The 72089-nt window shown below is 40.0% G+C and overlaps 2 protein-coding genes and 1 pseudogene across 6 annotated transcripts; 1 reads left to right on the top strand and 2 right to left on the bottom strand.

Moving 5' to 3' along the window:
• Positions 1-16489: 16489 nt before the first annotated feature.
• samsn1b (SAM domain, SH3 domain and nuclear localisation signals 1b) lies at positions 16490-37669 on the top strand. Its single transcript, XM_088320647.1, has 15 exons — positions 16490-16623; positions 21057-21188; positions 21353-21396; positions 25289-25329; positions 25396-25470; positions 26089-26168; positions 30041-30179; positions 31227-31552; positions 32907-32984; positions 33060-33164; positions 33358-33493; positions 35049-35194; positions 36410-36607; positions 36687-36837; positions 37250-37669. Exons 1-15 carry the CDS (start codon positions 16600-16602, stop codon positions 37441-37443), a joined length of 1869 nt encoding a protein of 622 aa, XP_088176773.1. The 5' UTR covers positions 16490-16599; the 3' UTR covers positions 37444-37669.
• Positions 26941-27030, bottom strand: LOC148349396 (U2 spliceosomal RNA; annotated as a pseudogene).
• A 2311-nt stretch (positions 37670-39980) lies between the features above and the next one.
• Positions 39981-68898, bottom strand: gdpd5a (glycerophosphodiester phosphodiesterase domain containing 5a). Of its 5 annotated transcripts, none has more exons than XM_088320648.1 (17): positions 68671-68898; positions 66995-67169; positions 64262-64365; positions 61111-61204; positions 60166-60225; positions 59994-60092; positions 59522-59615; positions 58170-58315; positions 57963-58045; positions 56514-56664; positions 54297-54527; positions 52231-52376; positions 50869-51016; positions 47207-47289; positions 44058-44072; positions 41969-42081; positions 39981-41699 (listed from the first exon to the last, which is right to left on the bottom strand). In XM_088320648.1, exons 2-17 carry the CDS (start codon positions 67109-67111, stop codon positions 41581-41583), a joined length of 1803 nt encoding a protein of 600 aa, XP_088176774.1. In that variant the 5' UTR covers positions 67112-67169; positions 68671-68898; the 3' UTR covers positions 39981-41580. The 5 variants fall into 5 exon arrangements, with proteins under 5 accessions (XP_088176774.1, XP_088176776.1, XP_088176775.1 ...); XM_088320650.1 differs by having other exon boundaries at positions 54306-54527; XM_088320649.1 differs by having other exon boundaries at positions 54297-54524.
• Between the last annotated feature and the right edge of the window lie 3191 nt (positions 68899-72089).

The raw sequence follows: 72089 nt of genomic DNA, 5'->3' as shown, positions 1-72089 counted from the left end.
GCTATCCGATATCCCTTTCTTGTTTTGGGGATTTTTCAAGTGGCAAAAACACTGCTATGAGATTCTTACACCATAATTAAATGCTCAGCTAGACCGTACATCTCCAACTCTTTCTGATTTAAACAGGTTTGCTTTATATGAGTTATGTTAGGGATCGAAAGAAGAATTTCAGTATTAAAGCTTATACAATTAGATTTTTTTGATACATTTTTTCTCAGTGGTGGACTGTGTAGTTCACACTCAGGCCTTCAGTAGTGCTACGTCTGTATCACTCCAACCCTCAATAAATATTTTACTTCTTGAAAACATTTCCTGCAGCTACAGCTGTGACACATATAAAGAAGCATCAAAAACAAACTCATAACATTCCACTATATAGACACATATAGACATATAGACACATTTTACTCACAAAAAAAAAAACATTTTTATTTGTTACAACATCCATTCTTCTTTCTTTCCTCAAGAAGATTTTAATTTACGCATTCAGAATTCCCGTGCATTTCTGTTTCATCAAGAACCTCTCTTACATCGCCATCAAAGCTAAAGCTAAAAGTTGGGCCTGTCTGGCAAAAATTTGGATTTGCCTTAGGAATTAAAATATCCATGCGACAAAAGCAGAGGTCACGTGGCTCTTTTTCTTCGACTCTTTGTTTTAATACTTCCGTTAGCGCTCCCTGGCCAATCAAGGATGTGAAACCGGGGACATTTCCCTCGGCTCTCTAGAAGGTGCTGACTTAGCAAATCCGTTTGGCTAAATCAACAGCTTTATTGTTATCTTTTTTATGCTGCAGGGCCTGCAGAACTGATTGTGAAGGCCTCTGGGTATACCTGAGTACTGATAGCTAAAAATAAGACAAAGTAGGAAACCACGCATCTCCACTTAAAAGTGTAGTATGACATAATGTTTTCCTGATATCAGTTACAGCTTTATTTCAATTGGCTGGCTGTTCCTACAATTTATACTCTGCTGTGATTAGTTTTCCTGGGACACTGCTCCAGCTCAACAGCAAAGATAAGCAAACCAGAGGATGGATGGATTTTGGATGGTTGGGTTATGTGTTTTTGAGTCTGACTGATGGTGATAACATTTATTCTGCTTGTTTTTGTCTTTAGTATTGGACACCTGTAATGGAGGTTGCATTGAATTTCACGGTGGTTTATTACTTTGACTATTATTGTTCTTTTTTGTACGTTATTTTTACTGTTATGCACTATTTGGATAATTGTAATGATTGGCCGATAGTTTTGCTGTTTTTTACCCCCACACCGTTTAGGGAGGTTCTGCTGTTTGTAACCTAGGAGATATGATAAAAGAAAGGGCATACAGGAACAGATTCCAATTTTTGGAAATCGAGGGTTTTGGTACAGTCCTCTCCTGTTCTTCCGTTCTCCCTACAAGTTAATTGGTGTAATCTTCTTATTATGAGTGTTTATGATAGTATAAATTTGAATCATACAGTATGTCACAAAAGTGAGTACACCCGTCATAATTCTGCAGAGATTGCATAATAATGTTTAATAAAACATCACTGAAAACACATCGCTTTGACACAATGAAAATAAGTCTGTCAACAAACGCCATGGCTTACTGAAAATATTTCTTCTGGTCTGATGAGACAAATATCATTTTTATAAGGCTCAGATGGCGATAAGCATGTGTGGTGGCATCCAGGTGAGGAGTACAAACATGTTTGTGTGGTGCCTAAAGTCAAGCATGGTGTTGGGAATGTCATGGTTTGGGGCTGCATGAATACAACTGGAGTTAGGGAGTTGCATTTAAGAGAACCATAAACTCAATAATCCCCTCTCTCAAGAAACTAGGTCACAAGGCAATGTTCCAGCCTGACAATGACCCTAAATACACTTCTAAGATGACCATGGCTTTTCTAAAGGGGTTAAGGGTAAAGGGGACGGACTGCCCAAGCATGTCACCAGATCTATATGCAAAAGAAAATCTTGGGGGAATCCTCAAGCGGAAGGTGGAGAATCACAGGGTCCTAAAAAAAAACATCTTAGTCATGTTGTTATGGAGGGGTGGAAGACCATTCCAGTGGCAATTTGTTAGGTTCTGGTGAATTTAATGGCCAAGAAGCTTAAAGTGGTTCTGAAAAACCACGGTGGCCACACAAAATATTGAACTTCAGGAACTTTTACTTGAGGGTGTACTCACTTTCGTTACCAGTGCTTTAGAGTTTTTTAGGGGAAAATAAATTTACACTGCTATATAAGCTTTACACAGACTACCTTTCATTGAGTCAAAGCAATGTTTCTTTAGTTTTGTTCAATAAACATTATGAGTAAATCTCAGAAATGGGAGGGGTATACTCACTTTTGTGACATACTGTAGAAAGGATTCTGAATGGTTAGGTTTAATGAAAGGGGGATAGCCTCTTGTGTGGGCCCTTCTCAAAAATCTTTATTTTCCCCATTTTTAGGTTTTTCAGTTTTTACCTTGCCTACATGCTGGTTTCAGATCAATGGATGGTATCATTGTGGCCTGCGCAGCACTTTAAAAATCGGAAGGGCTATACAGATAAATGTGACTTGACTTGACTATAGTTTTGTCATCTAGTGCTAACCCTGAGACAAGATTCGATAAATGCACCATAGAATATTTGGAAGAGAATCATGATTGCGTACTGGAGGAACAGCGTGATCTCGGTTCACTGAGAGCCAACTGTTGTGGAAAAAGTAGGGCATGCTCAGGAAGTGTGCCTGAAAACACTTGTTATATGATAAAAGCCGACTCGGTTAGAAGATATCTGCAACAAATTCCATGCACATCAGGGCGGAGCTGGTCCCTCTAGTTCAGAGATTGGGACCTTTTTGACCCAAAGAGCCGTAAAAGCAAAATGAGCCACACCATATAATTCAAGACAAAATTCAGCAAAACCGCCAAACCTACTCTCCAGACAAAAGTGAATTCTTCAGAGCATTTTATTTCACCGAGTGACATTTAATGAATTGATCAAATCTATGAAATAATAATTATATTGGTCAGAGCCTGTGTCCAATATCTACAAATATACCACTTTGTATCTGTCTCTCTCCCGCAGTTAAAATTGTTGAGGCTCATTCTGACTGTAATTTCTGTCGTAAATACTGGTTTCGAATCAAGTTCTTTTATGAAAATGTCACAAAATACTGTACTGTGAACGAGAGGGACACTGATGTATTTACCTCTGACACAGAGAGCACTTTGTGAGAGAAAGAGATGTGCGCTGTTTGTACAAAGATCCACCTACCCTTACCGCTCCCCCAATCAAATTACGCAAAGTTTTTGAGGGTTTTTGAGTGTTTACAGTTTGTCTATGGGTTTTCATCATATAGTGTCTCAACAGTGAACATACATTGTTTAATGAGCTTCCATATACAGGATTCCATTGAGACGTACAGTCAAAACGGTATGTTAGTGTCACACTATGACTGTAAACTGTACTTAGGATTTTGCTCTATATATTCTAGAACAAACCAAGTTCTAGCGTCATTATTTGGATTTGCATATATTATAGTTATAATGATAAAGACAGTATTAGCATGGATCCTATTTTATCTCTGAGCCAAGAGTATTCATAAAAAGAACCATATCTGGCACTTGAGCTATCCGTTTCCGACCCCTGCTCTTGTCCATCACCACGACCTGCATGTCTCTCCAACTGGTGTTGTGACCCTGTCCTCCTGTCCCCCTTTTACCAACGTATTACTCCCACCACTTGCCATCCCTCCACCTGTTCTTCCCTGCAGCTTGGCCTCTATGATGATGTCAAGGTAGACTGCATGGGGAGTAATTCTCCCGGTGACACCCATTCTGACCTTTCTTTGCACCTTAAGAAAAGAAGGATCTTTCTGCCCTCTCACCAGCGGAACTCCTCATCTGCTGTGACGGCCCCCGGTGCATTACTTGGATTCAGCCAGACCCCAGACCGGCATAATGCGTCATGGGGCCGGCTTGATGGAGGAGGACCTGTGCTGTCAAGGCGCAGAGTGTCCTGCCTGGCCCCCAGGGAGCCCGCAGGCTGACAGAAGACATAACTGCTATTTGTTGTCTGAAACACCTTTGAGGAAGATGTCCAGGGGCATCTTTGTAGCACATCAGCTGCCCCTGACACGTCTCGATGCACTTCATATTCACATTTATCAACAGCAACTATCCAAACATTTAATAAATTGATACATATCACATCCATTATGTAAACAATTATTGTTGTTGTGCATGTATTGGTTATAGATCAGTGGTCAGTAACCACTGGGCTGTGGGTTGTTTGGTACCAGGCCAAACAGACGGAAAAATAAGTTGCATAATAAGTTCCTGTTGTTTCATTGACACTGCTAAGTTTCAGACTAACCTTAAAGCGGGCGTTTGAGGTGGTGCGTTTGAATTCAAATCAGTGTGGTTCCTAGGGGCATGCGCAGTTACCTGACGGGCGGTAGAACAGTCAGGTTGAAAACAAGGATTCCGCCTACCCAAGATGCAGTGAAGGATAAATTAAAGCAAACTTTTGCAATTATAGCCAATCAGCGTTGAGGGTGGTCAACTAGGTCATGCTAAACAAACTTGCCGCAATGGAAACACTTTTGGCAAGGGAGTTGGAGGATGCATGGAACCCTAAGTCAAGAACACGACACCTGACACCAAAAAGATTTTCGCAGGGTTGGTTCATTTGGTAAGTTTGTATTTTCAATGACTTGGCACGCAGAGCAAAGTGATGTTTTGCATTAAATATTACCATGGTGACCAGATTGTGTTGCTATTCATACATCCGCCTCACAGTTCAGAGGTCCTGGATTCAATTCCAGCTATCGGCCGCCTTTTGTGCATCGATACATTCCCAAATTGTGCTCCTATCTTAAATTGCTCGTATCTTGAGTGAATATTCCCGATACAAAATAAATCAAAACCAATTGATTTGATCCCGGCCCTCCAAAATTATCCAAGTTAAACCTAAATAGCTATAAACACATCTCCCTGATCACTAAAAACACATTCAAATAGATATTGACCGTAAAAATACAGTACTGACATAAATAAGATGATAATAAAACTACTTTGAAACTCTGGTCTTTAGAAGGAATGTCTGGAATTTCTCGTAACTTGGATTTTCCCTTGTATATCGTAGAAAGTTTTTACTTGAAAGGCATCAAGAATTTTTGTAGCTTGAAGGGTTGTATGTAGAGGTATCACTGTGTTTATGTCATGACTACTCATTACATCCACCTGTGCCCGCTTGTTTGGCGCCAGCTGCTGCTGGTTACCCGATTGTTTCCCCGTCCTACTTAAACTCTGTCCTTTCACTCGCCTGTTGTCAGTCAGTCCGTCAGCAAAGCTTTGTTTTCACAAGGAAGCATTTTTGACTCTGACTCCCGTCCGTTCCGTTTTGTCACCCGTTTTCCACCCGTCTGTTCCTGATTTCCCCGTTTGTCTCCTGCTACGATTTTGATCTCCCGTCCCAGCTAACGACCCATTTCTTGACCCCGAACACGTTCTGATCTCCCATCCCGTCTGACGACCTGTTTTTCCGTCGACAGAGTTAAATTTATTTGACATACCAATTACATTTAGTTACATTTCTAAGTTCAGGCCCCTTGAGGACAGCCATTACGCTGATGTTACCCTCAGTGAAAATGAGTTTGACATCCCTTGTTTACATTATTGTTACTATCCTCCAATAAAGTTGCTGTTCTTTGATTACCACACCCTTTCAGATGGATCTACTTTTTGTAACCTAAATTTGATAAAAAGAAAGTTTTCAGGGAAGGACCGTTAGAACAGGTTGTCATTTCTTATCTTCTTGCAAGCTCAAAATTGATAAATGTATTTTCTCCTTATTTTGAGTCTCTACTAAACTAGAAACTTATCAAGGATGCAGTAGCTTGTAAGATGAATGTGTACCATATACAATGATACCTGTACTTATAAATGACTCTACATATAAAAGTTTCAGGTTCCGAAGTACCTGAACGGGAAAATATTGCCTCTAGTTCCCAAAAAAAAAAAAAGACAGTAGAGTACGTGCTGCTATTCGTCGTTCCCAGAGACAAACTGGCAATTGCTTCAAATCTGCCTGGCAACCAGTGCGCATGCATGCTCGTAGCATGCTCTTCGCGTCACCGTCAGAGTTTAGAGTTTACAGACGATGAGGAGGAGAGTTTCCGGATAGATGCTGCCATCATTCAATCATCCTATGTTAAAAAATATTTAGATAGATTCCATGAAGTCTCGAAATTTGTGGAAAGGAATCACCCGGGAAAGTTTTTCAATAAACGCGAGGCTAAAAGGTACATTTATAATTTTACTATTTCCTTTATTCCTCGTTTTGTTTTTTTACATTATGTTCTTCTTGTTTTATGTTTCTAGTGCGTTAATCCAATTTATATTTGTTTAATGTTCTGACGCTCTTATATGATTTATTAAAACATTATCATACAGTACTTTTGCTGGGCTTGGAACGGATTAGCGCATTTACATAAAAAATGCGTCTTTACTTACGAAGTTTTCATGTTACGAAGCAACTCCCAGAGCAAATTAAATTCGTAAGTAGAGGTACCACTTTTCATGGATCTCAAGACATGTTTATTTTTTCAAAAAAAAATCTGATAATAAGCCCTCACATTCTATCATTTGCCATTTTAGGATTAAATGTACATGTAAGGGTTCGAATCACAAAACTAAAAGCTGGATTGTGTTGGTGACAAGTGACAGCTACTTTCGTTCCTTTGATTTATTCTTTATCTGGAATGTGTAGGTTGTAAGCACAAGCTTGAAGAGGCCTACTTTCTACCCAATGACAAATCCTTTGTCTCTGACAGAAGCTTTGTAGAGATTTACATGTTTATGGAGGGATTTTTTTAATTGACATTATCCAGAACAATGGAGCATGCTAAGGGACGGAAGTAGGTCACAAACGCACTGTTTTATGTTTTTGACAACACTTTCATGAGCGTCTATCTTTAGACGCGACGGAAGCATTACTTGTTCCTTTGATAAATGCAGCTGCCCAATGTGGAACAGCTTTAAGTCATAGAAAAAGAAACATGGAAAGGAAAACCAGGTTGCATCTTGTAAGTGGGGCAATATTTGGCTTATAAAAGAGTTAAACACATTGGACTCGTTTAACACTTGGAGAAACTGTTTGCAAAAATTCCTCGATGCAATGCGGTTTCGATACCTTGAGAAATCTTACTGTGCATTGTGTTTTGCATTAGACAGCACACAAGAAATGCTATCACGGGGGCAGGTTGTGTCACTGCACCACACACCTGTCAACGTTAACATTGTTCTTCTTCTGCTTCCTTCCTTCTCTATTTCTTCCTTCTTTCCTCTCTCCCTGTGCTTCTTTCTTTTTCTCTTGCTGTTTTTGCCTCTTTTTTCTTTATTTATTTCTCTCTTCCTTCTTACTCTATCTCTCTCTTCCTTTGATCTTTCTCACGTACTTTCTTCCTTCTCTTTTCCTTCCTTCCTTATTTCCTTCTCTCTTCCTTTCATCCTTTCTCTCTTTCTTTTGCCCTTTCTTTAACTCTTCCTTTTGTCGTGTCTTTTTTCTTTTTTTCCTGCTGTCTTTGTCTTTTTCTCTCTTACTTCAATCCTGTCTTTCTTTAGTTCTCTCTTGCTCTTTTCCCCTCTTTACTTCTTTCACCCTGAAGCCCTTTGAGACACCTTGTGATTAAGGGCTATACAATACATCCATCCATCCCTCCATTATCTGTACCGCTTATCCTCAGTAGGGTCACGAGGGTGCTGGAGCCCATCCCAGCTGTCTTCAGGCAGTGGGCAGGGGACACCCTTGACTAGTTGCCAGCCAGTCGCAGGGCACACAGAGACAGACAACTCACTCGCTCATTCACAACTAGGGACAATTGAAATTGGCCAATAAACTTGACATGCATGTTTTGGAATATGGGAGGACACCGGAGAGCCTGGAGGAAACCCACAAAAGCACGGGGAGAACATGCAAACTCCACACAGGAAGGTTCAATCTCATGACCTCAGAACTGTGCCGCACACGCGCTAGCCACTGCGCGGCCTATACAGTACAAATAAACATTAAAAAATAAACATGACCTCTTCTACTTCAAGTTTTATGGAGGTTGGCACCACAATAGTAGTGATTTACCACCCCATAGTATACGTTTTCCCTGTATTTTGGACTTTTTTGATCGTCTTAAATTGTAGACACTATATAGCCATTTTCTTACGGGATTTTTTTATTTTTCATTTTGTTAGACCTGGTTAGCTCTCGTCTTGCCCGTTTTTGCTCGAATCCGGATCGTCTCAGTCACTGGTAAACGACAAAGTCATCGCAGGTGACTAATATTGTCGCAGTTTTCTACATTGTATGCGTTGCTGTGAGTAAATAGGTGCCGTGTTGTGTTTGTAACGTTTATAATATCCTGATAAAGGAAACTGCAATCATCTATAAGGGCTGAGGTTGAGAGGTATGGCACCAGTGAAAATGAAAGAATAGTTCATGAACTTCGGGTCAGGCTGCACCATAGGCCATGCAGGGCCCAAAGAAGGAGCCATGTTCAAACAAGCGCCAAACATACATCGGAGCTCTCAGGATCTAGCCTTGATCACGCGTCCTCTGAGCCTTGTTACTTTTCCCAGTGTGTCTATAAATTTAACGACCTACAGTGACACAACAGATTACTTTGAAGAGTAGTAAACGAATAGCAAGAAATGCTGTTTCTAGACCTTCAGGGGGGCCTGAGAAAGAAATACCATGAAGAACAAAATGGGGGTACCAGAGTGAGATTTAAAAATACTGATATTGTGTCATGAAGGTGTCCATCAGAGACATTAAACCTTATATTAAAAAAAAAAACTACCTCCCTACCAACTTACACACAGTGTTCACCAGGGTTCGGTAGGGTTACTTTAACTTGATTACTTTCAATTACTTTTGGATTACTCCAATACCAAATGTGCTAATAAAAGACAAAAGAAACTAAATATGAATAAAATTATGACTCACAACACGTGGTAAGCTTTCTCTCCTGGCTTTGATCTCTTTGATCTCCGGCAAAACTAACATAAAATGCGACAGAAACAAAATGAAAGTAAATCCAAACAGCTGGCCAACATCATTTTTGCCGTTCCATGTGTTCCGTTACTCCCCAAGCCTGCACAAGATTTAGTAATTTTATTTATATTTAGTTTTTTTGTCTTTTATTGAAATGTTTGGTATTGGAGTAATCCAAAAGTAATTGAAAGTAATCAAGTTAAAGTAACCCTACCCAACCCTGGTGTTCACCCACCCACCTACCTACCCACACACCCACTTACCTGCCAACCAACTAATGGCACTTTCCCACTACACGGTTTCAGCCTTACCTGGCCTTTTTTAGTTTTCCTTTATCAAAAAGTACCTGGTTCTTGGTTCCTGGCACCATCGTTCTTGGTACCACCTCGATAGAGGTTCCATGACACAGTACCGAGGACTAACACATCACGTGGGTCACTCCCGACCACTGATTGGTCAGCGGCTTCAATCACCGACTGGACGGAGAGGATCTTTCTTCGCGTGTTACCTTAACAAAAAGCTGCTTTTTTTTTTTTAAAGTCATGGCTAACCGTAATACAGAGCCGTGGTCAGTTGGCGAGATGCAGTCAATGAATAGGTCAGGCGGGAGGTTGACGGAACAAAGTTGAAGTGGTTCGAACTGTAACACACAAAGCTAAAATATCAAGTGCTCCATCCATCCATCCATTATCTGCACCGCTTATCCTCAGTAGGGTCGCGGGTGTCTATCTGTATTGGTTGCTAGCCAATCGCAGGGCACACAGGGACAGACAACTCGCTCGTTCATCCACACTTAGGGACAATTTGGACCAGCCAATTCACCTGAAATGCATGTTTTTGGAATGTGGGAGGAAACCGGAGTGCCCGGAGGAAACCCACGCAAGCACGGGGAGAACATACAAACTCCGCACTGGATTTGAACCCATGACCTCAGAACTGTGCCGCACACCGCTGACCACTGTGCTGCCGTGCTGCCCTGCATGTGTGCTCATTCATGGTAAACCATAACAAAAACACATAGCTTAGAATTTCTATTTAAGTCTTAAAGACCATCTTTGAATTATTTTCAGATGTTTCATTTATATTCTTAACCATGTATGTGTTGCGATGCTGTGCTAAGTATTTTCTGTGGGCATTAACGGATTACTGGTCTCTTTGTCTTTTACCTCACATATAAAATGAGTCAATCTAAGATCTGTCCTTTGATTAGAAATAAAACATTAGAGTTATTGACTGCTTATTATAGGATTACATTTGCTAGTGTAAGGTGACAACATAGTAGGGTCTTTTCTGTCTCTAGGCACATAGTCTGTTGAAAATGTTTTAAAACTCAATTCCTGCAAATTTTTTAATCTTCAATTATAAGGTCACTAAAAATAAGACTGTAAAAAGTTTTTCATCATTTCATTTTGGTTCACAATTTTAAAGCAATTTTGGATTTTAAGAACAGCGGCACTGCAGCTGAGTGGTTAGCACGTCCCCGGCACAGTTATGTGGTCATGGGATCAAATCTAGCTACAAGACTTCCTGTGCGGAGTTTGACCCCAAAAAACATTAAAAAAAATAAATTTATTAACTAAGACCAGAAAGTTTGATCATATGACCCCGATTTTAGCTAACCTGCATCGGCTCCCTGTTAGCTTACGATGCGATTTTAAGGTTCTGTTGGTAGTATACAAAATCATGCATGGACTTGCTCCCTCATATCTTTCAGATTTAATTTCCCCCTATGTGCTGGTCCGGAGCCTTCGCTCTGAAAATGCTGGTCTACACGTTATTCCAAGAGCCAAGAGATCCGCATGTTTGAGAGCGTTCTCCATCTGGGCCCCGGTGCTGTGGAATGCTCTTCCCCCTGAGATTCGATCTGCAACCTCAGTGGAAATGTTTAAGTCTAAGCTTAAAACACACTTCTACTCTAGAGCATATGAATAAACTTTATTTTATGTTAATAATGTGTGTATTATTTTCCCTCATGTAGGTTTTAGATCAGGTAATGGTGTCATAATAGTCTATAGTTTTCAATAGTCTTTGATCTGTGCATCCCTTTGAGACTTTTTGTGATTAAGGGCTATACAAATAAACATGATAAGTAAGAAATGCATGTACTTGCACGCGCATTATAAACGACCTTACAGAGGCTGAGGTTGTGACACAAAATGGCGGCAGCGAGTCAAAAAGTTCAAAATTCCGTACAGCTCCCTTAAGTACCCCCAATTGAGAACTACCGCACTGGTATACAGTTTTTATATGATTCAGATCATAACAGCTCTTACTGTCAGCCCGCCACAAAATCCAATTATCTTCCTCATACGTGACACCCGACCTTTCACCCTACATTCAAACGCCGTATTTCGCCGGCGTCCGTGGAGCCTTGGGTGGTATAAAAAATATAGAAATCCTCTTTGACTATACGCTTATCTCAAAGCCGGGCTCTGTTTATATTAGCACCGTGTCGTGTCCTTCATCACTCATCGCAACTCGGACTTTCAAGGAGAATGGAGATCAGATAGGGGGGTCCGGCATCAAGGAGAGGGAAGCCATTTAAAGGTGACATTTTAGTCAACACAGCAGATGCTGCCAATCTGTCTTTCGTTGGCTCCATCTTCTGCACTCCTATCACTTTCCCTCTCTGCCTTTTTTTCATCGCTCTTTCTCGTTCCGCTTCCCTTCCAAAGTACCGCTCGCTCCATCCACCCCTCGTTCCCCCGCCCCGGTCTGTGCTGACGAGGCAAAGAAGAACCAGCGTAATAAAAGGAAGCACTAATGAAAGGTTAGTAGGGTTCAGCTCGCATACTTTTGGCGGACGAGAGGTCATTTACTGTATTCCGAAGGGACGGACTATTTCACTGTTTTTTTACTTGGTTGTCAAAAGTTTTAAAGGTTGTAAGAAAGGTCACGACCTCTGGGCTGACATTTTGTACCTCCCTGGGGTCAAGGGTCAACACTGGAATGCAAGGTTAAACTAGAGGTCGGACAACGGTCAGAGGTGTTGTCTCCATCTGCTTTATGAAAGAACATGTAGGAATTCAGAATCAAACTTCAGGTCAAACTGTTCCCACCGAGGGCGTAGTTTTTGGCATGGACGGAGGGGACGTGATGATTGGGCAATCGTTGTTTAGTCCCTACCAATTTAGATAGTTCCTAAACACTTGGACAACATTCTGAGTAGTGGTGGCCATGCTGGATGGGTGTAAGTTTACCTCATTATTACAAGATGTTCCAAAAGTCTTGGGAACATTTGAAGTCCCATTATCTTCTTAACTATGATTGGTCGTAAGTTAAAAGGCGAGCCTTTTTTTTTAAGTCGATTTTTCAATTTCAGACCTATTAATGTCATTAATGATTTCACCAAACCAGAAAAGGCATAATGTGAGCTTGAATTGGCGAAAACTGAATCATGGATTGTTGTTCAACGTGTATTCCACAGAAAATCTAGAAATGAGCCACCAGATGGGAAGTCCACAGTGAGATGGCTTGGTAAACTCATCACAAATGGGTGCTCATTCCCAGCTAAACGAACAGGAGCCCCCTACAACCTCAGAAGATCCAAAAAATTACTCCTTTAAGCTCCCGTTAGTTCATCAGTTGAAGGACAATGATAAACCAGATGGTCCTCACTTTTGCTCTGCATTGCAACAAAAGACAGAAGATTACGGATTTGACGATGGGGCGACTTCTAACACAAATGGAAAAGTTAACAAGCATAACACTAGAATATGAGGTACTGAGGGCCCTCATGAACTTCTAGAGCAGGGGCGGCTCTTGGCCAATAAGAATGCGGCTCTTTGCCTCATCATATTTTCTATACACTGTGGCTCTCTGCCTCATTTCATGTTTCGTTTTTTTCCCCTCTTAAAACACACTTGAATCCATTAGAGTTAATGACAAATAATAAATAATATTTTGAAGTTAATTTGGCAGATTTGATGTTTTTATGCTGCTCACATGACTGACTGCCAATCATCTGCGTAGGTTACGCCTAATGCCGGTCAGTGCCTGGTGTGGCTCTTTGACTCGCATGGTTAAAAACTTCGGCTCGTTGTGTCAAACGTGTTCGCCACCCCTGTTCTAGAGCATCAGCGGGATTCGCTAAAGGGGACCATGTTCTGTGCCATGACGAAGAAAGCTGTCAACGACCATTTTTCTGTGAAAGAGCAACCGTCAATTGTGATACGTACATCAACATGCTGGAAAACCGGTTCTTGGATACGTAGAGTGAGAATGAGTTCAATGTCAAAACATGCCCAAGACTTTTAGATCACCTTGTATTGTGATTGGCATTGGAAATATGGCGATCAGAGCTCTAGTTTGGCTGTCGTTAAATGGTCAGGGCTAAATTATTACCACTGATGTACAAACGAGAGAAAGGTGTGGATTGTAAGGGTTAGGGTTGAAACAAGGCCATCTCTGGGACTAGTTTCAGCCAGAGAATGGCCCACTAACATGAATAAGGCGTTTTAGCGTGCCAAGGCCATCCCTGGGGATTGCTTTGTGTTCATTTCGAGCCCATCTCTGCCCTGCACTCACCAAATAAGGGTGGACTTTCGGTCAGGCTTTTGGGGACACTCTGGGTTTTCATTGGAGCTCTGGCCTTCATTCACTAGGTAATAGCACTTCCAAATAAACAGTAAACTGACAAAAAAAGCTATGCTGCTATGGCTAGTCCCCCCAAAAAGTAAAACCTTGCAAAAAGCCGGAGCAAAAATTTAAAAAAAATGGTGCCTTTTAGTCACTTTCAGTCTCGATAAATTGTATTCTTTGTTTTCAGTTGCACTACACATTACAGCAACATCTAGTTGCCAAATACACACTGTCCATTTAATTTTACACAGCAATGATATGATGGATACTTCACTCTGACTGTCAAGAAAGGAATTACAGTGCTTGATGAAGCTTCTCAAGAACTCCTATCGCTGCAAAGAGTGATATTTATGCAGGTAATATACAGATCCCAAGGCAGCACTCAAAAAAGCCCTTTCAAAAGGGTCCTGCTGTAAAAAACTAATAAAGTGGAAATGTTTCTGTCCTGTGAATAAACATACAACATGGCAAGATATTAAAGGGACAGTGTGTAATATTTGACCACTGTTTGTCACTGTATTGTGGAGTCAAACGAAAAACATCAGCTAAAATAAACGAGGAAAAATAAGAATTACGGAGACTTGTAGAAACCAAAATGCACCGTTTTCCCTTTTTAAATGTTTGGTCTAGCTTTTCATGAATGAAAGAGAAAAAAGGAAAAAAAATAAAATGAAGGAAAAAGGGAAGGAATATAAAATGGATGAAATAGGTAAAAAAGGGAAAAGGATTAAATATAAAGAAAGAGAAAATGAAGGAAATTGGTAAAAAAGAAGCAAGAAAAAATGATGAAATAAAGAAGAAAAGAAAGATGACAATTTAGAAAGAGGAAGGAAAAAAAGAAAATCATAGAAAAAAGAAGAAAAGAGAAGAAAGACAGATAGACTGGTGAAAAGAAGGGAAAAGTGAGGACAAAAGAAAAAAAGACAAAAAACATATGCTTTACTGTTTACTAATGTAAAAAAATCCAAATTTATACGATAGTTTATGAATGTTTACTTATGATTCCAACCAATAATTTTCTTTTGAATAAATTATTCATTTACCACTAGGAAGCGCTAACTAATACACACTGTCCCTTTAAACGATTATTTAAGAGATTAACATGCATCTCAATTGAATCCGAGGTTGTCAATAGTCGTCGAGGTGAGTAAATTCTGAGGTATGACACTGCTATCTACTGGATTGACGTAGAATTGCAGAATCAAAATCTTATTGGCATCGATATCAACGTAGTTAACGTCGTATGCAACGAGATTAGACATGGCACTCTTGGATAATCAAATAATGAATACTTTAATGAGAAAAATACATAGTTACTTTTAGAGTAACGGCTCCTTTTGGGTGTCAGTAATCCTAGGTAGGGTATGTGGATTACTTTTAAATGAACTAGTAACTAATTACTGCCAATAAATAAACCAAATAAATAAATTTAAAAAAACGGAATTACTATCACGACTGCATAGTAAAAAAGAACTACGTATACTCAAAAGTTTATTTGGACAATAGTTTACTTCAAAAGGTAGTGACTTTACACTTTGCAGTGCAAAATTAATTTTGGAAGGGGGAATCACTCCCAAATGGGTCAAACTGTTTTGAGGGTGGGTGGATCAATATGTGGGAGGCAGGAATTGAGGGAGGGTTGCTCAAAATAAGGGATGGTATTTAATAACCAAGGGAGGTACAAAGTGACAAACAAGGGTTAACAAAACAACAAAATGTCAAAAAAAGGGAAAAAATAATGACATTTTTCAAACCAGAAACAAAGACCAAAATGGGAAAGCAAGGAACAAAGTAACAAACAATTCAGTTTCACAAAAATACCAACAAACTGTCCAAACAACAAACCGGAGACTAAATACAAAAAAACCTGACGTGGCAGTGGAAATGCAATGAGCTAAGTAACAAAGAAAAACAGGTAGACGCAAACAACTAACACAATGTCCTACTCCAAAATCTAATCCTATGTAGCAATGGCAGTGGAAATGCAAGCAACCCAACGACATGTGCTGTCCAAACTGGGAATGCAGATCAAGGAACAAAGTAACAACCAAACAAGTGGGCACTAAACTACAAATGAGCAAGTCAGTTGTCTGTCTCCGAGTGCCTTGTGACGGACTGGCAACCAGTTCAGGGTGTCCCCTGCCCACTGCCTGAAGACAGATGGGATGGGCTCCAGCACCCCCGTGACCCTACTGAGGATAAACGGTGCAGATAATGGATGGATGGATATGAAAGTGACCTGGGTCTGCAAAAAAAATTGGGATATGTGCCATTCAGTTCTGAGGTTGTGAGATCAAACCTCCCTGTGTGGAGTTAGCATGTTCTCCCCGTGCTTGCGTGGGTTTCCTCATGCAGGTCAGGTTAACTGGCCGGTCCAAATTGTCCCTAGGTGTGAATGAGCGAGTGAGTTGTCTGTCTCTGTGTGCCCTGTGACTGGCTGGCAACCAGTTCAGGGTGTCCCCTGCTCACTGCTCGAAGATAGCTGGGATGGGCTCCAGCACCCCTGCGACCCTATTGAGGATAAGCAGTGTAGATGATGGATGGATGTATATGAAAGTGGCCTGGGTCTGCTGAAAACCTTTGGGATATGTCCCATTCAGACGGACTTTAACCGATCGGATTCAGGTGGCGTCCGTGCAAAAACATCCGATTTCCCTGCCGTGTGAACCTAGCCTTAGATTGACTGACTGAGATGAGGCCATCACATCATTATAATCATTTCAGACACACGCTAAACAAAAACCCATCTGTACAACTGTTTATTGTCTTGTTGCATCGGGTGGCCCGGCTCGTGTCGGCCAGTGACGGCTCACTGCATCTATTGGATTAGGAAAGGATTTCAAAGCGGGATTAGGTTCTAGGACTGCAGGCAGCATGGGGTGTGCCCAGCCTTTGCATCACCGAGGGGCTTTGAGGGTTTGTGAAAGTGCTCCGACACCACACATCGGATTGTTTGTATTGTCCGTTTGGCTTGACGTTGCCGCGCCGCTTCCAAATGAACCTGTTTTGCTTCACTCTGGTAAGAATCATCTTCTGAATTTTCTGGTATTAATGCAGAGATGATACTGTCAAGATAATCTCTACAGCAACATTGTTGACAGTGATCACGCATTGCTTACAAGACTGTAGTTAGATTTGAACTAATCCCAAAGATTACCACTCAGTACAATATACATAATAGTAGATCACGTGTTTTTTTGTTTTTTTCCAATAAATTCCATAACAAAATGAATTTAACTAGACTAGGGTTTAATAGAATGACAGAGTACATAAATAGCCTCTCGTGGTTTCTTAACTTTCCTCATGCTGAGGTTTTAGGGAGATCTGCCTTCCCTTTATGTTGAGGATGTTGTAATGGTTGTCTGTGCAGCCCTTTGAGACTTTTTGATCAAAGGGCTGTACAAATAAATATGGCAGGACTTGACTACTAGCCTGAGAAATAGACATTTTTACCATCCTCACTGATAGGGAGGTAGGGATTGTACATTTAAAATGTTGGACACCCAAAATGTTGAAAGCACTGTATCGGGCCAAAAAATACCTCCAAACCTATGTTTGGAGCGGCAAAAAATATAAGCTTTTGTATAAGCCTCATGAAGAAGGCAACACACATACACAAATATATACAAATGTATAAATAAAACTTTATTTATTTCAAACAAAATTGTCAAGAGCCGGAACAGGTCCAGGACCCAAGCGTGTGACGTTTCTCACACAAGCCTTTTATTTTACGGGAAATGGGGAGTTAAGCAGCAGTCTGGCGTGAAATGATAGGAAGCCAGAGGCAGACGAGATCGATACCAATTGCCCGAGTAGATATCGTAAAGATGGGGTTGATACCGGACAGGACGGGACAGACAGGATAGATAATAAAACAGGATATCAAAAATGAACAGGACAAACTAGATGGGAACGAAAACTGGAGAGAATAATAAACAGGACAAAAATGCACGGGAACTAAATTGGAAACCGACATTAAACAGGACAAAAATAAACGGGAACAATACCCGACAGGGAATACCAACAAGAAAACAGGACCGAGTCAGAACCCACGTCTTGCGGGGCAGAGGTTCGTTGACCGACTGACAAAGGAAGAATGAGAGCACTGAGCTTAAATAGATGGAAAGCCAATCTGTCAATGAGCCGCAGCTGGCGCCACACGGGCGGGGCTAATTGTGCGCGATGGCAACCGTGACAGAAATAAAACAAATCAACAAGTCAAAAAACAAAAATAATGTGAACGTAACATGTTCGAAAAGGAATAGAAAGAAGCATATGCTTATTTGATCCTGCCCCACTTCCTTAATAGATGTGTCTTATAGCTAAATATCCTGTGTGTTTACATACAACAAATACCTCAAGAATATACATATTTACATAAGTTCTGTGAATGCAGTCATCATCATCATCTTTACTATTTTCACTGTCATCGTCATTATCTTTCCTGTCTCCATCTATTCTCAGCATACGATATAATAAGAGTATCTCTTATAATAACAATAATTCTCATTGGTGTTCATGGTGACAACTGACTGTTATGTGGTGTGTGTTTACTGTCATACACGTATATTTGGATAACTATATTCAACTAAAAATGTTAGAAATGTTTGTGTCATGTTTGTCCTCCTACATAAATGATATCCTTTTTCATCATTTCAAAACATTTCAATCCGCGGAAAAGAGCAACATGTTAGTTTTTCAAATGAAAGATGTCAGAGAAACATGCTAAGAAGCTAGCATGTTTCTCTGACATCTTTCTGCTACAAATATCAGATAATAATTCAATAAAGTGCATTCGTGTCAAGTTCAATGGGTCTATTCTTGCTTACTACAGGTGGCCATTACCAAGTACAGATATCTCTTAACTTGCAACTATCTACTCCAACTAACACTCACAATTCTTGCTAGTTGCTTCCGTTAGCCGCTCTTGCTAACCCGAGACTTGCTCCTGCTCACTCACTTACTTCAAAAGCAATTGGTGAAACTGATGAAGCAAGTGCTTCAAAATCAATACATTTATTTTGTCCACCACGTAACCGTTTGAAACCGTTTGAAACCGTATGAACAGCGTACCTTTAAATGATGGACGTTGAAGTTTTAGCTGTGATTAGCAGTTTTAAATTTCTTCCTCACAAGCTCGCTTAAAATGGTCTACAGTAAATTCCATTCCGTAAAGTCCCATAACTCCCACCTAAGAATTAACCATATGACAACTTGAAGGACTTTGCTGAAAAGATGAAAAAAACATTATTCGCTGAATGAAATGGAGTGAAGACAGAAAACTTGTTTATAATTTAATTTACAGTAAAATAATTTGCGTATCACATATGCACGAGGCGATCAACTGTTACTTCCCTGTTTTACTAACTCAAGTACGCTTTTGGACCAAAGCAATGCCTTTGTTACAGCAGGCCGGCCTTTGCTGGCCTCTAGTAAGCATTCAAATACAGTATGCTTGCTATTGATTTAACAAATTGATTTATTATATATAAGTATTTAGTCAACCGCCAATTTTGCAAGTTTTTTCTCTTGAAAATATTAGAAAGGCCTGTAATTGTCAATATGGGGGAAACAGAATGTGGGGGACAAAACTGACAATTTATTTCTAAATCAGAGTGGAAAACAAGTATTTGGTCACCGATAGACAAGAAACATTTCTGGCTCCCAAAGCTGTCTAACTTCTAACAAGTTCGAACGAGGCTCCACTTGCTACCTGTATTATTGGCACCAATTTTAACTTCTTATTGGTATGAAAAACACCTCAGTAGGTCACACAGCAAACTCCACTATGGCTAAGACCAAGGAGCTATCGAAGGACACCAGAGACACAATTGCAAGACTGAATCTGCAATAGGTAGCCCTTGATGTAAAGAAATCAACTGTGGAAGCAATTTTTAGAAAATGGAAGACAAACAAGACCACTGATAATCTCCCTCGATCTGGGGCTCTATGCAAAATCTCACCCCATTGTGTCAAAATAATGACAGTAACGCTGAGCAAAAATCCAACAACCACACAGAGGGCCCTAATGAGCTACCAACAGAGAGCTGGAACGACAGAAACAAAGGATACTATCAATATCAAGTCTTGTGCTTCCAGACGGGACCCCCTGCTGAAGCCAGTTCATGTCCAGGCCTGTATGCGGTTCATGAAAGAGCATTTGGATGATCCAGAAGAGGATTGGGAGAATGAGTTATGGTCATATGAAACCAAAAAATATTTTTTTGGGGTAGAAACACAGGCTATTGTGTTTTTTTTTGGAGAAAATTCTGAATTGTCTCCGAAGAACTCCATATCCACTGTGAAGCATTGGGGTTGGAACATCATACTTTGAAGCTGCAATTCTGCAATGGGACCAGAACTTATTTGTGTAAAGGAAACAACTAAGGATACGGTTAGGATTTTGAGTGAAATCTCCTTCCATCAACAAGGGCATCGAAGACGAGACGTTGCTGGGTCTTTTAATATGTCAATGATCCCAAACAAAAAGCCGGTGCAACAAAGGCGTGGCTTCATAAAAAGCTTCTTAAGATCCTGGATTGGCATAGCCAGTCTTCTGAACTCAACCCCATGGAAAATCTGTGGGGAGTTGAAAGTCCATGTTGCCTAATGACAGCCCCCCCCAAAAAAATATCACTACTCCAGGAGAAATCTGCATGGAGGAATGGGCCCAAATAAAGTCGTGAGTTTGCGGGTATAACATTGTCGACAGGCATTGAGGGTAATATGACTTTTCGCCATAGCACTCTTTTGACCCATTTATTTTTAGATGACCAGAAATTGAAGCTCTCGCAGGCCACATAAATGATAAGCCAGGAAACATTCGGCCCACGGGCCATGAATTAGACATTCGATGTTGCAACTAAAAATGTGTGCTCCAAAGCGCGAGGAAGATGAAAAAACCCCTGAGTGAGCCTCATGTTATGTAAAATTAATTTATTTTTGGTCATTTTTCAAATCAAGATGTATATTTGTCAATGGTGTATGATTATTATTTTACCATTTGAAGGCGATAAATGTCACTATAAGTTAATCATATTAATCTATTCGGGCAGCACGGCGGCGCAGTGGTTAGCGCTTGTGCGGCACAGTTCATGTCATGGGAACCTGTCGTGGGTTCAAATCCAGCTCCAGACTTTCTGTGCGGAGTTTGTATGTTCTCCCCGTGCTTGCGTGGGTTTCCTCCGGGCACTCCGGTTTCCTCCCACATTCCAAAAACATGCATTTCAGGTGAATTGGCCGGTCCAAATTGTCCCTAGGTGTGAATGAGCGAATGAGTTGTCTGTCCCCGTGCGCCCTGCGATTGGCTGGCAACCAGTTCAGGGTGTCCCCTGCCCACTGCCCGAAGATGGCTGGGATGGGCTCCAGCCCCCCCGCGACCCTAATGAGGATTAGCGGTACGGCTAATGAGATGAGATGAGATATTAATCTATTCATTTTGTTTGGACCCAGGATGGTTCCTCTGAGAGCATATATGAGCCGTCCCAAAACTCATCATTGAAAGATGTATTACCGAAGTACCATTGCAGCCCACTTCTAAGGCGAAGATCCCAATGGACTGGCTCCGATCCAAACATTAGTCATGTAAGTTACTTCTTTTTTTTTACATTTATGAGCTTACCCCTTAAAGTGTCCGTGTCTATTACTGTGAACAGAAACTGTTTTATTGCGATGTTTTGTTTAACCGAGCAGGCATTCTGCTTCTGTTTATATTTAAAGTTAAGTGTTATCTATTTCTTTTCTTCAAGGTCCAAACACCAAACAGTGTAAGAATAAAAAGACACAATAGAAGGTAAGCGAGTTTTCTCTAGCAAATACAAATGAATGTAATAATTGATACGTGTTAGTGTTTTAGAGTTGGTGTTTTGGGGGTGGTGGGGCCTAATAATGACTGAAGCAGGGGTGCTCAAAAAAGGAATGGTATCAAATGACAAAAATGAGGTACAAAGTGACAAACAACAAAATGTCAAAACAAAATCAAATCTGACATTGTCCAAACAAAAGACAAAGACCAAAACGGAAACACAGATGCAAGGAACACAGTAACAAACAACCCGGTTTCACAGAACTACTAACAAACTGTCCAAACAAGAAATAAGAAAAAAAAATAAAAATAAAAAAAATATCGTGGCAGTGGAAATGCTATGACCCAAGTAACAAACAAAAACAAGTGGGAGCCAATACAGTAACTAAAAAATATGCAAACCGAAAACAGGAATCCAAAACCAAATCTGATGTAGCAATGGCAGTGGAAGAGAAAATGACGATGTCACGAAGCGGAGCGGGAAACAAAAAAAATGATCCATTCGCGTAGACGTACTCACAATTTATTGGGGGAAGGATGAGGAAGGTCCGGACACTCGATCCGGGGATCCATGGTCACGGAGTGGATTAGAAATCCAAACAAAAGACAAGTTGTCAAAAACAAACAAACGGATCAGACCAAAAACAAAACAGGATCAAATACAGGCAGATTCACAGAACTAGGCATTTAACAGATTTTAACAGAAGTCTCACGGAGTTTAAACAGGTTTAACAAATGTTCCAGCCATGCACAGTACAAAGGAGCGAGCTTAAGTACTCCAAGAGCAATCAGTCCAATGCGTCTCAGCCGGTGTCAAGGGGCCAGCTGGGCGCCATGACAACCGTGCAGGACATGACACTTGACTAATGTTCAAAATGTCTTTACAGAGGGTCAGGATAATTAGGGACAGGTGTGTGGTGATTGGACACACCTGTGGCCAGTTCCAAACCTGATTAGTGCCCTCTGCTGGACAGTGGTGGACCAGACCATAACTGTTGGGCTAACATAAGAAAATACATAAGAATGATGCCGTTGAAACCAAATAGGTAAACTTTTTACTGAGGTTAAAAGGTTTGAATGCATACATGTCAATCTGAGCCGATTATTCCCCTCATTATTGATTGCATTTACCTTTATTAAGCGATAAAAAACCTTACAAACACAACGCGGCAACTATTTACTCACAGGAAGACGGACTATGTAGAATACCGCAACAGAATTAGCAATCTACAATGATGTTGTCATTTGATATCAGTGACCGAGACGATCCAGAATGAAACCAAAATGGGCAAGACGAGATCGGTCCAACCAAAACTTTTAATTATTTTTTTCGCCATAGAAAAATCATTATACCGCATATGCAATTTGAAATGATCAGAAAAAGTATAAAATACAGGTAAAACGTTGACAAGTGTGTGTGAATGTCAACCAGTTGCTAAAAATAATTAGTGTGTTCCTCATCTAGCCAAACTATTTTCAGTTTAATATCCTGACGAAAGAAGAAGCCTGGCGGGTTTATGTTCAGTACCATTTTTATTAAAAAACTGGAATGGAATAAAACGCAGGATTCATGATCTGCTACTTTCCGGAAAATCAACTTTGATCACCCTAGAATTAAGTTACTGGTTTTCAGATCACTCACACAATGGAGCAAATACAAATTTATCATTTTCCCTTGTAAACGAAAAACAGAAATATTGAAAAGTCAGAGGGCAAGATTTAAACATGGCTACAAGCAGAAGGGTGGACTTATAAAATGTTGCACCCTTTAAAAATAATGCATACAGTATGTCACAAAAGTAAGTACACCCCTCCCATTTCTGCAGAGATTTCTTCATAATGTTTAATTTAACAACAGTGAAGAAACATAACTTTGGCTCAATGAAAGGTACTCTGTGTAAAGCTTATATAACAGTGCAAATTCAATTTTCCGCACAAAAAAACTCAAAATATAGCCATTGGAAGTTAAACCTTTGGTAACAAAAGTGAGTACACCCTTAAGTAAAAGTTCGTAAAGTTTAATATTTTCTGTGGCCACCATGATTTTTCAGAACCCCTTTAAAGCTCCTGGCCATGAAATTCACCAGAGCCTCACAAATTGCCACTGGAATGCTCTTCCACTCCTCCATGACAACATGACTGAGCATGGGGTATATTCAAGATCTTGTGCTTCTCCATCTTCCGCTTGAGGATTCCCCAAAGATGTTCATCCATCCCATTTACCCATAGCCCCTTAAGAAATGCCTTGGTCATCTTAGAAGTGTATTTAGGGTCATTGTCAGGCTGAAATATTGCCCTGCAACCCAGTTTCTCGAGGCGGGGATCATTCTCTGCTCCAGTATTTCACACGACCATCTGAGTTTGTGTTTGCCTTAATGAAATCCAACTCCCCGATTCCAGTGGCACTCATGCAGCCCCAAACCATGACATTCCCAACACCATGCTTGACTGTAGACACCACAAAAACATGTTTGTACTCCCCACCTGGTTGCCGCCACACATGCTTACTCTATCTGAGCCAAATAAATTAATCTTTGTCTAATCAGACCAAAGGAAATATTTTCAGTAAGCCATGGCTTTTGTTGACAGACTTATTTTCATTGTGTCAAATAAAGTTTGTCAGTGATGTTTTATAAAACATTATAATGATATCACCGCACAAACGTGGGGGGTGTACTCACTTTTGTGACATACTGTATGATTCCAAATTACAGTTTAGTAGACACTCATAATAAGAGGATGACACCAATGGATGTTTAACTTGCAGGGAGAACAGGAGAGGACTGTACCAAAACCCTCAATTCCCAGACATCTGAATCTGTTTCTATATGCCCTTTCTTTTATCATGTCTCCTAGGTTACAAACAGCTGATCCTCCCCAAACATAACGTTCTTCTTTTCATTGTGTCAAGGCGATATTTCTTCACTGATCTTCTATTATACATTGTAATCAAATCTTCGCAGAAATGTGAGGGGTGAAATCAATTTTGTGACATAGTGTATTGTCCAACCTAATTAAACGTACCTAATAAATATATATGATCAGATAAAAAAAAAAAAAAAAATTCATGGCTTTCTCAGTAATTTTCAACAAGCAAAAAATATTTGTATAAAAATGCCCATGAAATTTGATTTTTGTTCAGGCACTATCCGTAGCCTTTAGTGGCCATTTTTTCAAAAGTGGACTAAATTTTCTTTAACAAAAACAAAAACAATTATAAGCAATGGGCAGCACTGCGGCGCAGTGGTTAGCGCTTGTGCGGCACAGTTTATGTCATGGGAACCTCCTGCGTGGGTTCAAATCCAGCTCCAGACTTCCTGTGCGGAGTTTGTATGTTCTCACCGTGCTTGCGTGGGTTTCCTACGGGCACTCCGGTTTCCTCCCACGTTCCAAAAACATGCATTTCAGGTGAATTGGCCGGTCCAAATTGTCCCTAGGTGTGAATGAGCGAATGAGTTGTCTGTCCCTGTGTGCCCTGCGATTGGCTGGGAACCAGTTGAGGGTGTCCCCTGCCCACTGCCTGGAGATGGCTGGGATGGGCTCCAGCCCCCCCCGCGACCCTAATGAGGATAAGCGGTACGGCTAATGAGATGAGATGAGATTATAAGCAATTTTCTCTCATTTACTCAACTGAAATGTACATTTTAAGTATAATTGGGTTCAAGTACAATTATATTTTTTTCAAGAGAAGTAAAGTACAGTAAAAAACATCAACGACTCTTAGTGTATAACACAATAGTGAATCAAGATCATCTCAGAGGCTAGTGGAAAATATTCTCTCAGGCCAGATTTAGCCCCTGGGCCTTGACTTTAACATATGGGAGTTGGATTAACAGTGAGTTGTGATACACTCTTTCACTGTTTTTTGTGTCTTTTATAGGTCTTGTATTCCAACTTCGGCGATGGAAAATGAAATATCAGGTTAGTGTCAAAGAATATAGAGACGACTGTGTTAAACTGCTTTAATGGCGGTGTCTTCTCTTACAGAAACAGGTTACACATGTTGGACCGCATCAAGTCCAAGACTTGATGTGAATCATAAAGAGACTGAACTCACGATAGGTACGTAAAATTGAAAATGTCACATATTGACTCGGGATGATGTGGAAGCGCAATGCAGAAGAACAGATTAGTACAATTAAACAATAGTCTTTTACTAAGGTAGAGTTCGGTGCACAAATTGCAAGGCAGCGGGGAAAAAGTATCCAGACCACCAGAGGAACACAAACATTACCCAATAGACAGGTGGAGGTTTTGGCTATCCAGGAAATCCAAGCAGTGAAGTTGTTCATCATGCGGTACTTGTAGTCCAGGAGGTCAGGCGGGGTTTCGGTACACTGAATATATAAGAGCACTGTGACAGGGGTGTTTGGAACATGACAAGAATGTCGACAAAGTAGCAAGGAACCAAGGGGACACAGTCATGACAAAGGAAAGAGGAAGAATCAATACAAGTGACAACAGCTGAGAGGAGGAAAATAGGGAAAGCAAGAGAGAGAGAATGAGAATAAAAGAGAGTGACCTGACAGAAGAGGGCAGGATTGTGACAAAAATACATTTTATGGGGTTGCACAAGTCTTGATGACAGTGTTTTATATCAATTCTAGTTGTAATACATAAACTCGATATTTTTGTCAATATTTAAATGGTTAACAATTATATTTGATGTTACTTGTAAAGCTCACGCAGCTTGTGAAAGCACCACAGAAGACCAAAGGGAGGAGCTGCATTTTGGAAAGACAAAAAATGATCTACCTCAGGTAAATGTATTTGTATCCACATTTCCATTCCTAATATTGAAGTTTATAAATACGGTCATATTATACTCAAAAACAAACATCTAGACAGAACAGTTATCTTTATAAGACAACCTTTGAATGTCATAAACCAATTTGCATAGGAAACGATGTTCATTATTATGTTAATTATAATGTGTGTCAACTAACTAGTGTTGAATGGTGGGAAATGCAGTTTATGTAACCTTGGTGAATGCAAACTTTTTTTTGCATAGCCCTTAATAACAAGGAGTCTCAAAGGGCTTCACAGGCCATAGATTATTGCAAACCACAGACTATTAGGACACCATCTCCTGATGTAAAACCTACATTAGGGCAAGGAAAAACTCAAAAACCTCAAAATGAGGAAATGAAGAAACCTTGAGAAGGGATTACCTGGCTGCAACGGATGTTATAATAAAAATAAAAAATAAAAAACACAGATATCGTCAACAGGAAATATAGGTCATTCATAAGCTATAGAATAGAAGTGTGTTTCAAGCCTAGATTTAAACAGTTCCACTGAGGTTGAAGGTCAAATCTTGGATTCTTGGTCTTAGGTACTCTAGGATCACTGAGATTTCCAATAGAATGGGGTTTTTAAGGGTTATTGTTCTATCTTCGTTATTCATTATCCATTATCCGTTATCAGTCAGTTCATAATACGCTACAAAGCCCAGGAGCCGGGACACTTACTCTCAGCCAAAAGGCCAAGCTAAGATCCTAGCCCTAAAGCCTTGCTGCGATCATTGCGAATGCACCGTTCCCGGAGGTACTGCAATACCGGGCCGATGCGTGGAGTGGACAGAGCAAGCTCTTATTCCATCTCCGGATTGCAAAAATCAAAGATTATCCCGGTGCAGTTGGACTTTCAAACCTCATGGGCTACGATACTGCCACTGCGCTAGAAAAACGGTATTTCCAATAGAATAAGGAATTGAGAAATGCCATAATGGCCTTTGTGGGAAATGCAGTTGTGGTCACGAATTACATAACCTTAGTGAATATCAACTAAACCTGGGGGTTGCAACCTAGCAAATTTCTAGGTATTTTTGTCCGTGATCATTTTCGAAAAAGAGCCACCTTCAGATATTCAAACTCAAAAGCACAATTTCATGTTTACACCAACAAGTTTTGAATGGTGATGTGAAGATCGGTGCTCATAAGACATAATTTAAGGGTAACTGTATTGCAGATTGAATTGCTCCCCCCCACCCCCCCGAATTTAGGTTGCGTAAACTGTATTTGCTTTCTCAGAAAAGTTGGTCCCATTCGATCATTTTCTCATGTCACTCAGCCCACAACACAGCATAATTATTCGCCTGGCTGAGCGGCATTTAGCCTTGTGTAATCCTAAGTGCACATGACATGCAGGTAGCATGCCTGCGTGGATGTCCTTGCACGTGTACTTTCACGTGAGTGACCGTGACGATCATTGTTTGTCTTTGGCTGTCCTCTACGCATGAGTAGGATTTTATTTCTATGTTGGATTTTTTGGAGGTATCGAATCTCCGGATGTTTGAACACAACTGAGGCTAGACGGGGTAAAGGCAGCGTGTAAGTCAATGTGGGTGAGGTCACTCGTGCTGTACGCCCGCCAAATCACGTTCACTCTTCGCATTAATCTCTTTTATAATCTTTCATCCTTTTTCAAGGACCCTTTACACTTGCAAGTTTATGCATTTTTAGTAAGCCATACTGGGGATTTTGGTCTCGGTCCGATCCAAGTAAATACATAGTAGTCTCAATCGATTCAATCCAATCCTGTCATGATTACCGATTGGTATCACCTGTGCCCGCTCATTTGGCGCCAGCCACTGCGGGCTACCTGTCCCTTTGTAAAGCCCAGTCCTTTCACTCTCTGGTTGTCAGTCCGTCAGCGTACCTCTGTTGATACAAGGCAAGCCTTTTAGACCCTGACTCCCGCTTGTCCTGTTTTTGCACCCGTTTTTCCACCTGTCCGTTCCTGATCTCCCCGTTTGTCTCCGGCTACGGCCTGTTTTTGATCCCGACCACGTCTGCTCTCCCGACCTGGCTTACGACCCGTTTTTTATCCCGACCACGTTTTTGCTCTCCTGTCCCGGCTATTGACCTGTTTTTCCGTCCTTGACACCACCATCTCCTGCTACGGAAGATCCACTTCCGTATTCGGATCACGATCCGATTGCGTGAGCGGCTTGCTTCCCGCGTCAGACAGCACCGGATCGCGGGCGCTGCCCTTCCCCTTTCTATCAATAAACTTGTAGTTAACGCTACGCATTTGGGTCCTGATTCCGTTCAGGTCGTGACAAATCCGATATTGATATTGAATTTCTATGATCATTAAATAATCGAAGCCTCTTTTTTGAGTAATTTATAATTACAATAAACACAGGACAAATATTTTAGGCACTCAAAATGTTCATTTTTTTGATTAAATAACTGCATTGCAAGTAGATAAATAAATAAAAACACAGCTGTTTGAGAACAATGGTCGAGGCCAACCAAAAAAGGAAACAATGTAATAAAAAAAAAAAAAAATCTGTATGTCACGGTTGCCCATGGCACCCAATGGCCCCTGCCCGTTTGGCGCCAGCTGTGGCTCGTTGACTGATTGGCTTCCCTCCTATTTAAGTTCAGTGCTCTCACTCACCCTTTGTCAGTTCGTCAACAAACATCTGCACCCGCAAGACATGGGTTTTGACTCTGTCCGGTTTCCTGCTTGTGTTTCCTTTCCGGTATCGTTCCCGTCTATTTTGCACCGCTAATTTGTAATATCACTCCCCAGTTTTGTTTTCTGTTTGATATCTATCTCCAGTGTCTGGTAGCGTTCCCGTCTAGTTTGTCCTGTTTAATATCCATCTCCAGTGTCTGGTATCGTTTCCGTTTATCTTGTCCTGCTTGTTATCGGACTCCAGTCTCCAGTGCCTAATATAAATCCTGTCTGTCCCGTCCTGTCCGGTATCGACCCCATCTGTCCGATATCTGCTTGTGCAATTGGTATCGATCTCGCTGGCCTCTGGCTTCCTGTCATTCCACGCCAGCCTGCTGCCTTACGTCTTCCACCCAACGATTGCCGAATCACTGGCGTTTTGGGTTAACGTGCATGTCTGCCCCATATCCCGTAAAATAAAGCTTGTGTGAGAAACGTCACGCATCTGGGTCCTCCTCCTGTTTCGGTTCTTGACACTGTATAACAATCTCAACTCCAGATCTACCTTTGCTTATTATAGAAATCAATATTGTTTTGTATTTAATGAAGGCAATTCACCACCGGAAGGCACTAAATAATATACACTTTCTCTTTAACTTTCAACTGAAATTCTATAAGATCAAAGTAGAATACAAGCTGTTTTGGTATTAGATTGCACCTTAATTTAATGTATGTATGTATGCATGGGCTGTAGAGCTTATTGCTTGCATAAACAAGTTAGCAACGCCAGTCTTCCTGTTTTGACATTTGCCAGTTTAGTTTGGTGTTTTTTATATTTAGATTATTAAATACTGTGCCTGAATTCAGTATCCATATTTGTACTGCACTGCATTATATGGCTCACATTCCAAAATATGTTTGTCCCTTGTCGGTATATTTGTGTTTTCAAAGTGGCTAAAATTAGATAGACCAAAAAAATTACTTTAAAATAAAGTACAAATAATAAACAAAGCTTAAGTTAGCAGGCTTAGCCCTAAGTGAGCGTTATGTTATTATTTGTAAAAATGATGACGTGTTTGCTTCTCAGAGAGTTGTGGTCCTTACTATAGTGGAGCCTCCACGAAGATAATCATATATAGCACTCTATGCTGTTTTATTTTATGTTTATTTTTGTTCGATCTATTTGATTTAAAAAATAAATAAATAAATACTTTTTGTGCTCCAGAGTTGTAATAGTGTCGATGAAAAGGACGGGCCAAGGACTTCAACGGGAAGTAGGTTGAAGATTTTACATCACTTGGTGCAAGCCAAAAAAGGACAACAGAGTTTATCTGGAAAAGGAAAACGTGAGGCCAAAAACAACGGTGAGTATAACGATGTAATCGCCGTTTCAAGATATAAGGCCGGCTTTCTGTCTATATTATAGATACACAACTGAAGCTATGCCTCACCTGCCTCTCCTGACTGCACGGCAAACTCATTTATCTAAAATAGTACTCAAATATACATTTAACAATTTTGAAAAATCTTTTTTTCCATACCTTATAAAAATGGGTTGTACAATGAGCAGCTTAGTAAACACTCAGAGTAAGGAGAGAAGACATAAATGAAAGAAATAAAGGAACAAACCCTCAGATAAGACATTTCCACCTATCTCCTAGATTACAAGAGCAGATCTGCCCTAAAGGGTGTGAAAATTAAAAAATAAGCAACCTTATTGGACAATATGGAAAACTATTTAAACAGTGGGTAATAGTCAAAATAACAGACAACAGTGAGGTATAATAATCAAAATTAGTAACGGGACTCCTATGTAATCTCTTTGCAGATGTGCAACAATGAAAACAGAATAACCTTATCAGTTATATACAGTATATGTCCTGTCCTCCTGTTTTACTGCGAGGGATGGGAGACTAAGGCCCAGGGGCCACTGACAGCCTTCAGGTAGTCAGCCCACGCAAAAAAAAGGTCAAACTAAAATGTTAACATATATGCGTGTTAAAAATGTATTCTGAAGCTACTTGCTGTTTTTTTTTATCATTGATCAATACTATGGATCAAGATATTTATTAAATTCCATGCAATATAAAACATTTCTCAACTAACTGTTTTGCATTTAAGTTTGTTAATCCAAATGATCAAATTTAGTGCTTAAATAGGTAGATATTATATTCCTTTTATTCAATGACTTTTAATCATGTTTTATTTTAAAAGCAAATGTTTTTCAACAAATTTTTTAGTGTTTCAAATACAATGAAATGTGAACATAGACGACAAAAAACGGATTGGCTTACATGCTTTTTCCCTCGTGTATTGACGTGGTATTGGATTCAAGACTTTTTAGGATGTGTTTCTTTATCATCCACAAAGTGGCTTGCTGGTAACAAACGTTTTATGGTTATCATTGCCAGATATTTCATCAGATGTGTCAAATCCGGTGTTAACATGCATCGGCCGGGCAGGGGGAGCCCATGAGAAGTCTTTCCAAAGTGATCAGCGACCTCAGCAAGAGAAAGCAAAAAACCTGAGAGCAGATTCAAGGACAACCAGTGTTTGGAACCACATTGACTGTTCTCAGCCTTTCTATCACACTTGCCACCAACCTGGACATGAGCTGTGGGTCTCTGGCGGCAAGTTGGTGCTTTCGCAGCCAAGAGAATGGGAACGCTTCGAGAGTCTGATTAAAGAGCTTGACAGAAAAGAATCTCAGGTTCCTTCTACGATCAAAGACTTAAAGGTGCGTAATCCCAAATTCTTAAACATGCAAAATGTGAAGAAAATAGCACATGGTTTTTGGAAAAAAACTAATCATATTTCATCTGTATATTCCAATTATTTTCTGAGATAATGCATTTTAAAAACCAGTATCTCTCGTCGACATCATCGAAGGAACATCAGCACCCTATGTGAATTTCCCTTCGGGGATGAATAAAGTATCTATCTATCTATCTATCTATCTATCTATCTATCTATCTATCTATCTATCTATCTATCTATCTATCTATCTATCTATCTATCTATCTATCTATCTATCTATCTATCTATCTATCTATCTATCTATCTATCTATCTATCTATCTATCTATCTATCTATCTATCTATCTATCTATCTATTCATCAAACCAGTCGCCAATTCATTGAAGAGGTTACAAGTTTTTAAGCAGTAGTTTTTGTGTAGGACACTTAGGCGTTATATTGCAGGTGGATGCAGTAATGGTACAACAAAGGGCGGGCCGCCCAAAAGGGGCTGATTGGGGAAAAGCACACACATAGAGCCACCAATGGGGGTCTAACAAAACAGGAAAGCCCTCTGCAGTCCTGACGCTAACTGGGAGCAAGCTGGACAAAATTATACTAACCATCACACATGCAGGAAAAACTCAAACAAAAAGCCACAATCGACTAACTCAATACAATCACCGGCTGGTTCGCGCCTCGACCGAGACATACCTAATTGGTATAATGGCGGCGCCCTCTGGCTGCGGCTGCACCGACTCGCTACAACGGGTCAGGTGTATCGACATTTCGTTCTGTGTACATTGTTACAAAGAATGACAATACAAAGGAAATTATTATTATTATTATTATTATTATCTGCTTCAGAGCTGGCCTCACATGTTGTGTTAATGGGATTCACCATTTTATGTTCTTTCAATGATGTCACAGTTGTAGAGATGACAAGCCAAATGAGTCAAATTTGAGAGCGTGGAATATTTTGGAACATATTCGCATAATTCTATAGTGTGTGTGTGTGTACATATTTATATATACATTTGCCTATCTATAAAAAAATGAGTTCATATTTTTCCTTTTTCTAACTCTATTATTTTGGAAACATGTTGCTGCTAACGTCTAATTTTAGTGCTAATTTTTCATTGCACTATTATTCTAATGCGCTTAAACTAAGGCGACTATTTGACCACTACGTGTGAATATTTCCTACATAATTTTTTTTTAAAACTCATTTTTCTCTATTAAGCCTTTTATAACATGTAAATGCTGGAGTGGCTCACCTAATCTACTTGTAAACAATGTTCACTTTGTTGTTATCAAGGACAATAAAGATAATTATAATTCAATTTTAACCCACAGTTGACCGAATTTGGACATCTGGGCAACCCTATGAAGCCGTTGCCTATTATGAAACCACAACACGATCCAGGCATTTCGGTATCGGTTTATCTCTTTTGACATTGGAATTTGTGGCAATGAGCGTTCTTTTACATTTTCCTTTTGTGTTTGAAGATGGAACTCAACGTATTTAAACTATGCAACAGGGAAATCAAGGACTCACCAAGGGCTGACGCCAGCCCCATTCAAACAACAGAAAAAAAAGATACAGATCTCATTGTACGTATGTCCTCAAATTATTTTTATTTTCTTACCTGTTTTGTTTCTGGCAATTCTCGACTAAAACAGAATACAAAATGCCTCACTTACCCTAAATGCGTAAATATTCCATCATAAAAAGTTGATTCTAGGAGCTTTTTGGCATACTCATTGTGTTTTCATGCAAGAAATAAATATATGATTTTCATTACAGTGTGCCGACACCCAAAAAGCACAAGAAAATAAATGGGACTCTGGTGTTCCAAAGAAGATGCTCGCTGAAAGACACAAGATTTCCAGTACTTCATTGGAAAGCCTTTATAGCCTCAACAGCAGGCAAAGTTCCTCAAGTAAGAACCTTTAATCATAAAAACACTGAGTGAAAAATAACAAGACAAAAAAAAGCATACATTTGGAAATACAAAATACAAAACTAATCAATGGAGTGTTAGCAGGATTACTAAAAAATAATAATGAGTTACAGTTACTAGTTACTTCATTTAAGTTAGCCTTCAGATTACTGACACCAAAAAGTAGCGCGTTTTAGTTACAAGTTACTGTATACTTTATACCTGAATAGCAACCAACCCAGTTAAACTGCTTTAAAATAGTCAAATAATAAAACAAATAGGAGAAAACATGTACACCAAACCATGAAAGCCGTGAGCCCTTCATATGTAATGGCTTGTGCAATCTGGAGAGCTTAACTGAGACACAACATATCCATTTTGTCTCTAGGCTTCAAACCACTCAAAAAAAAAATATATATATATCTGTACCGTCCAAGACGTTTTTTTGTTTTATCCAGGCATGGTGTATCGGAAAAACTTTTACCGTAATTTTTCCCAATTAATTTCCCGTTAGTTTGTTGCTCCTGTATAAGCCACCCCCTATGCACAGCCTACCATTCACTACTGGTGACACACAACCTATGTATAAACCGACAATATACAAATTAACATGACTCCCTGATTTCAATATTTTGTTGTATAGTTTTACATTGGGCTAAGATCGACTACATACTGTAGGGAGAAAATCCACATGAGGAGAAATTCAGTGTTCACATACTGTGCTTGAGAGGGCGTTACCATAACTGCAAATAGTTTTATTCTGTAGGTAAATCTAAACATCCCTTGAGGATTACACATACTGGATCAAGGGATGGATGTGGCAACGAAAGTGAAATGTGGACTCAATAAAGTTGTTACGACCAGCCCACAGGGTAGACCCAATCGTGTAACGTTTTCTCACAATTTCATTGAAAGAAAGAGGAAGGGCAGCGCCCGTGATCCGATGCTCACTGGACGCGGGAAACAAATCGCTCTCGCAATCGGATTGTGATCCGAATACGGAAGTGGATCTTCCGTAGCGGGAGATGGCGGTGTCAGGGACGGAAAAAACAGGTCAATAGCAGGAGAGCAAAAACGTGGTCGGGGTCAGAAATGGGTCGTAAGCCGGAACGGGAGAGAAGACGTGATCGGGATCAAAAACGGGTCAGAAGTCGGGACGGGAGAGCAGACGTGGTCGGGATCAAAACGGGTCGTAGCTGGAGACAAACTGGAACAAAAACGAGTCAGGGTCAACAAAGGCTTGCCTTGTATCAACAGAGGTTCGCAGATGGACTGACAACAGGGGATTGACAGGACTGGGTTTAAATAGGGACAGGGAGCCAATCAGAGCCCGGAGCGGTTGCCGCCAAATGAGTGGGCACAGGTGATTCACATCGGTAATCATGACAAAAGTACACTTTAAATAATGCTCGGCATTTAAAATGTAGCAGAGTAATGTAGCAATGCACAAAGTTGTAACGACAATACTTCCGCTAGGCACTGCACCATCAATTTATTTAGGACAGTGGTTCTCAACCATATTTGCATAATCTTGTCCATTTGTCTTGTTTGCCAGGTGGCGTCACTAGTGATTGTTCCAGTATTCGAGACAGCTTGAGGCTGGACGATGAACTCTTTTGCACAAGACAATTCTGTGGACGAGCAAGAGTTCACACAGAGTTTGTGCCAAGTCCCTATGACACTGAATCTCTTAGACTCAAGGTATGCAGTCGTGAGAAATGATAAACATACTGAGACTCATTAATAGTATAGTTTGTAGAACAGAAACTATTCCTAAAGTACCGTTCCTAAAGCAAAACCTATTAAAAATTTACAATAAAACTAGTTGTGAATCCAATGGGGTATTATTAGGTTAATAGCCCAAAAGACACTCAAAATAAGAAGAGAAAACAAAAATGGATTTTGAACTTGCAGGAATTAACAAACCCTCAGATAAGAAATACTAAAGATATATCTGCTCTAAAGGGTGTGGAAATTAAAGAACAGCAACATTATTGGACACTAGTAACAATCATATTGACAGTACGTAATTAACAAAATCATAAACTACAGTGCACAATAAAAGTCAAAATCACCAACAATAGCTCTAGCTTCCACTAAATTTAGACCTCTTTCCTGCAGTGCTCTCATAACACCATCCACCCACGTCAATTGCGGCCTTCCTCTTGGTTTCCTTCCATTTAATTCTGCTGCATTTTAACATTAGAGCAATACAATAAACACAATAACAGCTGCAGCAATTTAAAAAATGTATATAGTTCACAAGGTATATGAAATGAAATGAAATGATCTGCATTTATATAGCGCTTTTCAAGTCAATGACTTCCCAAAGCGCTTTACAACGTGCTTCACATTTCCCAATAGCGGCCGTGATCTGTGCAGCCATGTAAGGCACTAACCTGCTTATTGGGGGTAATTGGGGGTTCAATGTCTTACCCAAGGACACTTCGACATGTAACACGGACAAGCCGGGATTCGAACTGGGATCCCTTAATCCTAAAACGATCGCTCTACCTCCTGAGCTACTGCCGCCCCCCATTTCATTTCATTTCATTTCATTTCACTTCCCAAGTCACAGTTAGGGACAATTCTGACTGGCCAATCGACCTGAGAATGTTGGAGGAAACCAGAATGCTTGGAGGGAAATCACACAGGCACGGAGAGAACGGCTAAGGCTGCGGTAGCTGGAATTGAACCCCGGACCTCCGCATTGTGGGGCTGCGTGCTAACCACCCAGCTGCCATTCCGCTCTATATAAAATAATTCCGTGCAATACCAGACTGTATTTTTCAGTTTCATTTAGCAAAAACAAAAAGAGAAAAAAACCCAAATGGGTCACAAGATAAGATTAACAGCATCTTCATCGTTAACAGGTCATTGCCGTTAACTTCTTAACACCACCGAACTTTTATTCAGGTCGGCGATGTGATTGACATCATCCACAAGCGGCCAATGGGAATATGGACGGGGATGTTGAACAAGAAAATTGGCAATTTTAAATTTATTTATGTGGACGAGCTAACAGAGGAAGGTCCTGAGTCATACAAGGAAGACAGAGTCCCACAAAAATGTCGGTCCACCGTCCATGAATTTTTGAGGCGCCTCAGTTTAGAGGTATTCATTCTTGTTCTTTCAACACTAAAAACATGTTAAAGTTCTTCAACAGCTAGAACGTCAATGTTTTCTTTCCCAGGAATATTCAAGCTCTCTGCAGCAGAACGATTACCAAACAGTAGATGACTTGATGAGGCTACGGGAACATGACCTGGAAAAACTGAAAGTGGCCGACCCGGAACACAAGCAGCGTTTGCTAGCTGCTGTCGACTCCTTACGGCAACTGCACTGTGAGTATCTGCAGACTCACAAAAGACCAGGCAGGGTGGGCGATGTGCGAACATTAGACGGTGATTGTGATCTCAAAATATTGAAAAACGTTTACCTTAAATTCCGGACTACCACTTTCTAGAATAGATATACAATTAAACAGCAGAGTTCCCAATTTCAGGTAAACAATTACATTAAAATAAAACTGAAAGACTTTTAAGTCCTATATCAATCATTTAAATGATGTAATACACATTCATTGACAATATAAAATTAACATCAGATATTTTCTAGGCCAGCAAAGGAGGCCTTTATGGCCCTGACGGCCCACCACTGATTAAACTGTATTAATGAGGACAGAATGTTTAAAAAGCTGATACACAAGGACAGACAGGACCTCTTTGATAGTATGCAACATTCTATTCACCGCAGCTAATTATCACTGGGAGAAGGAGTCTAATCAAGAAGCCGAGACCCCCACCGAGAACGAGAAAGGAAAGATAAATACCGTACAGAGGGATTCTGGCTGCCACATGCCTTGTGACAGCACTGACAACAGTGGAGAAGATGGAGACCTTCCAGTTCCTCATGAACCTCCTCAACCTGCAGAGGATTGTTCCTTATAGGTGTCTATGGCCCTGAAAAGAATGTTTATGTTTGCTTAGATCAACACCATTTTTTAACAAAGGCATGGCTCACATTGAGCTTTGACACCAAGATTTATGTTTTTATTTTATGTCTGTGGAAAAGTATGGTTCATAATTGCTTTTTCAAGTCAAGGAACTATCATTTGTAAAGCCTTGCGAGAAAGAAAAGACGCAGCCCTCAAAAATAAACTCTATTTTCAGTCATTATAGTGTTTTTCTCTGCCTGAATACATAAGAGTGATGATTTTGCTCAATGTTACTGTACTGTGCTTATACTAGTAGACACCGAAATGTCCAATTTACAGCAAGATGGCCATTTAAAGCCTTCCATTTTTCTTCAGCTAACAGAATACCCCCCAAAAATTAGCTACTGAAAATGTTTTATAGCGTGATTTTAAATACAACTATTTAGAATCATACAGAATTTGCCTTCTTCTACTTTCACCCATCAAATTTTAAACATGAAGTAGGTTCTGTATGTATTCCCAATTTATTTAAAAACTGCTTTTGACAGGTTACCTGACTTTCTTTGGATAAAACCCTGACTCCCGCCTGTCCTGTTTTGGCTCCCGTTTGTCTACGGCTACGACCTGTTTTGATCCCGACCATTTCTGCTCCCCTGTCCCGGCTTACGACCCATTTTTGATACCAACTACGTCTACTCCCGTCCTGGCTTACGACTCGTTTCCGACCCCGACTAAGATTTTGCTCTCCCTGTCCCGGCTACCGACCTGTTTTTCCGTCCCTGACACGTCATCGCTCACTACAGAGGACCCACTTCCGTATTCGGATCACAATCCGAGTGCGAGAGTGACTTGCTTCCCGCGTCCAGTGAACACAGAGCTTTCAATAAAACGTGTGGTAAACATTATGAAATTGGGTCCTGATTCCGTTCTGGTCCTGACACTATTAGGAGGTGCTAAATATTACACACTGTTCCTTGAATAATAATACTAACAAAGGCTCTTTAAAAATATAATTTTCTGAATGTGGCCTTCATAAGGATAAGTCAAGACACTCCTGGTAAGCTAAAAGCATTATTTAACACCTTATACTGTATGTGTGTGTGCTTTGTTTAATTACTATTAGCAAGTAAGCTATTAGCTTACTTGTTGAACAAAAGGAAGCTTTTCAATACAATCATTTTTATTAATAGGTCTTCATCTAATAAAGGGGAAAATACAGTCCTTGATAATCAATATGACAAAAACACTCGCAAATTTTGATTTCTTTATCAATGTCAAGGCAGCCAGGTGAATGTATGTAAAACTGTTTTCCTAACATTATGGTATGGCAGGTAAGAGGCAGCGATATCAACTTATCCTGACAGTTAAAAAGACCACAACATTAATTTGTATAAATCTTTTTTGAGATTTTTTTATTACAAGCGCCATGGATGAAAAAACCTCGACAATCTAAGGACATTCTCAATAATGAAAAGTGTAAAAGGGATCCTATTTACATCAATGTATTATATGTACAGTATACAAATTCCACTTCCCCAAAAAATAGATGATTAAAAATATATAATTCATGTTTGTTTAACTGATGAGTTAGCATATTTTGCGGACTATAAGGCGTACCTAAGAAATCATAATTGGCCAGGAATATAAAAGTGCGCCTTATGACCCAGTGGGCCTTAAATCCAAACACGGTGGATTAGATGGGAAATGCATGCAGTATATACACAAAATTTTACGTTATACTACCGTATTTGGGCAATGATTAATAGATCGATAAACATTGGTGACCAAAATTAGTAAAACATTGTATGCAACGGGATTCGAATCGGGGTCATAGCAGTGCTGACACTTTACCACTGGATAGAGGTAAGATCTTGGACCTAAAATCCGGGCTGAGTTTTTTTCTTTTCTTAGGTTTTTTTGTGAAGGATCTACACCAGTGGTGTTAAGCAGGCGGTCCACGGGCTAAATTAGGCCCACAATATAACGCTGAGGGAAGCGCAAGAGAAAAACGAGCTGCAGGTTGAAATATGTCCACTTGATGTTGCCAAAGCCAGGTGCCTCTCACAAATACGCTGTAGTTGTATTTCTTTCTCTCTCTCTTCCTCCATTTCTCTCACTCTTTATTTCACTGTCTCTTTTTTTCTTCTTTGTCTTTCTCTCTCGGTGTCTTTTTACCTTTTTTTGCCCTCTTCCTATTTTCCTTTTGTCTTTTTTTTCTTTTCGTTTACTTTCCCCCTCTTTTTCTAACCTTCTCACTCTTCTTTTCTCTCCTATTTCTCTTTGGATTTCTATCTTTCTTTTCCCCTCTCTCACCATTTCTCTTTTTATCTCGTTTCTTACACTCTCTCTCTCTCCTTTACTGGCTTTCCTTGTCCCACACTCTCTCCTTTTCTCTCCGTCTCTTTCTCTTATTTCTTTCTCTTTTTTTCTTCCACCCCCAATTTACTAGTCCAGCCCCTAAGAGAATATTTTGTTCGATCTACACAGTATGCACTTAAATTTACTCAAGTAATTATTTGGATGACTACATTTTACTTTGACTCGAGTAACTGTACTTTTACTTGCGGGACACACTTTGGCGCTGCACCTCATTGCCACGCATACTTCGGCTCCAAGGTGTGCGCTTTGAGGCCCAAGTGTGCACTTTGGCTCTCCACGTCTGGGCCATGCACACTTCAGCGCCAAAGTAAACACTTGATTTGAGGGACCGAGCCCGAATTAAACCCGAAGCTGCGCTTTGGCCTCGCATTTCGCGTACTTCAACCAAAGACAGAACTTTGGTGTCGAAGCGCACACTTTGGCGCAGAAGTACGCACGGTGCCGAAATGCAGCTTAGGGTTTATTTCGGGCCCTGCCCTTCAATTTAAGTTAATCAGTTGGGTTTTGTCTGGTTCGGTCTTTTATTCCCGCTGGTCGGGTCAGGCTGGATTTTTTTTAGGCCCGATCTTACCTCAGACACTAGACCATCAATGGTACAGATGACATATGAGAAGGCATTATAGTTTATCTCATTATCACAGTATTTGTACTAACAGTGCCAGAAACTAAAGTTAGGGAATGGAGAAAACATGATACAAGCTCTTTTACATACAGGTACATATACATAATAAACCGCAACAAGATAGACGCACAGGTGAAGAAGTGGAGACACTGTTTAACCTATCTGAATGCGGAACAAAATACACTATGCAAATCAGTGTTTTTTGCACCGTGAGTAAAAATAGTGTGATAACGATAATCCCTAATGATTTTTTTGTATATCATCTGAATCACAAGTGGTCTTGTGGATAAGTGTCAGCGGTCTCACTGCCACAACCTAAGTTTGATTCCCATTGCAGAAAATTGTAATGATTACTGATGCGACTTAGCTGTGCCCGCTCCTTTGGTGCCAACTGCCCCGGTCGCTGATTGGCTCCTGATCAGTACTTGTACCCACTCCTGTCTGTCCCCTTTTGTCAGTCCGTCTGTGAACCTCAGTTAACACTAGGCAAGCCTTTTTCGACCCTGACTCCTACCTGTCCCGTGTTTTGCTCCCTTCTGTACCCCGGCTTCGACCCGTTTTTTGATCCTGACCACGTCTACTCTCTCGTCCTGGTTTCCGACCTCTTTTTGTCCCCGACCACATCTTCTCTCCTATTCTGGCTTACGACTCGCTTCCGACCCTGACCACGTTTTTGCTCTCCTGTCCCAGCTACTGACCTGTTTTTTTCCGCCATCGCTCGCCACGGAAGATTCACCTCCGCGTTCGGAGTGCAATCCGAGTAGTGAGAAACGCAACACAAGTGGGTCCTGTCTCCGTTCTGGTCTTGACACCAATGTTTTGCCATTTTGGCCAGTGACACTCATCGCCTGATCAATTATTGCACTCATTTATAACATAAATGTATAACGGTAATAACACGAATAAACTCAGTAGCTCTTACTGTAGTCTCAATTTCATGCACCTTATATTCCAGTGCGCCTTATGTATAAAATATATATGAAAAAAGTTTATTTTGGAGGGGTGCGCCTTGTGATTCGGTGCACGTTACACAGGGGAAAATACGGTCATGTTTTTTTTGTTTCATAAATGTGTACTGTCAATTTAGTAATACAAAAGTCAAAAAGTATCAATATTCTGTACCATATACAATAATAGAAAACAACAAAACTAAAATCCCGTTTGTGGCATGTGAAATGATGATCTTGGGTCTCCGTGAGAACATCTTGCGTTGCCATTTTCGGGGTAAAGTGACAGCTCATCTGTACTTTGAAGACCATTATTCAGTTCTGGAAGACATGAAGCATATAAATATGGCAGTTGTAAAAATTATATAATACGTGGACTGAGGAAAACTAAAACGTGTATTCATCAGTTTTTGAAGTGTGTGTTTTATGTCGAAAGTTAAGGATACTAACAGGAAAACAATTTTAATATTTTCATGAAAACCCTTAACATATATTAACGATTTTACAAAATTAAATTAAGAAAAAAAATTGTGGTTGTGTAAAGTAATAATAGTACTATTAAGTAATAAAGTTGAAGTCTAAATTCGCACCTGAAACGATGAGCCTCTCCTTCATGACGTTCAAGTCCCGATTGGAGCGATGCGACACGGCGCTCAGCATGATCTGTTCGGGGTTGCAGTTCTGCATTTCGCTCATCCTCCACCTGTTGTGTTTGAAAACCGAGTTACGAGCACATAGAGGCGGTTATACCTCCTTGCCACATTCAAACAGGTCAAAACACCTTGTGTAAAGCACACCTGCCGCCATCCGCCTCTGGTTTTGGATCACATGACCATTCAAAATGGTGATTACCAACCAGAGTATCAGTTAGCGATCAAGAAGAAGAGCACTGTACCGAAAGAACACGCAATTAAAATGTGAGTCCTATATTTCTAGACGACAGCACCAGGGCTATCATGGTGTCAAGAATTGTGCTAGATTGCAACACAGACTTTGTAGTTGTCTTTTTGCATTCACTTTTCATCATTCCTGTAGAATTAAAGGAAATCGACCTGAAATTGACCAGCGACCTGACAATGTTTTGAATGATACGGAAAGAGATGTGTAGCATTTTTGATAGATAACTTCCACTGCTGTTCGATTCTGATTAATAAATTGAGGACTTAAATTGTGTGTGAAAAAATGTTGAAATTTAGTGAGTACGTAAATATTGGATAAAGTACTGTTAAATCTCCCGTTTTGTTCATATAATGTATTGTGTGAAAGATGATATAAAAAAAAAACGGCGGCAGTTCAGTTCGTAAGATATCTTAAGAGTTGACGAACATTAAGTGCCTTGTGCGATTTTGATGGGTTGAAACTTGGGCTATAAACCACAGCTTCAGTATAATCTCAAGAATCTAGCACGGCACTTTTAGAGAGAGAAAGAGAGAGAGAGAGAAAGATCAAAGAATGATGGCCCGTCAAACGCATTTTTTTTAGGTTAGTATCCAAAAGTACACAATTCTATAAGCATAGAGAGAGAGAGAGAGAGAGAGAGAGAGAGAGAGGAGAGAGAGAGAGAGAGAGAGAGAGAGAGAGAGAGAGAGAGAGAGAGAGAGAGAGAGAGAGAGAGAGAGAGAGAGAGAGAGAGAGAGAGAGAGAGAGAGAGAGAGAGAGAGAGAGAGAGAGAGAGAGAGAGAGAGAGAGAGAGAGAGAGAGAGGAGAGAGAGAGAGAGAGAGAGAGAGAGAGAGAGAGAGAGAGAGAGAGAGAGAGAGAGAGAGAGAGAGAGAGAGAGAGAGAGAAGCCCAGCCTGACCCGGATGTAGTGATTGACATTTTAAGGCCGACACGGGCAAAATTTCCGGTCGGGCTAGGACTCAGACTTGAGATCTTAAAGGGTTTGTTCATTTTCATGGACAAATTCAAGTACGTTTTAAGGACTTTCAAACCCATTTTCGTTGTGAATCATGCATTTTGCAGTTACACAAATTTAATCTTGAATGTACATTAATCAAGACATGATTTTAAGATCTTGAGTGAAACATGAATATATTTGTGGATCCGAATAATTCGTGTGTAAAAAAACGGTAATATGCAGCTTACGTTTTCAGTTTCAGGAAGTTCTTCCCGTTACAGTTTAACATTGGGAAAGGCTACCCAAATTTTTAGCATGGCCAATAATAAAAGTCCATAATTGATACATAATCATTGCACTAATACGTATTTCATAGTGACATATTTAGGTGTAGCAAGCACCTGTTCCCTTGGGCGCAACCCATAGGGAGCGATGACGCTTCATAGGACAATGCCATACAAACTAATACCAGCTGCCGTTAATCTCAAGGAAGAAAAAAATGCAATGGCAAAGCAAAGCCACCAGAAAACATCGTCGGCCTTATTTTTAAGAGGACACGTCGAGAAACATGGCAACAATTTCAAGCATTTACGAGCACTTCACCTTACAATCCTTGAAAACACAATATCAAAATTCAAGCGTTTTCAAGCACGTGTACGAACCCTGATCTTACCTCAGGCCCCAGGTGTGCACTGGGCTAATGGCACAAAATCACAGTAAAGAAAAGTACGGGATCTAAATAAGCAGGCGTTTCGAGCAGAGATGGAAAAGCAAAGCGGAAAAGGCACAAGGAGGACCAACAAGGAGAACGGAACAAAGGCTGAGAAAGCTGCTGCAGTTACCTGATCATATGATAGCTGACAGATGCCACGGGGCAGCGGAGGAAGGTTGCATGCAGATCAGATAGAGCGGCAGACAAAATAATAAATAAGTAAGGACATCAGAGGAGAACGGCAGACAGAAAGGGGAAGGGCAGGAAAAGAGGTCAAACATCAAAAGAGTGAACGCTTAAAACCAGGAAAGAAAAAGAGCGGACTGAAAAGCAGTTTTTTGCAGCACCGGCGTCTTTTCCGCTTGTTATCTTTTTAAAGCCGATTTAAGGTCAATGTGGTCGGAAGTCATTTAGGAAGTTACAGTTGACTGAAAATGAAGGTCGAGACTAGCATTCCTCTCAAAGTCAAGACCGTCTGCTTTAAGAGTGAAATTCCACAAAAATGGAAGTACTTTTTAAAGGGACACTGTGTAATATCTATCCATCCATCCATTATCTGCACGGCTTATCATCAGTAGGGTCGCGGGGGTGCTGGAGCCCATCCCAGCCATCTTCGGGCAGTGGGCAGGGGACACCCTGAACTGGGTACCAGCCAAACAGAGACAGACAACTCACTCACTCATTTACACCTAGGGACAATTTAAATCGGCCAATTAACAGGTATGTTTTTGGGATGTGGGAGGAAACCGAAGTGCACGGAGTAAACCAATGCATGCATGGGGAGAACACGCAAACTCCACACGAGAATGTTGCGGTAGCTGGACTTAAACCCTGAACCTCTGCACCGTGAGGTTGCGCGCTAACCACCACGCTGCCGTGCCGCCACTGTGTGATATTTGGCCACTTGATGTCACTTTATTTTGCAGTGCGACCAAAAACAAGTGCTACAATGCAGAAACAAAAATACAAACTACAGAGACTCAAAGTGACCAAAAGGCACCGTTTAAGTTTTTTGCCCCGCCTTTTTGAGCTTTTTGGGAACCCGTATCAGCAAGATGCATTGTTCGTCTCTGCGTCCTAGACGCATCATTTTTGCTGGGGACGCATAGTCTCAAATCAACGTGCGTCCCCGGGACGCAACCTTTTTGCCACAAAATTGTCATTATTACCCGATTACTTTTTTTTAACAAAGATTTACTGAACTCCAAACTTTTCTTCAAGCAGATCCGCCATTGTTGTTTTGGTCTCGCGGTTCGAGTTTTCGTCTGCTCGCTGATCTCAGCCAACAAAATCTCGTTGTGTAGTGAAAGGAAGTCCGTGTTTTTTTAGAGAACTGGCTTTTTTGGCTCAACTCATTAAAAAGAGCCGGCTCTCAAACGGCTCACTTGCTTTGATGATTGATATTACGAATTATGTTGTATAAAAAAGTCAGAAAAAAAGGAAGTATAAATGGAGAAAATAAAGACAGGTTGGTGGTTATCCCTTTGATCGGTATATTACCAACAACAATTTGATGCAGAAATGAATTAATAATTTTATGATTAAAACTGAATGAATATATAGATTTATATTATATATTTGTTGCCGATTTATGATTTCAACCTCAATAACACTAAATTTGGGGGGGACCCATAGATCTCTGTTGGGACCCATAGATTTTTGGGCATGCGAGTCCCCGGGACCCATTACTTTTCAGAGGTAAAATGAACACTGAAGATGGCGGACAATTGTGTCTAAATTCTCAACTTTTCTCTAACGTTCAAGGAAAAATACATGAACTTTCATTCAAATCATTTTTTTTTAATAAATTATGGTTTGTCAACACAAGAAGGCACCAAATAACACAAAATGTCCCTTTTTGAGGAGTAGAATAACAATGGTCAAATGAAAACGACAACACAGCGCTAGCATGAGATTTTCACATGTTGTAACCTCTCATCACTTGGAGCACAATTATGATGTGCAAACATTTCGAAGAAAATGGTGCAGACCGGTCACTCTTGAGTGTCCCTAGTTTGTATTCATTGTGCTTTTTAGCATGTTTTTTTCATGCGCTAAATATTGTGAGACAGCAGTATATGGTGCTGGATCGGGAATCGGAGAGGAGGCGGACTTGCTAACACGAGGTGGTGTATCCCTGGACACAAAGAAAAGATTTCCATCTGCCCCAGGGATGTCGAACTTTTGGACTAGCGTGTGACGTCATCCACTCCGCTACAAGCACCCCTTGGGCATAATGTTAATCTGTTAATAAACAACGGGGTGGACTGCTGGAAGTGTGAATTTCCCTACGGGGATGAATAAAGTATCTATCTATCTATCTATCTATCTCTCTATCTAAATAAATATTCTAACCTCTTTTTCAGCTGATTTTCATTTCACCTTTTGGGAAACCTACACTCCCTGACCCTAACCTTGAGTTCAAATACAGGGTTCCTACAGCTTAAGAAAAGTTAAATTCAAGTCTTTTTAATGCCTCTTGAACTAAACTTTAAGACCAAGTAAACAAAACAAAAAAAAACAATCGAAACAAACAAAACAATACATCCTGCCTCGAACACGTGACCTGGCAAAGCTTTTAGCCATGGCCTTAAACGTTTGTTGGACAGCCACTTCTCACTAAATGGACACTTTCTCATGGTCCAAAGGAAACGTCTTTGTCCAGAGTTGCTATGTGTATTATGGGTAGAATTGAAACATGTGTCTATTGCGAAAGGCCCGACTGAAACCACATTAAACCAATTTGATAGTTCCGTTATTGTGGTCATGCAATGTTGGCACAAAAGTAAATCGGTTAATTATTATAAAAGAGAATTGATAAATGTGACTAAATCTTAAATCTTCACATTTTTAAGAATTTCCGAAATTTGATTGAAGACATTTTAATGCCAATTAAGACCATATTTATAGAATAATTAATTCAAACCTTTTAAGACTTTTCAAGGAATAGTGGAAACCCTGAAAGAGCCCTTATGCTTTATTTTTATTTGCGCCTATCTGCTTTTATCTCACTTTTAGCAGAGCTGTTCAAGGCAGAACACAGTAGGTTCGAGGAATAAAGGCTGGGGGGAGTGCTAGAGAGTGACATCATGCTCGTCCCCACGGATTTTCTTTTCTAATAGTATGTTCTTTCATGCACAACATAAACAGGCTGCCTAAGGCTGCAATCGTGACTTTAAGTCAGAGATGTTGGCAGAGAGTAACAAAGTTTTCAAATCCCGCACCCCGCCTTTACTTGCTGCACTTCTTCCAAAATAGCAAAATTGAATCTCCACTTACTTCTGGAAGCTGAAGATGACAAAGACTACAGCAAGCGAGAGGAGATCTGAGGCAATCCAGATGAAGCTATAAGCATACGGGCTCTGAAAGAGAAGCAAAACTATGTAGTTAGCAAAAAGCAGCCCTGAGGAGGGTGTCAACAACTCAAGTCAAGTCCCATTTTTTTGTATAGCCCTTGATCACAAGATGAGTCAAAGGAGTGCACAGGTCACAATTACACCATCCCCTGATCTCGAACCAACATGCAGTCAAGGAAAAACTCAAAACCTCAGCACAAAGAAAATAAGAAACCTTGCGAAAGGGCCTCATAAGTGGTTAATCCCCCTTCCAGGATGACAAGGCTACAATAGATTTAGCATTGGGTAACCGTACACAAAAAATAGTGAACATCAATAAAACAAAACAATAGGTCCAGAAATTGCATGACAGCAACGACGCCTCAAGCCTGTAAAATAGTCCAAAAATTCCATAACTGCAAAAAGCCTTAAGACAGCGGCAAGTTGCCTCATGTCAAAACTCAGTTGTCCCGCAAAAGCATTCTGAGTTACTGCATTTTTTTCTCCTCATGCATGCCCTGACATTTGCAAAGATCTTGCTAGCCTCTCCCGCTGTCTTCTTGTTTCTTTAGGGCAGTGATTCTTAACCTGGGTTGGATGGAACCTAAGGGGTTTGCTAAGTCCATCTCTGGGGATCTGTGGAGCCTCTGCCATTAAAGTAGTCGGACGAATATGTTTGAAACAACTTCGTAAACTTATCCCCTCTTCAGGGTTGGGTAGGGTTACTTTAACTTGATTACTTTCAATTACTTTTGGATTACTCCAATACCAAATATGCTAATAAAAGACAAAATAAACTAAATATGAATAAAATTATGACTCACAACACGTGGTAAGCTTTCTCTCCTGGCTTTGATCTCTTTGATCTCCGCCAAAACTAACATAAAATGCGACAGAAACAAAATGAAAATAAATCCAAACAGCTTGCCAACATCATTTTTGCCGTTCCGTGTATTCCGTTACTCCCCAAGCCTGCACCAAATTTAGTAATTTTATTCCTATTTAGTTTCTTTTGTCTTTTATTAGCATATGTGGTATTGGAGTAATCCAAAAGTAATTGAAAGTAATCAAGTTAAAGTAACCCTACCCAACCATGCCCCTCTTGACAACGTTGTAAGTGAGATAAAGTCAAATACTTCCTTGCACAAGATTAATATTTAGCATGGGTGAGATGGCCATTCACGATTGAAGAAGTCAATGATGAATACATTGATAAAATCATCAAAATTCAGCAGAACCCGGTTCAAAAGCAACTCTACAACAGTGTCAACGAGATGGAAGAGTATCCTGTTATTGCCACAAAAGCCCTAGAATTTGTTGGAACATATCATTTCTAGCAATCCTTTTTTGAGGATGCTAGACATAAAAACAAGGAAAAGGAACAGACTTTGCCGCGGAAATGACATGAGAGTAGCATTTGCCAAACTGTTCTTACAAAGGTTACGGCAGAAGTCACACTGATTTGCAGTTCTGTGATTAAGGGCACATGCATGATGTTGATTTTCTTCTAGACGGTTTAATTAGTGCACCAGTAGAAAAACTTTGTTTCAAGAATCTATATATATATATATATATATATATATATATATATATATATATATATATACACATTGCTTTACACAAAAGTAGAGTTCGGTGAATGAACATATGGAAGCGATGGGGTTTGGTTTTTCCAACAGGGGTTAGGGCCCGGTCACACAGCCTTTTGCGTCTGTATCGCGGGTAAAATTTTGCGATTTTTTTTTTTTTGCCCGTGGTTGCCCGCGGTAGAAAATGCGCAAAATTGGCCAACCCGCTGTTAATCCGTGGTATGCCCGCAAAACGACTGTTTTGCTTCCTCATTGCGTCAGTTCCACGTCATTTCCGCGTGTGGACCACGGGTGTAAAAGCTGCCGAGCCGGGCTGTAGAAATCATAACCGCTCAAGACACAGCCCCGTGAAGATCAAGATTTCAAGCTGTGGCACCGAAGAAGAAGCCAATATGTTATTTTTGTAATAGTTTTTCATTTTTATTTTATTATCTTGTTATGAAATGAAAAGAAATGTCAAGAAATAAAAATGGATTAAGACGAGGTCACTACGATGACGGGGATCCATGTTCATCCCCTTGACGTCTCGAGCACAACTGACGTGTGCTCGGCAAATCGCGCTGTATATACGCGGAGAAAGGCGTTTGACCGTCACACGCGTTACACACGCTAATTCACGTGATAACACCACGATACAGGCGCAGAACAAACGTGCTATGACCGTGCTCCACCCGCGATTACCCGCTAAAATTTTGCGTCCTACCCGCGTGTAACCACGCCCTGGCCGCGGCCGTAGCACGTCATTCCGCGTCTGTACCGCGTCATTACCCCGTGTGTACCACGTGTGCCGCCCGCTGTTACCCGTGGTCTAAAGTTTTGACCAGCGCAAAACTTTTTCGCGCGGCCATACGCGTGGAAAGCACGGCTGTATCTCGTCTGTATGGCGATCTCAAAGCGTCCAACAGCGTCTGCTTCACGGGCAGAAATTTCTGGCCGTGATTCAGCCTCGATCATCCCGTGAAAGGCTGTGTGACCGGGCCCGTAGGAAAAGATTAGGAATAGATTGGGCCGATTATGGCACAGATATTTTGTCATTTGACGGATATCGGTATCGTCATTTTTTACATATTCAATGCACCGATTAATAAGCAAAACACCGAGCAACAGCCAAGCTTCATATATCGTACTATTCGTACTTATTCTACTGCAAATTTATAATCTGCTTAAGTAGCCTTACGCAGTTGTTCGCTGATTGCTGTGACTATTGTGAATGAGACCCTGTTTTTTTTTTCGGATTTCCCCGTGTAAATGTTTGCAATTCATTTTAAATCTGACTCCTCTATTTACTGTTCACAAAGTAAGACAAACTTCGAACCTATTGTGTTGTGTGGCTTTTGGAGATACCAAACTTATTAGTCATGTAAAGGGGAAAGATTAGTCGTATTGTGTTGAAATTATAACTTATCTGCTGTAAAAGGTTTTTGAACGATATCCATCCATTTATTATCTGCACCGCTTATCCTCAGTAGGGTCACTGGGGTGCTGGAGCCCATCCCAGCTATCCTTGGGCAGTGGGCAGGGGACACCCTGAACTGGTTGCCAGCCAGTCGCAGGGCACACAGGGACAAAAAAGTATCTCGCTCATTCACACCGAGGAACAATTTGGACCTGAAATGCATGTTTTTGGAATGTGGGAGAAAACCGGATTGCCCGGAGGAAACCCAGGCAAGCTTGGGGAGAACATGCAAACTTCGCACAGGAAGGCTGGTAACTGGATTTGGTCCCATGACCTCAGAACTGTGCCGTGGACGTGCTAACCACTCAGCCGCCGTGCCGCCCGTTTCAGAGCACTATTCAAGTTTTATTTGAATTTATAGCAAAAATTCTTGCAACGTTTCAAACAACATTTTTTACACTTTTACAGCAAATGAGTATCTGCTCCAAATATCGGTTATCGGCCTCCTCTTAATAGTAATAATCGGTATTGGCCCTAAAAAACTCATATCGTTCGACCCATTGTTAAGGACCTCTGGTTCAGGGTCATTTTGTTGTTGCTATCAGATTGAGGATTTCTTACCATGAGCCAGACGGGGTAAGGCACCTTGCGGAGGACTTGGGGGGCATCAGAGGAAACGAAAGGCACCCCGCTGCACCACAGAAGTGAGTACAGCCACGGTTCATTCACTGGGTAGATTGTCACGCTCACGTTGTTGGCCAGATATTCCCTGCGAGAAGGAAAATAACATTTCAAAAAATTCCCCTAAAAAAATCCCAGCAGACAGTGCAATCTTTATACAGTATATTGTATTTTTTACACCTTAGGCTGCACCAGTTTATAGGGTACACACCCCAAAACTAGTCTTTTGTCATATATTTTTCATGTATAAAGTACACTGGATTATAAAGCGATGGAATTAAAACTATGGTAGGAGCTAGCGTATTTATTTATGTAAAATTGTTGAGCATTTTATATACTCAGGGCATGGATATATTAGTGCTACGACCTGTTTTGATCCCGACCACGTCTGCTCTCCCGTCCTGGCTTATGACTCGTTTTAGACCCCAACCACGCTTTGCTCTCTCAGTCCCGACCAGTTTTTCCATCCCTGACACCGCCATCGCTCGCTACGGAAGATCCACTTCCGTGCTCGGATCACAGACCAAGTGCGAGAGCGACTTGCTTCCCAAGTCCAGCGAACACCAGATCGTGGGTGCAGCCCTTCCTCTTTCTTTCAATAAAACTTGTGGTAACCATTACGCAATTGGGTCCTGTTTCCTTTCTGGTCCTGACACAATAGGAATAAAACCCAGGTCTTGGCAGTGAAAACACTTAAACCTAACCTTAGACTACTTGTGATACAGGTGACATATGAAAAGGCATTCCATTTTATCTCATTATCACACCACCTATCCAGTGCCAAAAACGAATGTTAGAGGATGGAACAGAAAGTAGTCCTGAAAGATATAAATGAACACGAACAAAGGCTCGACGAGGGAAACAACTTTCTGCTGTATCTGATAATGAATCCTGTTTATATCTTTCAGGACAAAATTTGTCATACAATACATCACAGGGTCAAAACAGAAGTATTGACCCTACTTTATTCAATATTGACTACGTACACATGATATTTCGACTCTTTCACCCACAAATCCAGTCCTTAAATTATGCATCTGAATTGAACAGCAGTGGAAGTATCAAAAACGCTACACTTCTCTTTCCATATTTTAAAGCCATTGTCTGGTCGCAGGAGTTTCCTTTAATACTTGATGAGCGATGACAAGCCAATGCATTTTGGTCTGTTCCTGTGGCAGCCACCAATGCTAACAACACAAAAAGATAACTAGCACATCTGTGTTACAATCTGCTACTATTCAATCAGCAATAGCAAGGATGAAAGGTAAGGCAAGGTCATTTATTTTTTAACACGATACATACTGTATATCACTGTGGCTGGCTTTGCTGTAATGAAGAGTCAGGCTTGTGATGCCCCTCTGCCTTATTTCTGCAACCGACAGCTTCTCATTGGTGGTCTGTTGATAGCCCCGCACTTTTCCTCTGTCAGTGTCGGGGGTCCACGTTACCTGCCGCCGAAACACATGAGAAACAAGTACCCTTATCTGATGGAATACCATATTTCCCTGTAGGTGCATGGATTATAAGGTGCACCCTTAAAACAATTGTATTTTGTGATATTTTTGTCATATATAAGAAGGACCGAACCATAAGGCAAATTAAACCACAGTAAGGGCTAAGATTGCACGAGAAATAAAACGTTCTGTTTTTGTGGGATAATATCACTGATCACAATTCATATCATTAGAGGCATCGGGAATCAAACCCATATCGCAGTGGGCAGCGGACCAGATCCTCTCCACTAGACCACTAGGAATATAGACAACATACAATAGGGATTAGGTTTTATCTCATCAACAAAATATTTTTAGTCACGGGACCAAATTGTTGTTATTATTGGACTTGACCAAGAGATGGAGTCCACTGAAATAAAATATTGTATCACCGACACGCAGAGTATTTCTGCATAAAACGCTGAACTGAATGAAAAGAAAGGCATTGTTGAAAGAAATTTTGTCATTCTGAACTGTATGATAAAAAAGGCATAGTGGGAAGTCATTTGGTCATCCTAAAATATATAAAAGCATTGTCGGACATATTCAAAAAGTTTGTAACCTATAATGCTTGGTTTGAGCCGAGAAAAACAAAAATCCGGGCAGATTTTTAATCATTTTCTGTTAAAACCGAATGCTTTATCATGCGTCGCCTGCATCTCTTGTGGTCTACTGGATAGGCTCCGGCACTTTCCCTGTCGCGATCCGGATTTGATTCCCATTGCATCCAATGATTTGTAATTGTGAACAAAGATCCATTTCCCTTGCGGCCTGACAGTTGAGCTTTTTGATTTGATCCCGTCGCCACAGTTGATATACAATTGTATATGGACTGAATGATCATTGCGCAAAAATGTTAGCGCGTATCTCCAAATACAAGGTGCACCAGATTATGAGGTGAAGGTTAAAATGTCTGGCCATTTTGGGGTTTTTGGGAGTGTCTTAGATATTAAATGGTCATCATTTCTAAGTTATTGCATAAAATGGAAGCTGTGTGACATATATAAGTTCGTAGGTTGTGTTAGCAAGCAGTTTTCAATATTCTTTCATGGTTAATTATTAGAGAAAACAACAAGAAAAACACAGATTTTGATGGATTTAAAATGTTGGTGTTTTTCTGTACAGAAAACAAACAAAACAAGTTTTCTGGGTTGGATTGGAAGTATGAAACTATTTGTTGAAGTCATTATAAATAAAGAACACAATTTGTGCATTAAAATCAAATACCGGTAACCATTTTTGCAAATTGATTAAACAATGCATCTTTGATGGTGGAAGTTACTAGGAGCAGTATGATCTTTCTTTAGCTTAACAATAATACGCTATTCTTCTATGTGAGCAGCAAGAGCAACATATTTCTAAACAGAATGAACTAATAAACTAGTGATACAATATTAATACTTGTAAAAAAAATACAAAGCACAAGGAAGAATAAAAAATGATGATAAAATAATAATAAAAACTACAGACTCAAAGTGACGAAAATACATCATTTTTCTTCTCAATAGAAAACAACATTAAATTGGTGTGGAAATTGTATATATTTTATGTTTGTGTTGCTGTATAAATCAATCATATGTCAAAGTGTGTGTGAGAAATAAAAAGTTATTAAAAAAACTGGTGTTGAGAAATAATTTTTTCAACATTTTTTGACAGATATTGTGCCTAAAGATTTTTTAATAAAGAAAAAAAACCATTACTCATCTCAAAAAAGGTTGGAAAACACTTGTTTAGGGTGGTGATAGCCCTGGAAAGAAATAGTCTGGACTATAGATCAGTACGCTCTTGACCCAAATAGGGTTATTTATTTTTGTTTTTTAATGTAGCATTGTCATAAAAAACAGATTTGATAGATAAGTATAAAGAGGCACGTACAGTGCTCACCCGCTTTTGGGGGATTCCGGCTTTCTGCACGGCCCACATGGTGTCGGTGAACCAGGTTCGGTAACGGGGGTGTCCTGCAGGGGGTCTGCGGACGTTGAGGAGAGCCGAGCTGTTGGCTCTGAGGGCAAGCCGGAGCATTTCCAGCAGACTGCAAACCGTCTGGTTGCCTATCCTGTTCCGATCCCTGCCTGTCAACGTGCCCACTGTCCAATAGGGATCCTTCTAGCATAAAAAGAAAGCAATGGACAGGGAGTCACTTGAAACCCTCAAAACTAGCAAGACTGAGTGAGGCAAATTATAATGAGACACAAATTCTGCTTTTAGTCAAGTCTATGTCATGTTTGCAGAGGTGGACCTAAATACAGGGAAGCCAGGTGTGTTCAACAAAGGATGGTATTAATTAAAATAACAGGAACAAACAACAACAAACCAGGTCTAAAGACAACTAGTAAAGTGTCCGAACCAGAAACAAAAACCAAACCAGACATGCTGACAGAAGACAAGATGGAAGTGGCAAAGACCCGACCTCGTTGGCTGTCCAAACAGTCATTATAAAGGGTCAGGGTAATCATCGTTAGAGCACAGGTGCGTCCAGTTTCACACCTGGTTGGCACCCTCAAGAGGAAGGTGGTGTCAGATCTTGACAGTACCTCTTCTTTAGGGCCGGATACCCGACAACCCCCCAAAAAATAAAAAATAAATCACAGAGGCTTCAGCAGAACAGGGGATGGTGGAGACCTAGGGTCCTCCTTTGTCCCCTCTGAAACAGGGCTAGAAGCTGTCTCGCCACCGGAACAATGTAACAGAAAAGGCCGACAAACGTTCTCTTCTCCACCAGTACAGGGTAAGAGAAGTGGCAGAGGTAACATTTTCCATCCCACTAGAACAGTGTAACAGAAGCAACTGAGGGGCCTTCTCTGCAACACCGGAAAAGGGTCACAGAAGCAGCCGAGGGACCTTCTCTTCAACACCCGGACAGGGATGTGAAAGCTTCTTGCTGGTGGTCTGTTCATTCCTTTTACATTTGTGGTTTGGTTTTTGTTTCTGGTTTGGATATCGTCTGGTTTGGTGGTGGGTCTTGGACAAGTTCTGTTATGTGACCCCCTTTTTGTTTGTTATTTTGTTCCTGCTTTTTTTTATCAAATACACTACTTTCTTAGCAACCCTGCCTCTGCTGGGTCTACCAGCAAAATGTGACTGTCAAGCCTTTCCTTGGCATGCTAGTCGAAAGTCCTAAAAATGGCGAGGCAAATGACTGAGTCCCCTGTCACTCATTCTAGTTGTTTTAATTATGCGATATGGCTGTTATCAACATTTACGATGAGTGATCCCATTAATTAAATGATGCAATAATATCTTTCATGTATTTGTGATGCCTTCTGCTCACACCTCCAGTTAAAAATACCCTGCTTGGGCTGAAGCCACAGTAAACTGAGTCATTTGAGGTTTTTGCAACACAGCTAAATGCCAAAAGTAAAATATTTGGCACAGTTTTGCTCCAGTGAATAGTAACTTTCAAGAATTTTTCGAGTGGAGGTAATATTTACAAGACAAACTTGTAGTTTATTGCATCAATTTGCGAGCATTTTGAATATTATCGATCACAAATACAGTGGCACTTCTACATACGAGCTACTTGAGTTGAAGAAATTCAAGATGTCTTTTGAGCAATAATATTGCCTGTCATAGAAAATAAAATTCAAGCTACCACTAGAGGGCCAGGTACTCAAGAATACTCATGGACATCATCAGCTCGTCCTAGTTAGCATATGTGTTCCCCACCTTACAGACTTGATCCTGCACCCTTGTGTTTTTTCAAATCCTGGTCCCTCGTAGTCCCTCAATCCTCCCACGTGTCTTTTCCTCACTCCCCTACCACCACACATTGACCTCCGTTAGGGAGCGCTGACTTCTTTCAGTAAGTTCTTATAATAAACTCACATTTTATTTCATTAACTTATTACTAGATTTGCATATCCAACTACTATTTTAATGTGTTTGTAAATTATCAGGACGATGTTTTTTTCTGCTATTCAGGGTTATTTTGGATGATTTGGGGATGCCGGGACGGATTAATTGGTTTTCAGTTATTTCTTTTGGGGGAAATTTGCTTTACATACGAGAAGTTCTAGATACAAGTTGACCTAGAAATTAATTTAGCTCATATGTTGAGTTGCCATTGTATTTGTGTATTAAGAGATATTTTACCTCGAGAAACCAGCGGCCCGCGTTGAGCAAACGTAACTCTGTCCAGTTGAAGAAAGCGGCGTCCTCATGCTGTCTGTCTGGAAAAATTGCACCGACATCTGTAGTTCGTCTTAAGGTGCGATCTCGCATGAGGTATGGAACACCGTCCACACTACAGATAGACATTTTAAGAATAGGGTGTAAGGAATTTATGTCTTTATGTTTTACTTCAAAATGTATCAATCCAATCAAAAATCAAAATATAAATCGGTTTAATTTATCTTACTTTATTTGTGTGTGTGTGAGTGTGTGTGTGTGTGTGTGTGTGTGTGTGTGTGTGTGTGTGTGTGTGTGTGTGTGTGTGTGTGTGTGTGTGTGTGTGACTTATAGGCTCCAAAATAGCTGAACAGATTTTTGTGAAAATGTATACTTTAGGCCTCTACAAGTGTCAAACAGAATCCATAAACATCTGCTTTCATGTAGTCCTCTTTCCTGGGGGCTCTAAAACCCACTGGGGGCCAAATTGCGTAATGCAGCTCCCGACCGCCGACCAAGGAGCTTAATCCAATCTTTATCAGCCCGGCAATACCAAACCATTTGCTTGTAAAGAATATGGCAAGTATTTGCCCCTGAAAATAATTAAACGTCAGCAAATATTATGTGGAAAAAAACTTCTATCTTAAGGATAATAAAGCCTACTTTTATTATGGCCAAACCAGGATGAAGGTTTCAAAAATGGCCTTTGAATAAAGTATTGTATTTTACGGCACACCCACAAATCCCAAATTGGCCAAAAATGTGAACATGCGCCTTATAATGCGATGCGCCCTATATGCGGATAAAATACACATCTTTCAGGCAGACCGAATTACTTCCCTCAATGCTTTACATTTCAATCCGTTCAAAAAGACCAAATCTATTGCCACAATGTTTTTCTATCCATTGAAATCAGAATCTAGTGCGCTTCATTAAGATTTACGAGTCAGCGATACAGTAGTGTATTTCAGTGGTCCCCAACCCTTTCTATACCACAAACAGGTTTAACATCTGAATGTATTCCCGCGGCCATGCTCAATAAAGCATCGACATTTTGGTATCATGACTGAAACCAGCATGATGATGAGATAAAACCTAATGCCTTTTCATGTGTCGTCTGTATTCCTAGTGGTCGAGTGGATAGCATCCACTGAGCTCTCTGCCACGATCTGGGTTCAATTCCCGTTGCACCCAATGTTATGCAATATGATCATTGATATATTCTGACTGATCAAACAATGCACAAATTTGGTACTTTTTTTATTACCCTTACTGTAGTATTAATTCCATGTACTTCATTATTGTCCTGTGCGCCTTGTATATGAAAAATTATATCACAAAGGACGATTTTTTGGGGGTATGCCCTATAATATAGTGCGCCTCATAGTGTGGAAAAAAAAAGTGATATACGATGTAAAACTCAATGGAAATAACCTTAGAGTGACGTCAGCCTCCAGGGAGCTAGCTCCATGCTGCAGAGCTCTGTTGAAGGACACCAATGTGTTTTCTGGGGCCAGCTGGAGAACATAAAATTTGCTCGATTGTGTGAGAACACTCTCTGGCTCACAAACACAAATGTGCAGTATCAATTGAGTCAGTCAACTGGATAAGACAGTGAAAGCTGGCAATTGAGCAACTCACCATTGGAGCTCCCCGTCGGCCGATTACGTTTGGCCGAGGCTTGAGGCTGTGACGGTCCATCACGCAGGGGCAAGAGAATGTTAGCGGTGCTAGATAAAGGGCCAACAGGATGATTGTGTAGCTGATTAACACCATCATCTGGAAATCTAGGACCGAAGGAACATTTTAATAGGCTTCATAATAGGATGACAATAAATTGATTTACTGGAGAGGCTTATTGTATGTTGCCTAGAACATTGGTTCTCAACTAGGACGCACCAGCCCACACTGTTTGTGATCTGTGACCCAAATGGAGAAAAAAATCCACTTCTAAAATCTATTGATTCAAAGGCAGTTTAAATCAGATAGTATATATATATATATATATATATATATATATATATATATATACATATATATTCACATGTTTAAAAAAATGACCAGCAAAACCCCAAAAACTTCAAATAAGACAGGAGTTGGTTTGGACATCTACAAATCCTGCCTAACCTGCAAAGCCACTAGGATTGCTGGTGAGCCACCCACCCATTTCACACCCTCTTCCACCTGTTGGAAGGACCTGTTGACTGCAGTCTGAGAACTAGAACCAGCAGGCTCAAGGAAAGTTTCTCCCATCTGGCTGTCAGGACTCTTAACTCTGTCCCTGCCCTACCCTCTCCCACCCCTCTGCCTTTTGCAAAACAATGCAAAATTGCTCTATCTAGATTCAGGCTGTAGTTTGCACATTTTTCATCGAAAAGCTTATGCATTTTTATGTTTACATGCATACTTTTTTTTTTACCTTGCTTCTCTTTGTTATTTGTACTGTGCCTTATGTATTGCATGAGCTGTATGTTGGGTATATAGCATATTTAACAATAAAGTCAGAAGTTAAGGTAAATATCCCCTTTCATGTTCAATTATGTGCATTTTAATGAAAACCAAAAACCTTCACTTGAGTAGCTTCAGCCATTTTTAATAAACTCAACATGAACAAATATGAATTAAAAAAGTCCAACATTTTTGTTGTTCTGTCCACCAAAAAGTGAACTGCACTCATTCGGCCGTGATCCAATATCCACAATTGCATATTGCTGTGAGCACATTTTTGCCGGGCATGGTGTTTCTTTTTTTGCAATTGTAGTATTTTTGTCAAAAATGAACCACAATCTTGCAGCCACAATCCATTATCCCGAATTCCATATCGCTGCGAGCCGAGACAGGCACAAGGAACTTTTGCCACGAGGCATACTGTTCTGTTCTGCTGCATTTTAATGGTAATAGCCTTTTAAACTATATTCTTGCTTGATTGGGGAATTGGCAATGTTGCAGTGGTGGAGATTGGAAAATTGAGAAAAAAAAAGACCAACACTTACTGGATCTCTCTCTGCGGACCACATAACCAGCGACCAGCCAGCTAAGAGCTGTGACAGTTGTCAAAGCACCAATATGAAGGAATGGAGCTGTGGACTAACACAATTAGAAAATAAGCCAGAGTTAAACATTTTTTTCATAATATAGAAGTATGCTGATAATTCCAGGACAGTTATCCCCAGCTGTATCATGGTTTAGGTTTTGCTGTTTCGATACTTTGCGGATTTTCATTTTGCAAATGCTACTCCTATCTAGGATTTTTTTAGCCCTATCTTACCTCTACATGGTCGTGAGTAAGAGGAATGTGTCTCCAGGGAAAAAAAATACTACTTAAAGGTAAAAAAAACTCACTGGCACTTTCATTATTATTTCTACAGAAAATGTTTGAGAATGTCATGTGTTTAAATTGATAGTAATGTAGGTCAAATGTTTTGCTGTATACAAATATTGATGTCATTTGTAGGAATAACTAACCTGGAGAGACACGAGCAGCACGTTCCACTCATCTGCCCATATGTCATCAACGGAGACTATCCCAGAGATCGTAGTAAGGAGCGTTGCTAGCACACCAATCTGTGTCATGTAATATAAAAGAATTATGTCAATTTCAAAAAACAAAAATGAAAAAGGCCGTAAATCACTTCACCTTGTGGAGCCAGTACAGATTAAGCTGTTGTCCCAAAGAAATGTGGAAAAACGCCAAGATCTGACAATGAAACAAGACTTTAGGTTTGAGCATCGACGCGATAAATGTAAAATTTTCAACCGTACTCAGAAACAGTATTGAATAAAACCTAAGGATACGCAAAAATGCGGGTTTTAAAAGCAGGGTCTGTACACCATTTCCATGGCCAAATCCAAGCACTTTTCAAGAACTTTCATAAACATTTTTTCAATTTATCCAGTGGCATTAAAAGTGAAAATCCGCTGTGAATCATGTATTTTGCAGATCCACAAAGGTATCAGTAATTTACAGTTGTGATTTTGAATCTTGCGTGAGCATTTATCAAGACATGTGATTTTTAGATCTCAAGTAAATTGTAAATATATTTGGTAAATCTTTGTTAAAAAGTTATATGTGTAAATATTTTTGAGGCAAATTTCTCCACATATAGATGTTGGGTAAAACAACAGTAATGTGTAACTTGCATTTTCAGTTGCAGGAAGTGATTCCCATTAGAATTTACTACTGTAAAACACTTCATTTTTTTGCTTGGCCCATAATAAATATCCATAATTGATAAGTAATCCCCTGCACAAGTGTAACATGGACCTCTACTCTAGGGGGCGATGATGCTTCATAGGACAATGCCAAACAAACTAATGTCAGCTGGCGGGGGAAGAAGAAATGCAACGGCAAAGCAAAGGCACCTACGAGCATTGTTGGTGTTGTTTTTAAGCAAACAATTTCAAGCATTTACAAGCATGTTTCAATCCTTAAATACATTAAAATTTAAGCATTTTCAAGGGTTTTAAAAGTTTTTAGGATTTTGCCTATTACGGGTTCTTGTTGGAACATTACCCCAAGATTGTTCACCGTCTTGTAATGTTTGCTGTCATTGTTACATCCCTTCTCGAAAGGCACTCTTACCATCAAGACTGAAATGTAGCTGAATCCCACGGTGGTGCTTGCAAGGATGGGGATAGTCTGATCCCTCCATTCCCCTGAGCGATTATATACTGACCTAAAAATACAAACAGGGATATGTTTGATTTAGATGATGCTCATTGAAACAATTGTAAATCTGTTTCACATTTTGAACTTCAAATGGATCTTCACAGAAATCATTTTTCAGGTAACCACTGACACTGTTTATTACCCTCTATTTTATGTGATGGTTTGATTCCTTTTTTGTGTGTATCGCAATATCTCATTGAAGGACACATTCTTTTTTTTTAATGATAGCATGAACCACCAGGACAGGCTTTCGCTTTTGAAGCATGATGTTTTAAAAATGACTGCAGAACAGATAAATGAAATGTTATTCTCTTAACATTCCTTAGCTTGCTTTTTGACAGGTATCTGGTGTTGTATTTTCTATTGCCAGTCCAAAAATGTCATTTCCACATTTCTAGTCATTGGTTACGTAACACTGATGCGTGGATAGAGTAAACAGAGTAACTCATATGTCCGTGAAAGTGCGTCCTTAAAGGGGCACTGTATTGTGTAGTACAATCAAAAAGCACAAGGGAGAAAGCAAACTACAGAGAGTCAAAGTGACCAAACCATATCATTTTTCTTCTTATTTTTTTACCCAGCATTTCACGTTTTGGGGGTATCTGCGAAGCAAGATGGTGGACAATAATGTCAGCTTCTTCTTGGTGATGTTATGTAAAATATATACATTTATGATACATCATGCATTTTTGCTTATTATTAAAGTAAATATTGTTTGTTTGTTTTTTGAAATGAGTGTAATTTTTTTTACCACTAGAATGGGTTAAATAATGCACAACGTCCATTTAAGACAATCACGTAACCAATCCGGGAACCTACAGCTTAAGGCAAGTTAAATTCAAGACTTTGAGACTTTTTAATGCATTTTAAAATAAAATTCAAGACTAAGTTGACAAAAAACACACGAGTGAAACAAACGAAACATAAAAACACAAAAATATCTTGCACACAATAAATTGTGCTTTGTACAAGTTACCGGGCAAAGCTTTCAGCCATGGCGAAAAACGTTTGTCGGACAGCAACTTCTCATTAAATGTGCACTCCCCCGTGGTCCAAAGTAAAAGTCTCTGTGTATTGTGGGTAGACTTAAGACGTTTGCCCTGAAAGGCCTGACTGAAACCACATCACCATTTTGATAGTTTAGTTATCGCGGTCACGCTACGTTGCCACCTAAAGCAATCGCTGAATCATTAAAAATGACAATTTGTAAATGTTACTAAATATTTTTAGTTCAAACAAATATAATGTAACATTTGAAGACTTGAAAATTTGATTTAAGACATTTGAATGCAACTAAAGGCCTTATTTTTAGAATAATGAATTCAATGCCTTTAAAGACTTTTTCAGGATCCGGGAACCCTGCCAATGCAATTCCCATCTTTGGCATTGCTGTTGAATACAGGCAAATGAAGAAAACACACTTCCAATATGACACCATGGAAATAAAGCCCACCTCTTACTCCGTATGAAAGTGATATTTGTTGTCTTCATTTTGATAACCAAAAGGTTTACTAATTGCTAAAAATATAAGGTAATAAATTGATTAGCTTGGCACCTAGCGTGATTGTTTGCGCATGAGCAGTGATCTAAAGGTCAAAATTTAATTGTCAACTGCTTTGTATGTCAATCAAGTACAGACGCTCCCCTACTTACGACCATAGTTGGTTGAGTGGTTTGATCCCTTAACGACTAGGGGCACCTTTTCCTGTGGTGTGTCTTAGGCAAGTACAGCCTGGTGACACCCATCCCTCTCCAGGCCAACAAAAGTACTGTTCAATATTTTAGCCATGACGAGGTGCGAAAATGACATGACAGATTTAGTGGCTTGAAATTGATCACAGACTGACTATAACGAACGAGTGAAGCGTCAGCAGTGTTCATTTTACCTCTGAAAAGTGATTGGTCCCGGGGACACGCATTCTCAAAAATCTATGGGTCCCAACAGAGATCTATGGGCCCCCAAAATGTAGTGTTATCGAGGTTGAAATTGTAAATCGGTGACGAATATATAAATAAATATATAAATCTATATATTCATTCAGTTTTAATCATCACACTTAATTTGTACTACAAAGCAGTTATCACTTCAGATTTTTCAGTTCACAAAAATATTGTACATTATACAAAATAATATTGCTGAAATATTAGTCTATATATTCATGCAGTTTTAATCACTTCAGATTTTTCAGTTCATATATTCTTCGTGGTTTGCTGTCCCGCCACAGTTGTAATGCCTTCTCAAGGTCCAATTGGAGCAACGGAATTTCCATAGCTAATGTGTGGTTTTCATTATCGTTGTGCCGATCCAATATGCTTTTCTGAAAGTTCGTATTGCGAAATGCTTTATGCAATCCAGTTTTTTTGTCACGCTGGGTACACGCACTACAGAACATGTAGCTTCCATTATCATCCTTCTCATAGCGTAACCAGGAATATAATTGAGTCAATTTTGGCAGAAAACTCCTTTTCTTGCTAGGAGTATTCTTTTGTTTATCTTTCGTCGAATCGTTCGCTTCAAAACACGTGTTTTCCTTGCCTTCGCGGTCTTCTGAAGAATTTCTCCGCCGTTTTTTCGCGCCAGAATTATTGCCGTTGTTACCACTTTCTGTGTTATGTTTCAACTTATTACCGACACTGAAGAAATTACCAATTTTTTGTTGATTTGCATCTAATACCAACTGTTTTTCCGGAGGCATACTTCTGTTTCACTCGACAACCACCAAAACAATGACGTCATCTCGAAGCAACGAGATCTCGTTTGCCGAGTTCGACCAAAAGACCAAAACAACAATGGCGGATCTGCCTGACGAAAAGTTTGGAGTGTGGTAAATCTCTGTTAAAAAACAAAAAGTAATTGGATAATAATGACAATTTGGTGTCAAAAAAGTTGCGTCCCGGGGACGCACGTTGATGTGACACAATCCGTCCCCAGCAAAAATGATGCGTCTAGGACGCAGGGACGCGGGCAAACGAGAACACTGGGTCAGCATAATTTACTGAGTACCCTTAAAATACCATATTGTTTATGCCCACATCTCACGAAACGATTCAAAAGCTGACTCACCAATTGAACTCATCAAAGTCATTTTGCGCCACCAACCAGAAGTAGGCCCAAAAAAGGAGCAGGAAAAAGGAGCTACACAAGATGATAAACCACGTACACTCCCACTGTAGAAAGACACAGAAAGAGAAAATTACAATGTAACAAGTAGGAAAACATGTCATTGAGCTGGTTGGACACTGAAGGACTCGTGCCCTCAGTAGTTAACAGGATCAGAAGGTAATTCCATGTGAGCGGAGACCACGGCAATGATAGGCCGCTCAACACATCCTGTTGACCAGTGATCAGCTTTGCCACCTCAACATGCTTTAGCTAGTCCTTTCTAACAGCTTACATAAGCGGATGTGAGGAAGGACATTTGAATCAAGTGAGGGAAGGGAATGTATGCCAAGTGTAGAAAACATTTACCAAAGACAACCATTTTGTGTGTGCGGTAGTTGTTGCCCAACAAAAAGGGAATCCTCGGCCAGCAACGATGGACAAACATTAGTAAAACAGATTAGCGGACATTTTCAACCTTAGAACGAAATAAAATTAATAATACGAGACTTTCAGCATTCTCATCTTAAATGGCGATAGAGGTGAACTCTGTAATGGAAGTGAGATGCCAGGAGAATCCATATGACAGTAATTAAAATCTACTTGAGAAAGAAAAATGGATAGGTTTTTTTTGCACAAGTTAAAGATGACTTTTGGTGAGTAAAATGTGGCTGTATTCCTTAGTATGGTAATAGTGCAATTTTATGTGGTTATTATTGACGTTTTGTGAAGTGTCACAGCTGTAGCTACAGTAGATGTTTTCTAACCAGGGTTGGCTTGATTCAGACGTAGCACTACTGAAGGCCTAGGTATGAAATGCACGGCCCGCCACTGAAATCACCGCCATAATTAACAAAGCACGGACTGCTTTTTCACACGTGAAAATATCACTATATAGCCAACTTTTTAGCATAGTGATTGGCAAATATGATGTATATATGATGTGGAATTTACTCTAAAAAACATATTGCAAGTCAAAGAATCTAAGTGCCAGAATGTGTTGTGTTTGTGAAAATTCTCTGATAACATTATATATACCAAGCAGCATCTTTGCATATTTGGTCAAAGTGTTGTCACAGCGACAGGTTTCTTTGATAACTCACAAACTCCATTTTGTAAAATCATGCCGTGTTTTAACTAACAACCAGAGGGAAAAAAACTCTAAACAATTCTGCCTGCATTGCCTGAAACAAGGTCACATAACAGGCCTGTATGGAGATCAATACATAGATCCTTCCACTGAGTAACTACTGTGACGAGCAATTCTCTTGACTATAATATGGCTGTGTGTCTGATGTTTGGAACAAACCAATCTGTTAAGATTTTTCCAAATGTAACCAGTTCTTATAAACTTATTGGCACTGAACACTGCTTCCTCAAATGCTACTTAAATGACGAACGTCCTCTACTAGAGGCCCCGGAGTTTGAAAGTCTTACGCAGTATCTTAGCTGTTCCAAGAGCTTCGCTCTTCTGGATTGAGGTTTCGGATGTTGTTCCTGGGATCTGTTGAAGCCACTCTTCCATTTCAGGGGGTTACTGCCCCGAGTCCCCCCACTACCAAGGGGACAACAATGCCCTTGACATTCCACATCTGTTCCAGCTACTCTTTCAACCCTTGCTCCTTATTCAGAATCTTGTGTTCCTTCTTCCTTATTTTGGATGGGATCGCCACATCTCCTATCACCACCTTCTTCTGCTTTTCATCCAGCACCACTATGTCTGGTTGGTAATCCAAGGGCTGCTCGTCAGCCTAGAAGCTAGGGTCCCACAGGATTTTGGCCCTTTTGTTCTGAGCAGAAGTCTTTGGTACGGCCCATTGGGATTTGGGTACTTCTATTCCATACTGGTTGCAGATGTTCCCGAATATTATTCACCTACTTGGTTGTGCCTCTCCATGTACAGCTAGCATCTTACACACTGCCACGATGTACTGGACTGTTTCAGGGGTATCTTTGCACAGTCTGCACCTTGGGTCTGATTTACTCTGATAGATTATGGCCTATATAGCTCTTGTGCTAATGGCCTGTTCTTGTGCTGCCATGACCAGAGCCTCTGTGCTGTCCGTCAGTCCTGCATTTTCCAGCCACTGGTAGGATTTCTTGATGTCAGTCCCCCCTCTATCTGATGGTCGTAACTCATATAAAGAGGATTGTCCCTACAGGAGGTCTGCTCCTCCTCCTCTACACTCTCATCAGCGACACCTGAGACATTTACTCAACAGGTGATATTTTTGGGTCATTTGTTCGATGTACGCTTGGAATTTCCAAGTTGTATCTAGGACTATGGCATTGATGCCTGTGATCCCTCAACCTCAGTGATATAGTATATAGTATTGGTATTGTTACATGTCACGGCCCGTCAATGCGGAGGGCCAGCTCATCTCTGAAGAGTGACGACGCTTCACAGTGAAAAACAACTGTGACCAGATGATGAAGGTCGTGTATCTGAATCAAATCAAGAAGCTTCTCGAGCTACTGGTAAACATGGAAAGCAGCACTATCTGTTCCATGTGGGGAACGAAACCCCTACCCAAAAAAATAGCCTGAAGAGGGATGGGGACCGCCAGGCTGTACTTGACACACCACAGGAAGTAGTGTCCCTACGACACTGGTGGTTAAGGGATCCGTGAGGCATAAGCCATGATATATATATATATATATATATATATATATATATATGTGTGTATATAGTCTCACCGTTGAAGTGTCGTCTTGAGAGCGCTGGTAGCGTTTCCAACGGCAACCATAGATGCCAGCAACAAAGGAAACAAGCACTTGCTTTTCATAGACCTGTAAAGGTTGGTGTTTCACCATGCTCCTTTAGCCGCAGCCCACCTCCAGTTTCTGAACATCCCACACTGACCTGGGAACCCTGAAAAAAGCCGGAATGATCATTTGGATTTGCAGCTTTAACATACTTAGTAACAATTTACATCTATCTATCCATTTGCTGAATTGTTTATCTTTATAATAGGAAAATGTTAATAACTATGCAATATGAAAGTTAATTTTTTTTCACATATTTCTGCAAGATTTAAGGGCAAATGTGACCCACAGGATTTGCGTTTGACACCTGTGGTTTTGATAATACTTCCACAATATTAAGAATAGCTACAATGCAAACTGTTTCCTCTGCAGCAAATGCAAATAAAATGACCTTGTTGTGTGTTAATATAGATTGTTTACACAAAACAAGACAAAAAAAGATGACAACACAAGACTTTGTTGGGGGTAAAACTTCTTTGTAGGGAACTCAACATATTAAGTGCAAAGTGGGTAGGTCATGTTTGGTAAAAATGCCTGGGGAAATAAAAGTAAAGGTGTGAAAATGCGGTATGATATGAAATTAAATTTGGGGCTGATTTGCATGATTCGCTAATGAGAAGTTAAAACACGCTTTTTTGTTTTACAGTGAATATAAAAAAAACTCAACTTTACTGTATTAGCATTCGTCATAGGAGTCTGACTTCTGCCACCAAGCTGTCTGTTCACATTAGTTCAGTTGTATTAAATAAATTACTTTTTTTTCTTACTCCAAAAACACTTGAGTCAAAAATGGGACCAACCCACTACTCAGTCTCCAAGCACTACCTTGTAAATAGTTGCCTATTTGACATTATTTTTTACCGTATATTTCTCTTTTAAGTCTTTTTACAGGCTTATCCTGGAGTGTCATCTAAGCTCGTTGTAAACATTGTTCACTATGTTGTTATCAATGACAATTCCAATTGAATTGGATCGATTTGAACCATTTTGTCTGCGTAGTTTTAGCCAAAACACCCTAAGTGGTTTGATTGTTCTGAACAAACTGACCCAGAATATTTTGTAAAGAAATGAACCAATTATTTTAAACAAACATACTAACAATAGCAGAACAGTAAAAATGTAAAGCTGTCATTATTCAACGTTGCATCAAATGCATGGATTTATACTGGATTTATAATTATACTCACAACTTCAGTCAAAATCATAAAAAGAAACATCACGATTTACTATGTGCTGTATTTAGAAATCAAAGTTTGAATAAATGAATAGCTATAATAAATGATCAAAACACGCAATAAATACATACATATTGATATTGATATAGCCATGCACTTTGTCTTTTTTGATCATTTTTTGATTATGAATAAAATGCATTACTGTCATAAACGCAATTTATTTGTGTCTTCATGTATTTTTATGGCACATATTCGCAGGTACAGTATATATTTATGCATTAATTTCAATATATGGCAGGATCGGTCCTCCATATTCCATCATGCACAGACAGACCCAAGGAAATAAATGCGATCTAAATATTAAAACACTTATCGCAATAAATTTGTCGTTACAAATACGGAAATTAATTTAAAATAAATCAATTTCCTCACCTTAACACGGGACGTTTGATCAGGCCACGTCAAAATATCTTCAAGAAAGTCTCCTTTCCCATGACGTCGTTATTAAAAAGTTCATGTGAAGATGCTCTCTCATTCATCAGTACAAAGTTAAGATGGAAAAAGAAAAGGATAATAGAAGTAAAAGTGTTACAATATTTTGTTGAGGTGCAACTAAAGCTTGCGTGGGCGCGTAATCAGCTCCTAAGTGTAGGCGGAGCTACGGCTGACTGGATGGAATGGAGTGATGGGTCGTTCGCGAACGAAAGGACTCTATGAGCTGGCGCTTAGAATGGAACTACAAGAGTCGGCACCCCATCGATAAGGAGCTCGCTCTCCCTCTCTCTCTTGCTCTCCCTCTTGCTCTCCCTCTTGCTCTCCCTCTTGCTCTCCCTCTCTTTGTCTTTCTTTCTTTCTCTCTCTCTCTCTCTCTCTCTCTCTCTCTCTCTTTATTTCCTGTCTCCTATCACTCTTTCTCCCCCTCTCTCTCTAAGCCTCATTATCTCTCTCTCTACCTCCCTTCCTCTTTTTATTTCTCTCACTCTCTCGTTCTTACTCTTTTTCCTTCTTTATCTCCATCTTTCTCTCTCTCCCCCTTCTTCTCTCTCGCTTTCTCACTAAATTTCTATTTCATTTACATTTTCATTTCTCCCTCCTTTTTCTATCTCTCTGTTTCTCCCCCTCCTTTGTCTTTCATTCTCTATCTCTTTATCTCTCTTTTTCTTTCTCTTTCTTTCCATATCCCTCTCTATTTTGCTCTCTCTTTCTCTTTGTCTCTTTCTCTATCTTTTTTGTCTCTGTTTTTTTTCCATCTCTTTCCCTATCCCTCTTTTCTCTCCGTGTTTTTCTCTCTTTTTCTCTCTCTTATTCTCTTTCATCCTTTATCTTGTTTTCGTTCTTTTATTTTTCTTTTATTTTTTTTCTTTTCTTTTTCCATTTGCCTCTTTATCTCTTTATCTCATCCTTTTTTCTTTCTTTCTTTTTTCTCTCATCCCTTATCTTGCTTTCTTTCTTCTCTCTCCCTCTCTTTTGCTCTCGTTCTCTATCATCATTTATCTTGCTTTCTTTCTTCTCTCTCTCTCTTTCTATTTCTCTCTCTCTCTCTCTCTTGCTCTCTCTTTATTTCCTGTCTCCTATCTCTCTCTCTCTCTCTCTCTCTCTCTCTCTCTCTCTCTCTCTCTGAGCCTCATTATCTCTCTCTATCTCATCCTCTTTCTATTTCTCACACTCTCTCGTTCTTACTCTTTTTCCGTCTTTACCTCCATCTTTCTATTTCTCTCTCTCCCCCTTCTTCTCTCTCACTTTCTAACTCAATTTCTATTTCTTTTTACTCTCTCCCTCCCCTTTTTTATCTCTCTGTTTCTCCCATGCCTTTGTCTTTCTTTCTCTATCTTTCTCTCTTTAACTCTCTCTTTCTTTCTATATCACTCTCTATTTTGCTCTCCTTCTCTTTGTCTCTTTCCCTATCTTTTTTGTCGTTATCTTTTTTCTATCTCTTTCCCTATCCCTCTTTTCTCTCTGTGTTTTCTCCCTCTCAGTTTCTCTCTAGCTCATATTCTTTTTCATCCTTCATCTTGTTTTCATTCTTTTCTTTTATTTTTATTTTTCGCTCTGCTTCTTTCTCGCTTCCTCTCTCTCACTCTCTTGTCCTCTCTCATCCTTCTTGCTTTTTTTTCTTTTTTTCTTTCATCCTTTATCTTGCTTTCTTTCTCTTTTGTTCCTCTCTCTTGCTGTCTTGTTCTCTCTTATCCTTCTTTTTGCTTTCTTTCTTTTCTCTCTCATCCTTTCTCTTGCTTTCTTTGTCCACTCTCTCTCTCATTCTCTCTCTCTCTCTCTCTCTCTCTCTCTCTCCCTCTCCCTTTCCGTATGCAGACATTTTGAAATGAACACAAAGTAAGTGTGGAGAACGAAATCCTTATTATACTAAGAAAATCCTTTCATTAAACTTGACCGTGGGGAGTCTGTTTCCATGGTGTGCGGGGTCACGTATATCAATAATGTTAGGGCTGCCTGGAATGCATTAAACAGAAATGTAGAGAAGGCCAGGGGGGATTAATTGATTTCCAGTTGAGTTGACACCTTTTCTTTAAAATTTGGCAACATGTCCTCTGTGTATGTAAATGACACATGCCAAACAGGTGAAGTAGTTGAGTCAGGTCTAGCAGAAGATCTATTCCGAGACAAGCAGTCAGAGATTACCTCTTAGCCGTGGATAATTAAATCAGATCCCTGTAATCCCAAGCATTGTGCAGGCACTTCACTAGAGGAGCTGTCAGTGGGACTCCATTATTTCAGTGACAAGTTAAAATCCACATACGGTGTCTTGCAAAAGTATTGCCCCCCCCAAATAACTTTTTAACACACAGCCAGTGTTCCCTCTAAGCTGCGCGCGTGCGCAATTGCCCACTGCTCGCACATTCTCAGCGCAAAAGAAAATCTAGCCAGCGCACAAAAATGAGGGCTCAAAATTACTAATTAAGAAGCGACTTAAGTCAAAGTTACAGTGCATGAAGGTAAAAATACACGGGTTCCCCTGACGTTATGTCCTAAATGTATTTTGAAGTCGAGTCGAAGTAGAACGAAGTTGAATAAAGTTAGTAGAGTTTGTCGAGAACCGGCTTCTTTGGCTCGGCTCAGTAACAGGAACCGGCTCTTTTGGGTCCTAAACGGCTCTTCAGGTTGTTTTTGCTTCTTTAATCCCAACATGACCAAATATTATGTAAAAATATGCACAAAATGACTTCAAGGAAGGGGGAATAGAACAAAAAAGAAAAAAATACCAAAATGAAAAAGTAGTGAAAAGCTGAGAAGAAAGAAACAAAAGGAAGAGAAAAAAGGACAAATTTAGAAAAAAAGCCAGAAAAAAAGAAAAGAAAGAAATGTAGGAAAAAAGTAAATAGAGAACAAAAAGAAAAACTTAACAGCTCTGAAAAAATAAACATAATGAGATTTTTTTAAAGGAATTTCAAAAAAAGTAAAAAAAAAGTTTGTGTTGCATTCCAATAATTTCCAATTATATCAAGTGAATCGTGTTGCCAACATTGTACTTCCACTAAGTACAGTTCTGTATCTTACAACCGACTAAATAAGCCCCCCAAAATGTTAATATTATGCGACAAAATATATCAGGAAATAAAAAGAAATCCATATCTCGTGAAAGAATTGTAAGAACAAACGACGTTTGTAGGCCGTACAACCTTTGCAATAGTACATGAGTCAATTCATTCCAAAGTGAAAAAAAAATTGCAATGCCGGAAACTCAGCAAAATGTAACTTGATGTCAAGTTTTGGATATGTTTGATAGTTAATTATCTTGCCACACTTGGGGTTGCCGTTGCTCACTGTTGTTTCAAGCGTTGCTCACCGACTTTGTGTGAACGCTCAGACCCGTGGAAAATTAGAGGGAACATTGC

This window comes from Urocampus carinirostris, chromosome 17, assembly GCF_059441175.1.
Source record: "Urocampus carinirostris isolate Australia breed hairy pipefish chromosome 17, RoL_Ucar_1.0, whole genome shotgun sequence".
NCBI lineage: Eukaryota > Metazoa > Chordata > Actinopteri > Syngnathiformes > Syngnathidae > Urocampus > Urocampus carinirostris.
The sequence above is the reverse complement of the archived record's forward strand: the minus strand, read 5'-3'. Positions and strand labels throughout refer to the sequence as shown.

Bases quoted from the DNA above. Each gene is read 5' to 3' on its own strand.
- samsn1b (XM_088320647.1), top strand. From the start codon at position 16,600: ATGAACCTGTTTTGCTTCACTCTG. The intron at 32,985-33,059 runs GTATCGGTTTAT...TTGTGTTTGAAG, and splicing joins AACACGATCCAGGCATTTCG to ATGGAACTCAACGTATTTAA. The intron at 36,608-36,686 runs GTATTCATTCTT...TTTCTTTCCCAG, and splicing joins TGAGGCGCCTCAGTTTAGAG to GAATATTCAAGCTCTCTGCA.
- gdpd5a (XM_088320648.1), bottom strand. From the start codon at position 67,111: ATGGTGAAACACCAACCTTTACAGGTCTATGAAAAGCAAGTGCTTGTT. The intron at 58,316-59,521 runs GTAAGTGTTGGT...CTTCGGTCCTAG, and splicing joins GGTCCGCAGAGAGAGATCCA to ATTTCCAGATGATGGTGTTA. The intron at 51,017-52,230 runs GTATGTATCGTG...TCCTTCTCGCAG, and splicing joins GCCAGCCACAGTGATATACA to GGAATATCTGGCCAACAACG.